Here is a 72089-nt window from a genome sequence, read left to right on the forward strand (position 1 = left end):
CAAAATTAGAATTTATTTGATATCAATTAAGTTAAGTGATTTCACACCGAAGGAAGGAAGGAAGGAAGGAAGGAAGGAAGGAAGGAAGGAAGGAAGGAAGGAAGGAAGGAAGGAAGGAAGGAAGGAAGGAAGGAAGGAAGGAAGGAAGGAAGGAGTTTCCAATCTTGAGTGTGAAGTCCTTAATGTTCTTCATGCTACATGAGACATAACGGAGAACGTTGTGTGCAACATAATGATGTTTGTTCTCGTGTAGAAAGTAGGGAAATATTTACAGAACATTTACTTTCATGGAACTGCCATTGCTGATGACAATAAGTGCTCTTGGAAAAGGATCTAATTCACCATGAATTTAATTTTAAGCACCTTCAATGCTTTTTCTCTTGCAAAGAGAGAAGGCTTGGCTTGTATGTGATGTTCCCTTTCATAGCCAGCCGTGATGTCAGTCCATCAAACAAACAAACAGACAAACAAACAAACAAACAAACAGACAGACAGACAGACAGACAGACAGACAGACAGACAGACAGACAGACAAACAAACAAACAAACAAACAAACAAACAAACAAACAAAAAGCATATCCAGACCCTGATAATATACGTCTCACAACAAGTGGAGCAAAATTGGATCAATATAAAAGATTAAAATACCAATATCAATGTAACAGCCTCAGCTGTTCCCAACTTTTGGTCTTTTTCTTAGCCAATTGTATATGGTGAAGGGCCAGGAGAGCCAATAAGGAGACTCTTCCTCCCTTGCCTGTTCCACACATGACATAAAAAATTATAATCTCTCTGTTTACTGTATTGCCCTGGGGATTCAAACTGTTTGCTAAAAGCTGTGGGGAAGACCCTCCAACTCTACCTGGCCCCAGGCTGCTTCCCTCGCTTGCAAGGGCCCTGCTTAATTCGCCCACCGGGGAAAGGCCAGTGGCATTATTTTCTGCCATGGTCTGTGTTTCCTTTTCTTAAGCCCAGAAATTCTTTCAAGAAACTGTGATGCTTTCATAAGGGAGAGGCCTCGGTCTTGGCACATCAAGGTGGTGCATAATGTGCTGTCAGGGGTCTATCATGACCCATGCTTTTGTGTGGCTGTGTGGGATCCTCCTCCTGTGCGCGCGCACACACACACACACACACACACACACACACACACACACACACACACACACACACACACACACACACACACACACACACACACACACACACACACACACACACACACTTGCTCTCTGTTTCCCTTTTTTCTTCCTGTGACATCTGAGCTGTTGCAGAAAATGGGAAGTTGGTGCACAACGGGGGTCAGGGCGAATTCCCAGCGTCAGAGGTGGACCAAGGGGCACTAGCGAGCTTCGTCTGCCCGAAGCCTCACCATGAACTCCATACAGGGGAGTGTGGTGACTCCGGCATCTGTCAGGTCACGAATCCACCCTGGATTTTAGTCAAAGCTTCACAGGGTCTCTCCTAGGTGGAAGCTTGGGACTGAAAAATGCAAACCCTTGCTCTCCTTTCTGGCCGACCCGTCTCCTTCTTCTGAAGAGAGGGGGAGCAGACACCGGCCTCTGTTGCAATGCCAGCCTCCGCCTCAGCCCAGAATCTCTCCATCCTAGGTATCTGGTATTTACAGACATGTTTACCAAGTTTGCATGCTGAATTACGGCGTTGCGCAGCACATGTTTTTTGTCGACCCCAAGTCAGCCACGGGTTGTGCTGAAAATAAAGTCACCCTGACTTGGGCTTTCTGTCAGCAAGCAGGTCAACTGTAGACTGTCATTCAGCAGATTGATATTAAACAGAGACTGGAACCAGAAAACAGCCCTTTCGCAACATCATCCATCACTCTCCTCAGAGCTGCAGAAGAAGCCCAAGGCCTAACATTGAACAGTGGTGTTGGTTCTTGTCTCCCCAAAGCCCTTCGCGCTCTCTTTCCATATTAAAGGTGGAAGGCGAACCATTAATAGCAAATTTGAATGGTCAAATATGATGTTTTATCAATGAATATATTGTAAGGGGGACAAGACATGATGCTGAAAACTGTAAAGCAGAGCAAGAGGAAGCTTCTCACTTCTTGGGGGTTCATGGGCCCATTTGACGTTCTGAGGAAGTGCCTTAGATTTTAACCCCGGCATTGCTGCTCTCTTTTCCCAGCTGCCCTGGTCTTGCCCCCACAAGACAAGCTCACTTGGGCATCACATTGGGCATCGTGATGGCTGGCATTGGAATTCCAGTGTTGGCTTCTAAATTCATTGCAGAATAACAACATTCTCTCCATCTCTCTCTCTCTCTCTCTCTCTCTCTCTCTCTCACACACACACACACACACACACACACACACACACACACACACACACACACACACACACACACAGACACACACACCATTTTGCCACTCTTGCGAAGAGGTCCACCCCTGTGACACCCAGTGACCTCCCTCATCGTAAACCATTTTTCCAGCACAGGGTGACATGGCATGTAACTCAACCCACTGCACTTATAATAACCATCATCTCTCCTTTTGGGGGCTGTTCCACTTTGAGGCATCCTGCTCATCAGGACTGCTTGTACAGGTGCTTCAGGGGGCCAAGCGTCCCATCCCAGACTGCTTCAATGAAACACCCGGAGTCTCCCCACTTGATGAGGGGTTTTAGTTTATGTTTCCAAGCGGGCTCTGGCGTCTCCCATGTTGATGAGGCCTGGAGGTGCTGCTGTGTGTTGCAGAAAATGCAACAGCAAAGACAAACACAGCGATTTTGCCCTAAAGCTTTTAGGCACCGCAAATTAAAGATTATTCTGTCAGGTGAGTGAAATGGACTCCTAAAACTGGGAGGTGTGCATTTTGTTCCCTCTGCACCGCAATTTGTTTATATATATTTAGATATACACACCAATAAGGCATATCTCCGCATGCATCTGACCACATTGGCTCCACGTCGTGAAGTCTTATGCCAAAGTCAGGCTTTTTAAAAAATGCCACAGGACCTCTTACAATTAAGATAATTGCCACTACATGAAGCTGAACAGTGGGCCCTTGGGTTTCAATGTGTTCCCCCTATTCCCCGCAGCAGATGTGTGTCTTAATTATGTGATCTTAAACATGCACATCGTTTGTGGGGTGCCGTTCCCTTAAAGACAAGGACACCTAAGGCAGGTCCCAGGTAAAACCAGATCCGTATCCCGCTCCTCTGCAGCACCTTTCTTTTAATTGAGTTTGGTCGGCTTTATGATAGCATCTCTCTTTCTATCCCAGGGGACATCTGCTCAGCAGGCTTAATTTTCCTCCAACCTATGATTTCCACAACGTTCTATGCCGGCAGGAATTTGCCTTCTGGCTTTGCAGAGGTTTGTGCAGGTTGTTCTTTTGGCAGAAATATTTGCTAGCTCGCATCATGCTGCCTCAATCATTCTTTGCCCTCATCTCTCATGCTGGCCGCCATGAGACAGAGCTATGGATGGACCCAAGAATAGACCTTGGCTCATGCAGAAACAGAATAGAGATCATATATTTTATCTTGCTTGGTACACACAGTTCCCTTTTTTTTTCCAACAGAAGATTTAAAAACATAGGTATATAGCACAATGCACATTTAAACAGTAAACATAAAGTGTAAGAATCTCTAATCGTCAAACAATAGACAAAGATAATCCAAACGCAAAAAATTAAAAAAGCCTAAGGCTCAGCATACAGTAGAAGCCATCTTGTATATTGAAATAATTCTTCTGATGAGATCCTATTCATAACATCCCATTTTTAAAATTCATTTTCTGTTCCTTTACTGGGGGATTTTTACTTTCCACCAATTATAAAATAAATTCCAGCTTAAATAAAAAGATGATTCTTCTTGTCCCTTTAGCCTCTTAGGGTATCTATCCATTTTTGCACTTTCTAATTTTTTTAATGGTGATCATATCATCATTGGGTGGATTTTCATCTTTCAAACCTGTGCCCATAATAACCAAGCTGCTGTCAAAACATGTAGTATTAAATAATAGCTTTGTATATCTACAGTATTTGGTAGTGATCTTAACAAAAAATATTTCTGGTTTAAATTCTATTTCCTGTTTTGACATTTGCTTAATCCACATGTGGACTTTAGCGGAATAATGTTTCGCTCTATCAGAAGTCCACCATACATGGCGATAACTTCCTTCATGATTTTTACATTTCCAACACTTATTTGATATATTTGGGAACATTTTTGCAAGTCTAGCTGGGGACAAATGCCATCTATAAAATATTTTATATATAATTTTCTTTGCTAGCATTTGCTAATGTTAACTTACAATTTTTGTCCAAAGTTGTTGTCATTTTTCTAATTCCATATTATAGCCAAAGTTTTTTGACCATTTTAAAATTGTATCTTTAACTTCTTCATCTTGTGTATCCCATTGCAGTAAAAATTTATACAATTTTTGAATTTGTTTTTCTTCTATAGTAAGTAATATTTTGTCAAATTTTGTATATTCTTTATAAAAACCTTGTGCCTTCTTATCTTGATTATCTATTGACAGTATTTGCATTTGAGGCCACCATGAAAATACTAGTGCCTGGTTCTCTAATTGAATTTTTGTCTTCAAAATTCCCTCAGAATTCAAAAGCTCATTGTAAGTAGTTGTGTTTTTTTTTTTTTTTTTTGAAGTTTAGCAAATTTGGGTATTTAAATGCTTCCATTGGTGAAACCCATATAGGTATTTTCACATATATTTTAGATTGAACCTTTCCCCAAATCCTTAAAAGAGAATTTCTTATTATATTTCTTTCAAAATATTTATGAGTTTTAGTCCTTCTGTACCATAAAAACGCATGCCATCCTACTTGCAAATCATGTCCTTCTAAGCATAAAAGGTAAAGGTAAAGGTTGCCCTTGAAATTTAGTCCAGTCGTGTCCAACTCTAGGGCACGGTGCTCATCCCTGTTTCCAAGCCGTAGAGCCAGCGTTTGTCCGAAGACAGCTTCCGTGGTCACGTGGCCAGTGCGACTGGACACAGAATGCTGTTACCTTCCCACCAAGGTGGTACCTATTTATCTACTCGCATTTTTACATCCTTTCGAACTGCTAGGTTGGCAGGAGCTGGGACAAGTGACAGGAGCTCACTCTGTCATGTGGATTCGATCTCATGATGGCTGGTCTTCTGACCTTGCAGCCCAGAGGCTTCTGCGGTTTAACCTGCTGTACCACCACATAGTTTGGGAAGATTTGCTTTTTCCAAATACTGTAGTTCTTTATCTTCTTCCTGTCTGTCGCATGTGCTTTACAGAGGTTGATGTAAAAGTCCATATATATATTATGTATTTGACTTTTTTGAGTTTGTAAAGTACCCTTTCTATCTTCACACAGTTCCCTATACACACACCCACACACACCCATGTCCTTTCATGTTGGAGAGATACCACAGCACAATGCACACACAGGAAAAAAAGGTGTTCGTTAGCAGCATCTTCCTCCAGGGAGTTGGGTTTGTGGTGTGTATGTGTCACTCCATCTAGGGTTTCCCATGACTTAAAAGTGTTAATTGAGTTGTATATGAAGTGTGATGGGTTCAGTTTCGAACTGTACAGCTCAAATGTTCCACTGGAAACTATACGTGATGTACGCACAATTTCTACAACTGTGACACTAATGGGTAACATAGCGATTCTTATTCCCCTGAGAGCCCTATGGATGTGCCTCAAAACTCTTTCTCATTCTGTCTTTCTCTCTGTGTGTTTTATATATAAAACATTTTTGCTAATCAGATCTGGCAGCAGACTCAGATGTCTGAATACTTCCCTGAAGTTTGAGAAATGAAAGGAGGCCACCTCAGAATACAGAGGTAATTTTGACCTACTCAGGGAGCTTTCCAGTGTGCGAATACGTATCTGGGAAAACAAACGAACAGACAAAGAAAAAAGTGACAAAAACTTCCGTGAAACAACCTCTGAGCTGAAGGCAGTTGAACCCAGGAAGAGAGGAATGGTCTAGGGAATCCCGGCGCCTGGCAGAGAGAGGGTGGGAGGCTGTGAATCACGATTCTCGCTTAAAAGCAGGCGTGAGACATATTGGAATAGTCCTGAGTCCGTTGGGGAAGTAAAAGAGACGAAGAGGGAGAGGGAGGACAGAGGGGAATGTAAAATGGCTCCCTTAAGTCCCTGTCTGCTTTGAGAGAGTGTTCTGGGGGGGGGGGGGGAAGGATTAGGGATTCGCCCATTTTGGGAACTCCCAAATTTGGGGTCTGCAGCCAGATCTTGCTAAGGCACTGAGCTAGCCAGCATTCTTGATGTAGATTTAAAAACCAATTATCCATCCATCCATCCATCCATCCATCCATCCATCCATCCATCCATCCATCCATCCATCCATCCATCCATCCATCCATCCATCCATCCATCCATCCATCCATCCATCCATCCATCCATCCATCCATCCATCCATCCATGATCATGTGCTACCTTGTTAATTCTGACTTTAACAACCCATTTTCAGAGTTTTCTGGATCCAGAGTACACAGAAGTGGCTTCCCATTCCTTTCTTCTGGGGGTGCCCTGGAACTGTGTAGCTTATGCCCAAGGAATTGAATTCCTGACCTCTGGCTCTGCAGCCAGAGACTTAAACCACTGAGCTATCCAGCCAGCAATTGACTCTTAACCTCCTAGCCAAGGGATGGAGCTGAGAGGGGGATTCAGTTTTGCTCAATGGGACAAACCACATTCACCCCAAAAGCTTCAGAGCTGATGGGCAGCATCGCTTGACAGCATCGTTTTGAACCTGGGAGTGACACGGACCGAGCCTTGGGGTCCAGATTATATGAAACGTAGCTGAGCAGAGGCTCCAGAACAGAAATAACCACAGGCTGTGCGTGGACTCATATTATGTTCTCCTAATGGGTTTTCATTGGTTCATTATTGTCAAAGCAGCGGAACGGCTTACAGCAGAATGGCTTACAGAATTACAGTCCTCACTAATTATTGGCCTTGAACTAATGAAGGCCTCAAACTAATTACTTCAGATTTGTAAAATGCCTTGATAATATTCTCGCATGGCATGCACTTTTGAAGCCCAAACAAACAAGTTGGGTCTTGCTTGCATCTTGTGACTCCACTCTCCTTCGGTGCGAAGAGAGAGGTCAACCAAGCCAAAAGGATTATGATTAATGGAAGAAGAGGAAGACCCGCTTAAGAGATCCTTTTGACGGTCCTGAATCTTTCTGGCAGGGGTTTTCTTAAAGTCCATTAAAATGAGAGCCAAACCAGGTGAAGAGGATGTGCTTCAAATTTGACACACCAACCAGGGAGTTTTCCATGCAACGTCCCCAGCTCCCCAAATCCATCTTTCAAAGAAATCCCTTCTTTGCTTTACTAGGTTTCAAAACCACTTCACACTCAAACCTAATATAACCATTCCACTGGCGTGTGTCGTGATCTTGAGGTGGTGCAACCACTTTTCACCTCCTTGTGCCCCAACGCTTGGGCTGTGTGAATGAGGGACAAGGGTCAAAACCTTCCTCTGGTGACATGGGTGGGCTACATCAGGACTCATTTTGGATCTAAGGCAGAAGATGCTCCAGTTTCCCAAAGACTCACGTGTCCCACAGAAGAGGTCACAGGACTAGACCCTCCGGTGACTGTCCCATCATCCTCCACTGGAAAATCAGGAGGCCACACTGAGTGTAACATGTAGCTTTGCTCTCAAGCAGGGCCTTTGATTCAGGAGGAATGAATTCCACTCAGAATGGTTGTGGAAGGCCTGGTTGTCCCCCCCAGGATTTCCTTTTGAGCTTTTCCATGTGCACACAAAGACCTCATGGTCCCGGACGGATTAAAGCTGCGAGTTTGTCCCTCTGCTTCTCTCTCTCTCTCTCGCCCTCCCCCACCCCGATTGATTTTGCCAATATTCCTGCTTCGGCAGTTCAGCCTGAAGGACAGCTGCAAGGGAAAGGGCCTGAATTGCTGCACAATCATGCTTTATCTTTGGCAGCTATTGCCAGTGACTCAATTTGCCGATGCTGCCAGGAAGACCTCTATGGAGAGGAAGACTTTGGGTGGGGAGAGAAGGAGACGGGGTGTGCTTGCCTTTTAACAAGCGGCAAAGATCTGGAAATCATCTCTCAGGTCGTCTCCGGCTTCCTTATGAAGACCACACCACCAAGACAATTATCCAAGCTGAATTACTCGTGTGTGAGGTCAAAAACAATCAGCCTCATTTGCAAAGTTTATACCCTGTAGTGCTTTGTTTACAGCTGAATGACTGTTTGGACCATCACATCTTCTCACTCCTTAGCCCCTCCCCTTTTTTTAAAAAAATCTGCATCCTTTGGCAAGGATGGCGGCTTTTCTGCTGAAATATAAACTAGAGGCTGAAGCCATGTGAGGACTCTGGGTCAGAGTCACAGGACATTGCTCATGAACACTAGGCAAGAGATTTGGTCGGCGTGTCTTTGCTGGTTGGTGGTGGGGCCGAATGCTTTTGAGTGGCAGAGGACCATAAGAGCATGGTGACCTCTCTTCAGAAGCCCGGAGGCCTTGCTCCACCCAATGGACGTGGGATCCCACAAGCCGAGAATGGCGCCATTCAACTGGTGCTGAGCTATCGCCATGGTGGAAGGACCCAAGATTATGAGCAGGAAAGACTAAAAATCACGTAGGAGATAAATATGCGTGCAGAAAGCCTGCGAAGCCCTCTTTCATTGCACCGCTGGAAGCTGTGGCTTGCCTGTTCCGTGCCTGAGCACCAACTGGGTGTTCGAGTTGTTATGGATGAAGGGCTCTGCTGGACATTTGCCTCAGGCAGTTGGAAAGCTCTGGTGGGGTTGGGTTTCCCTCCTACCATGGCAAGCCTCTCCTAAAAATCCCTTTGGCAAATGAAAAGGCGAAGCAGATGAAGGCAAAGCTCAAGTTTCCTAGACGCTTCCGCTCTGGCTCTCTCTCCCTCTCTCCAAAATTTCTGGCTTTATTTGGCAATAAATTTCCCAGGCCAAGTTGCTTTTGATTCTTGGATGAGCTCCGTGACTTCCCTGGAGCCATGGAAATAGGTCACTGAGCCTCCTGACACAAGGGTGGGCTGGCAGAGCGGCATCAAAGATTTTCAGTTTCCACTTTTTGGGAAGAAACTTTGCTCGCCATTTCATGTGGGCAGCGTTGCTTTTCCAACATGGAGCAATGGAGAAGAGTCATGATGATTCTTTTTAAAACCCAGTCCTCCTTCACATGTTATGCAACTGGGTGAGATGGCTGGTATCTCTTTCGGGACAGGCTTGGGCTGGTCTGCAGGGAGGCAGCTGCTGTGTATTTGTGTGTGATGGTCAAAAAGGGAGCCTTGGGCGCAGCCATGATTTCTGTAAGGCCCCCCCTCCCCACTTTCCTCTTTTGAGGTGTAAAAATAGTATGGCATAGACTTAGTATGGCATAGACTTAGGACTAAGACATCATCCTTGTTAGAAACAAGGACACTTCTTGCCTCCACCCTTCATTCTTGCACGGAGTAGACCTCCTCTCCTTCCTTATCCAACAGGAAGAAGACTTCTCCACGTCACATGTGATCTCCCATGGTGGCTCTTCCAGGTCAGGATGAGAGTCAACCCACCCCAATGGAAGAACTGAAAGCTGGGACCATCCCTCTCACATTCTCCCTCCGTGGTGTGGTTCCTTCCTTCCTTCTATTCATCATCTGCTCCTTCCTTCCTTCCTTCCTTCCTTCCTTCCTTCCTTCCTTCCTTCCTTCCTTCCTTCCTTCCTTCCTTCCTTCCTTCCTTCCTTCCTTCCTTCCTTCCTTCCTTTTTACTTCACTTTTCTTCTAAAAAAAGGATCCAAGGTGGATTTAAAAAGACAACATTTGCAAAGCTAAAATCAGTAAGTTATTCAAGTGTTTTAAAAGAATTATATATTCATACTCTATATATTGTGCAGAACATTTTTTGGTATATATAAACAATTTTTGTGGGGGTGGATATTAATTCTATCATGACAAAAAAAGTTCCCATCTATTCCTAAGAATGCAAAAAAAGCCACGAATTGTAAGTAGTCATTGGGTTTAGTCTCGGTTTTAGAGAGCAACACCTGCTTTAAGAGAATGCAACCTACTGAGACCATCTCTTAAGTCTCCTAAGTATGGCCGGCCAAACCATACAGCTCTGCAGGGCTTGGTAAAGTGGCCTTGATGGACAAGCTCTTCCCAGTTGCTGAGTGACCTCACCTCCCAGGGAAACCGAGCCTGGCTTTGCAAAATGTCTGCACTTAGTGGGCACAAGGAGAAGCAGTTCTCTGAGTTCCCAGATAGTGGCTCCTGGTGCTTCTCCTGAATGATGTAAAGGCAACCTTGATGTACATCTTTCCCAGGTCCCTGGCAGCCGTGTGTGCATTCACTTGCACTCATGAACCTCAGTCCAGTATCCTTCCATGTCTGCTCTCTCTGAAGAATTTAGGGTGTTTCCAAGCAGGGCTGCCAGGTTTCAGGGCTGGCTAAAGCCTCTGGGAATGATCCTGCTTCTGCAGGTCTCTGGGTAGGGAGAAAAACGTCGCAGCGAGCAATGCTGGAGGAGGAGACCATCCGATGGCCTTGGTTGAGTGGCTTTAATGGCCAGGCACCCATCTCTGTGTCTTCTCAGTTGGTGTCAAGGATCACTGGCTAAGCATGGAAGTGTATGTGTGGGCGTTTTGCAAAAGGCATCATGCGCACAAGGACATGCACTATGAGTGTTCTTCTCAATCTCTTCATCTCACTAGCAAATGCGTAGCATGCCAGCTTTGCATGCATCTGCCATGTGGAGCAAGGCCAAGAGCGAAGCACCAGCCTTGTGACTCCTGAGCCTTCTTCCTGCTGGAAGCAGCCAAAAAGCAGGGAAAAACAAAAATCATCCTTCCAACTCTTGGCTGCCCAGCATCTGTGACATCATGGGAGTTAGCACCCTGACATCAGAAGAAACTGGCACCTCAAGATCTTGTTTTGGCCCTAAAATTAAAATTAAATTAAATTCATATTTAAGGGAAGGGATACTGCTGACTTGGCAACCCAACTGGCAAGCTGTTCCGGTGAATTGGACTCAAGAACCAATGTGATGAGATCGTGTTGGATGGAGGAAAAGCTGAGCCTCTTGATTAGCACGGTTTGTTCCATCCTGGTTAGAGACAGAAGGTTTTTTCTTTTGTTTTTAAATTTTCAACTGTTTCAGTGCAGGAAGTATGTGGTGGGTGATGCATTTTCTGCTCTGGAAGTGTAGAAGAGCTCTACCTGTTAACTTGAACTTGCTGGGCAGCCGCATAGAACCTCTGGCTATTCAAAAAAAAAAGGGAGCAACTTTCTTCCAGGCTTTGTGTGGGGAAGGGAGAAGGAGGAGGCACCTTGAATTCGGCCCTACATGGTCCGTCTGTCATCGGAGAAAACAATGCAAGCATCGGTCATTTCCTTCATTACATTTGTTTTTCTGCCCTTGACTTTGGAGATCGTTCCAAGGCAAATATCAAACACTCTGAGCTTTTCAACTGAAGTGACAACAAACGGCCTTTGATTTATGGCCATGATTCTTAATGAAAACTTTCTTTTGTAGCTAGGCATTCATATGGAACATTCCTTGGCCTCAGAGAAAGGTTTCGGGAATTAGATGACCAGGGCGGCCTCACTCTGCTCCTTGGGAGCATGACCTGGTGGTCTAGATTCAAAGTGAAGGTATAGAAAGAATGTCACGAGCAAAGAGGAAGCTAGACTGTGAGGGGCTGCTGCGTGGAATAGGTGCTTCTGGAAAGAGGTAGTGCAATCTGCCTGCTGCAGAGGGTTTGGAATAATCAGAAGCTCTTCCTGACAGCTGACATCCCCCATGGATTGGACAGCAATTCCCTGGTGATGCCAGAGCCTCCTTCCATTGGCTGGCCCCAGAGATCTGCCAGCAGAAAGATCTGCTGGCAGAAGTGCTTTGCAAGCTAAGCTCTGCACCAGACCTGCCAAAAAGGGGCCCCACAACGGACAGGCAAAGTGTCAAGTGACACCAGATGTGAACCTCCAGCAGACAACTGTGCCAGGACAAAGTTAGGCCAAGCTGAGAGTAGTCCTAAGCAGGGCTGTGAATCTAAATGCTTCCTAATCCCACAGTTTTCTATAATATTTTGTTGTTGTTGTTGTTGTTGTTGATGATGATGATGATGATGATGGTGATGGTGATGGTAATGGTGATGATGATGATGATGTTTTCTTTCTCTCCACTGGTATTGCCAGACCAGGAAAATGTCTTCATGTCCTCTGTTTCATTCTGCAGAATCCTGCATATAATTTCTCAGATACTATGCAGGAATGGAGGCCATTATCAGCATCCAGATAAATCATAACTCGTTCTGTACCAGGTGACAAAGCATGTTAACTAGACTGCCTCCGTGTCTCGATCGTTATGGGCCATTCCTTCGCCATGAAGAACAGAGTGGCAAATGATGCAGGTCGTGATGAACCTCATTTTGCTAAAGCAAACCCACCCAGATAACAACCACGGGTATATTTGCCCCCCTGACTTTTCCCCCCAGTTGTTGGACTCTGCTTGTTCTTATGTTACTACACTGTATGTTACTACACTGCATCCCATAGCGTTCTGAGTTTATGGCTGTATTCTCTGTCTGTCCTGCCCTGTCCTCATGATGGAGGAGAAGGTCAAAATGCCCATAAGTGCTGCTGTTCTCCCCACATCTGCTCTGGGAATCTTCCCAGTCTCCATGCGATTGGTGACAGAGCGAAATGTCAAAAATCATTGGGATTTTTTTTAAATGGCTGGGTTCCTGTTCCATCCTTCAGCCTGAGTCACTGCTGACCTCCCTAGGCTGGGAGGGGGTTGGACTGAGCAGGGGTTTAGCTGGCCTTGTATCAGCTCAGGTGGCCCTCAGCCACCTTGGTGAGGTAGGGTTTCACTCTTTAACTTCCACAGCCACCTGCTGTCCAAGGATAGTCTTGGGAGGGGGGAAAAAAGAAGAAGCATGCATGTCTGTAGTGTACAAATTTTACTAAGACAGCCCATAGAACTTTGCTGCCTGAGAACTGGACCGACTCTGACATGACGTAGTTAACATATAGAAGTGGGATTCGTGCACTTAGGGTGGATTCCATTAATCCTCTCCCATGGACCCTGGGGACCTTCTTCCACTCATGATGATGCTCTGTGAAATAGTTAGCACAACAGGGTGAGACGGCTCTATGTCAAAGACAGGTATTGTGGCTACAGAAGATGTGACTCTCTCACACGATAAACTCCTCTCAGTGTGTGTGTGTGTGTTTTCCCCCCACTGTAATTGCCGTGAACTGAATCTTTCATTTGAACGTGCATCCGTGGAGGCAGATTGTGGTCCACAGTAATAAGTGTGAAAATGAAACGTCATTTTAACAATGACACAAAACCCTGCTTTTTTGTTTGTTTGTTTGTTTGTTTGTTTGTTTGTTTGTTTGTTTCTCTTACTCATGAAAGGAATATATCCATCTTCTGCTGATCCTACAGAAGCCAACACTTTGGAAGGAGGTAGAGGGATCTCTGGTGCGACTCTGAAATTCCAACAGAAATCTATGTGATGACAACAGTACAAGAACCCACTAACTAATATATGCAGTTGCATGCTTCCAGATTTTGTCTGGAACATGATACAAGATCCATGATAACAATAATAATAACAACAACAACATAATAATAACTGGAGAACTGGAAGGGACCCAGTCCAGATCCTGTCAAGAAGGCACAGAGAGGGGATCGAGAATTCCAGAGAATCCTCTCTTCTCATGATGTACCCAAAGTAGAACAGTCTCAGCTTCAGCATGTTTGCCTCCAGAGAGAGTTCAGGCTCAATATGATCTAGGACCCCCTTGTTTGTCTTTCTGGCAGTTCAGGTTTTCTGCAAAGCTCTCCTCCAGCACTGCAATGCAAACAAATCATTCCTCCCCCCACCCCCACCCCACCCCACCCCACCCCCCCCGGTCAGCTTTCTTCACTGTCCATCTGTCCCGTGGTGTTTGGGAATACAAGAGCATGCACGACCCACACCCATTCTAAAGCTGGCTTTTTCAAGTGGGGGGGGGGATCCCAGATCATGGGTGTCTCTCTGTGTGTGGAGGGACTGAAAGAAGTAAGGAAGGGGTCAGAAGGAAGAGAGTCATGGCATTTTTCTCCCAGTGGCCAATAAAAGGCCAAGGGATGCTGTCTGTTGCAGACGGATCGATAGGGAGAGATCTTACAAAGCAAGATCTAGGACAGATTGTAGATAAGACTGGTGAAATTTGCCTGGCTGGGCTGTGTCCTCAAGAGGGAGCATTTACTCTATAAACGCACAAAACAAAGGGAAATCGAAGGAGAGCTTCCCTGGCTAGTCTTCTTCTGAGTGTTTTGTATACAGTACCATTATAATGGAGTAAGAGGAGGCCAAGCCATGTACGGGAAGCATTGTCTCCAGCTCGACAGGGCAACGTAGAAGGCAAATTGTCTCCCTTTAAGTTCAGGCTAGTCCTTGGCAACTCCCTACAAGAAGAGACACCTCTTGCAGGAAAAACAACTTGAAGTCTAACAGATACATGGCATCTTATTTTCCCATGCACTCAGAGGGGAGGATGACTATGCAGAGGAATACCATAATTAACGTATTAGTCTTCTCCTGGTCATAAGAGCCGTTCCTGCTCTGATTGTGTCAATAGACAACACACACACATCCTAATAAACTATTGGCCTATATAGACATCTCTTCAATATAAAAGTCTTCTGCTCTCTTGACATTTGAAAACTTGCATCAGCCTCATGGATTGGTTTCACCCACTGCCTTTCCCCACTGGGTATGTGACAGGAGAATGTACACCAAAGCGTTGGGTTTCAATACTGGAAAGTTGAGATTGACTGTTTACTTGGACTGGGATCGCCAACTTCCTTGGATCAGCCTTGGCACCTCTGCCAGCAACAGCAGCACGCCTGTCTCTATAGACATTTATTTAGTTATTTGGAAAAACATGCATGTTGCTCATGAAACAATAATCTTCTTCTTTTTTAAAAAAACTTCTTTCAACAAAAAGAGAGCAAGAGAAAAAGATTAAAACGAAATAATAAAATGAAAAGCTAAATGCTTACAATGAAAAAACCCGACAACGCTGATATGAGCAAATCAGCAGGGCTTGACCTGCAGGCTTGAATTCAAGACATGTGGTCCCCTTCAGTCTATGGTGAAGGATAAGGTGGAATCTCTTTGCCTGCCAAGGCACTGTTGAGCTGAGCGGGCTGGTCAGTCGACTCTTAGGTCAATGACATGGATGCTATGCCTGTTACTGAGCCTTGTCCTTCACCCGATGGTCTACACATAAACTCATCTGGATTGCTCAGCTCTGTGGCGACATTCAAGGGATGACGTTCCTGTACATGAGCACCCGTATTCCTCCTTGCAGTTGTATCCCTATGTGACAGCAGGCATGAACCACGAGGGCCATCGAGAATTAAATGCTAAACAAAGGATCTGTGTTTTGGATGCTTTCTGACACAAGCAAGGGTCTGAGGTTTCCCTGGGAGCCTTGTGTTTGTCCTGTGGGGCATAGAGAAGGAATCCGGTTGGCGTTCCCCCTGGGCTGCCACAGCAGCAAATCCTCCAAGCATCCAGAGCGGCTTGCCCCGGCTGCTGCTTAGGTTTCCCCCTCTGCAGGTCAGACAAGGAGATGGGTGGGAAGGCGAAGTCCAGGAGGTTTTGGGAAGGTCTCCTCCATGTATACAGCTCTGTTCTCTGGCAGAGGAAATGAGGCTGAGAGTCTGGGCGGAAAACACGAGAGGCTTTGCCACTCAGGCAGTCCCCTCACTTTGGATTCTGGACCGACCCCTTCACCTGGTGCCAAAGGATGGCCCAAGGCCCCGTTCGAGTCGAGCTTCCTTGTGGGGGCCTTTTCTCAAGGATGCCCTGCTGCCCCCCCCAAAATGGCTCAGGTCCTGGTGACCCTCTGCTCACTGTCCCCAGTGTGTGTGCTGGAGCGAGATCTCCAAGGCACCCCATATCTTTCCACGGGAGGAGACCCAAGCCATGTGCTGTTCCAAGAAAAGGCTGGGGGGATCGGAATGGGAGAGGCATCCGCCAGGGGAAGATCCTGTTCCCTGTGCCCCAAACATGTTCTTTGTCTCCCTTCGCCTGTGCCGCGGCCAGACCTTCCTCGTGGCCTTGTGTGCAAGGCTAGCGCCCAAGACTAAATTCTTTGACAGATAAGACCAGTCGGTTTGTGGTGTTCCAGGCTGAAAGGCTGTTTTCCTCCTGGGCACCTTCACGTATCCTGGCGAACTTCATTGTCTGGGATGCAAACAGGTCTGGGGCCCTTGTAGGAAAGCGAAAGGGGAGGCAGGGATGAGGACATCGACGTGCACAGAGCAGGAAGGGGGGGATGCGAGGAGGGAGGGAGCCAGCTGCCATGAGGGTTAGAGCGAGGGTCCTTGGGAGCCCCCCTTTGAGCGCAAAGCTGGCTTTTGCTGTGTCTTCTTACAAGCAGGGAAAGGACACCCTCCGGGAATCTGTTTGTCTGCTCCTTGTCCTGAGCAGTGGGAGGATTGGGTGTGATTCCCTCCTCATGCCCGTCAACACATAAACAGGAGAAGCCACAGATCAGATACCAGCCGGGGCATCTTTAAAATACCAGCGCTCTGAGGGTAGACAAAACAAGGACATCTGTTATATGTTGGTGGCAAAGAAGCCTCTCAGGGAAGGCTCTGCGGTCGCTCCAAAGAGCAAGTGGCCTAGGAGGGGGCCACAACCCTGCCTCTCCCCCCCCCCCCGCAATGCCTCCTCAGCCCTGACCCTTTGTAGCTTAATTTAGGGAAGGAGGTAATTTGTTCCCCTCATGCTCCTTGAGAGGCTCTTTGGGATCCTAAATGGTCAGAGTTTGGGGCATCTCCCTCCCTCCAAGCTGCCTAATGATCTTCTTTCTCCTGCAAGGTTTTGCTCTTAAAAGAGGGCAGCCACGATAAAACAAGTAAGAAACAAGGGTTTAGAGCTGTCTCCCGTGGCCAATTTTCCTTTTTATGGAGAAGAAAGTTGGGGAGAGGTGATTGTTTGGTGGAGAGAGGGAGAACCCCTCACCACAGTGCCCGGGAGACGGACATTCAAGAATAAAATGCCAATTAGAACCGATGGGTGTAATATTCTTCCAGACCAGCCAAGGGGGGAGAAGGAAGGCCGTGACACCAGCCAACCAAGAGGGTTTTTCTCTTCCTGTTCCCTGTCCTCTTTTGTTCCATCAGTCATTGTCTTCTCCATCATAAAAATAATGTATATCGTTTGCATAAAATCTGAAGTATTTGAAGGTGGTGAATACGGAGTACTAGGGCTCAATATCTTTTCTTTCTGTCTTTTAAAAACTATCCTCTGAAATGTTTCTTGCCCCCCCACCTCTTGAATAGATCCATGGCTGGCAGAACAAAATCAAAGACCGCAGCTCTTCAGAAGAAGACCCAGATCTTCCAGAAGTCTACTTTCAAGGCTGCCCATTCAGCAGATTTCAGGGTTAGTGACCAGGAGGGATGGGTGGCAGCTGGCCCTTGTAATGTCATGGGGTTGGGAGGGGGGGAAACATTCAGCAAAAAACCATAGCAAAGTGGAGTGTCTCTGTGTGTATATGTTTGTGTGACAGCTTGACAATAAAGAAGCACTATGATAAACCCAAAAGGCAAGGAATTTGAGCTGAGGTCTGCTTCCTACAACCTGCTGGGACTAATTTGCTGGTGGAAGAACAAAGAAAAAGAAAGAAGCATGCCAGGGATGGGCTCAAAGCCCCAAACTAACTGTTTGTGCCAGTTTGTTTATCTGCCGAACAGGTGTTTTGTGCTTCCTTGCCCTGCCTCCCCCAGCAGGCAACTACAGGCAGGGCCTGTAGGAGGCAGGGCAGGGAAGCCAGGCCCCTGCCTTTCAGTGGGTGCCTGCTGGGGGAGGCAGGGCATGGAAGTGCCAAACTCCTGTTTGGGCACTAAGTGAACCAGCACGAAGCCCTGAACTGTCAGTTTGTGCCCATGTCTCAGCTGCACTAAATTTGAATCTCCTGGCAGGGAGCTGTTGTGGTTCAGAATGACTCAAACCCCACCACCACCACCCTCACAACCCTATCATTTGCTGGCTCATTTCATTTCCTTTCACTCCTGTCCTGCCCTTCTCCCATAAAGGGACTGAAAAGGGGATCACCAAGGTTGCCTGGCCGGCAACCCTATTTATTCATCCTGCAGCCATCCATGATAAGGCTTAGGAGGACACTTGCCCGTGTGTCAGCAGGAGTGGGCCCTGGGACCTCTAAGCAGCCGACATTTGTGTAGCCCTTTGCTACGTTCACGTTGCTTCACAGATGTTACCATGCAAAATACTTTGTGGAAATAGTCAGTCTGATCCTCTGAATTTCAGAACGTGGTGGGGAAAGGGAGTGGCACAGGTCAAAGACACCTAGAAAAATCATAGCAGGGTCAATATTCAAAGGTCGATCATTCCCATGCAGGGCCTCGTTCATTCGTCTCCGGTTAGTTCCTTTATCCAGTACCTCAAATGACCTCTCTGAGCTAAATAAAACCACCTTTTGTCTGACTGGTTCAACTTTTTTAGTGTTCCTTGAAGTTCCTCACATGATTGACCCGAAGGAAGTCAACACTGGTGCTCTGAATTTTTTTTTCCTCTCTTGGTTCTTTTTGCTCTCTGCCTCTTTCTGCAAAACACAGCTGTTTTCTCTCCTGAAGGAGATTCAACTTCCATACAGGACAGGGAAGGTTAAATCTAACCAAAGAAGAAACATGCCTTTTTATATATATATAAGCTTTTGTCTCACTCTTGAGTTTATGGCAAGGCACCTGTTTTCAGATTGTACCTTGGAAATACGGTGTGCCCTGCAAACCATGTAGGGCCTCCAAACTTGTTTAGCGGCTTTCCCAAATTTAAATTGAAGGGTTCGTGTAAGCAAGGCAACAGCATGCAGCGTTGGCTGCTTTGTCCATGGCAAGCAGTACAAATCAGAGAAGAATATAGAAGAGTGAGAGAGAGATGGAGAGAGAGAGAGAAACTTGCAATGAATTTCATTGCTTAATTATCAACATACTGAGAGAGTTTTATTCTGTCCGGGCTGGTTGTACACACAGGCGTTATGAACAGGTTGATTTACTGGGCTCCTGTGCTAATTTTGAGGTCAGGCAGCTTTATTAATAATAAATAGCCACACACTTCTGAACGAAGACAAATGCTCTTGTTCAAGCAATGTTCCTAGCCTTTAAAAGTGCATCCACACAAGCAGATACAGAAGCGCTCTGGCTCACGAGAAGGTCACAGAAGTCACAGTTAACTGAAGAAGAAGAAGCCACCAGTTGCCTGTGATTTGAAGTGCTGCCGGAAAATGCCGCCACCTCACTGAGTGTAGGGTAGTGAGGACACATGTTGAATTATATCCCTTATGTCCATCCCTTTTTTATGATGATGCTCACTGGCTCATTGGCTCTGTCAGTGGAGTGGAGTAAACAATCCATCAGACTCTGTCCACCAGAAGCCACCACGGGGCCCTCTTTCGGCCTTTGATCTGGCTCCCGAGCCTCTGGGTTTCCTCCTTAGATTTCAACAATTCAGCAGCCAGACCCCCTTTGCATCACTGCTTACGCCCCTGGTTCAAAAGAACATAGACAAGTTCCAGCCTACGGTTCCTCCACAGCACAGGACAAGGAACTGGGCTGCACCTTGCCTTCATTATTGGAGAATACAGGGGCCTCCCCCCACGGCAGAGGATGGAACCGAGGCCACAGAGCTGTGTTTGGGTCGGGGCTCACCTAGGCTGCAGAAGAGAATTTATGGCATCTGTTAAGGTGAAGCCCTTGCGGGTAAGAAGGAATGAGTGCCTTGGGACTGTGCAGGATGCCTTCGCTAAGAGAACCACCTTGTTTCACACAAGCTTGCCCACTCTCCGAATTCACCAGGAGAAGACCTCATATCTAGTAGATACGTAGGTTCAGGTAGGCAGGCAGGCAGGCAGGCATAGGTAGGTAAGGTGGTGACCCTAAGTGGCTCACAAAGGAATGTTTTTCAAAAACCCACTCCAGGTGCAAACTAAGAACACAATCAATTATGATATTAAGAAATCCATCAATCCTTAACATCCCCCCTGTGACTGCTGCCAGGTGGTGGAGCTTCTGTACCACCACCCCCAGAAACACCTTTTCTTCCTCTTGAGAGTCTCAGGTCACCCACGGCCTATGACAGAATAGGACAGCTGTCCTGGCTGTAAGTCGAGAGCTGTGTTTTTGCTGGGCATTGCTTGCTTTTTGTTTCAGTGGGTTGCGTCTTTTTTTGAAAAAGAATAGCCTTTTGCTTAAGTTTGGCCTTGTGCATCCTTTGGGCCCCTCAGGAACCTTCCCCCCCCCGCAAGGAGCAGAAGGGGGAGGTGCAAATGCTTTTTAATGAACAAATGGTTTGCTATGGGCTGAATCCACTTTGCACTTAGTGCAGGCACTTAAAAGTTATAGAGAAGGTTTCTCTCACTAGCTTTGGCCCTGCTTGCGTGAGAAAAGCAAACTGGCCAGTAACAGCAACCTTGACAAAAACACAACAAAGCACACCAGAAGCTTGCTGGGCTTCTCTTTGCACACCAGCAGCACCAGAAGCGCAAGCTCCCGGATGAGCCTGCGGAAGCTTCCTTTCTAGGCGGGGCTGCATGTCTGCCCCTCTTTTCTAGCACCCTTTAATGCTGGATGCACAACTGGTCTTCCTTGGACATGTGGAAAGACAAGCCAAGGCAGATGGAGCAACCTGATAGGAGCATCGAGAGCTTGCAAAATCATCCTTTCTTTCAAAGTGATGGATATGGCTCGCTAAGGAGCTGTCACTCCATTCTGGTTATTATTTATTTCATTAGCTTTATAAATCACCGCACTAGTGCGATGCACTATTCTGGGAGATTGACATCAAGCAGAGTAACAGTTAAATAAGAAAAGCATGTGAAACTATAAAAGCACCTAAACAAACATAATATAAAGGCATTTTTCTCTATGAGAGTGAAAAACAGGCACAGCATCTAGCATTATGGAAAACGGCAGTGTTTTAAGCTTCTTGTTGAACATTAGCAGGGATGGGGCCAGGCGTTAACTCCACCGGCAGCTGGTTCCATTGAATCGGTGCCACCACGAAGAAGGCCCAGCTGCTCCTAGAGGAACTTCCGGGTCTCCGTTGGAGTGGCAACATGGAGGAGCACAGCCTAAGGGGATCTGGTGGGTCGGGCAGGTGACATTCATGGAAAACACTCCGACCAGTGGTGTGATCCCAAACCTCGATATGAGTGTCGAAATCTTGAACTTGATCCAGGACGCAATGGGTAACCAGTGAAGGTGAGCCAGATTGGAGCAATGTGGTCAAATCATTGGTCGTTATGGCTCTGGATGCTGCAGCCCCATGACCATCCCTGGGCAAGTGGCGTACAAAAGCAATTGGCAACAGAAGTCTTTAGGGCGGTTTTTTCATCTTCCCTTATCACTGCCATCTCTGTCTGTAGCTTCCAACATGTACGCAGCCTTCCCTCCGAAGCAGAGCTGTCCAAAATCCCTCCCTCCGCAAGAAGGATCCCCATAAAACCCGTCTCCTGCATCTATCGCTGGGAAGAAGGATCCAGGAATGCCTTCACCAGAGCACTGGCTTTCAAGGGAGCTTTGCAACCCTGTTTCTTCCAAGCTGTTTTTCGTTAAGATGCAACGCTGACTCTTTTTCATGGCTGCTACTCTTAAAACGGTTGGCTTTGTGTCACTCCTTCAGGTTGTTAAAACTAATTCTATGTGAGTGTGGAGCCGGTCGTTAGCTGCCGTTCAAGTACAGTTGGTTTTAATGGGGATTAGCATCGTTTTTATGGAAGAAGCCATGTGTAACGCAACTTGGCCTTGAAAGGCAAACTGTAAATATTGTACGTACATCCCAGCCCTTGTGGAGGAGGATTTACATACAAACAAACACTACAACGAGCCTTCTGTCTTTGAGAGAAGAGCAGATGGAAAGCCATAGTCTAGTTTTCAGGAGTCAAAGGGTTTCCCGGCCATTCCCTTTGCTCCGTCTGAACCCATGGCACAGCTTCTCACTTTGCACTTGCAGGCAGGCCTGTTTCTCTGCATGGCTCCCCATGGCTTTCAGGCCCGACCTTGGTTATTCCCCAAGAATTCTCAGCCCAGAGACATGGGGAGGGGAGGGTCCCTCAGACCCTTCCCCACAAGCAGGCTCCCCCAGCTGTCTATATTTATTTTATTTTATTTATTTATTTATTGCATTTATATGCCGCTCATCTAGACATAGTCTACTCTATATCTGGCTGAAGACACTCTTGTTCTGGATTCTTTTTTCTTTCTGCGGACATAAGACGCGCAGCTTGGCCCATGGATGACCCTTGCCCAGCACTTTCTCTCTCCTGTAACAGAGGGGAACATCCTGGTGATTAACAAAAGAGCATCTCTGGTACGTGAAGCTGCCACTCCCCCCTGTGTGTGCAGCCTGGGACACTCGTCTCACTCTGCCCAAGAGCAGGGCCAATCGCATAAAGGTCCATCACTTCCTATCCAGGGTTCCACAGACAAGGCAAAGATGCCCCCCGTCTGCAGGTGGACAAGGACGTGATGCTGGGGCGGGAGTTTCTACAGCCCCACATGCTGCCTTGTAGTATGTTTGGCTGGGAGGGACCTTTCTGGGCTGGGGATGGCTATCAATCTACCCAGCATTAACCAATCATTGTCCCTGCCTCGGGATTCAAAGAAAGGCCCGCCTCTCCACTGAGTGTTCTCTTTGGCTCTCTTCTGTCAGTTCCCAGTTGGTCTGTTTGTGAGCTTCGCTGTTCTCTGTTTCCCAACTGTAAGGAAGGAAACACTTTTATTCTTCTGACTATTAATGTCTCAGGGTAGAGACTGTAAGTACCAGTTAATAAGAAAGGGGTGAAATATCTGAGACATTTAAAGCTATTCTCCTCTGTGAGTCTCTGGAATTCTGTTGTATACCAAAAAAAAAATTGAATTTTAAGCAGAAATTCAAAACTCTGCAACAGCTTGCCCCTCCATGTATCCTGGGAATATACAATATCCTCTCCCCATCGACTCCCGCTGCCACATATTCTGCAGGGAGATAAATGTCTCCATCCTTGAACAAGACAAAGCTTTGGATTTTATTAAATGGGAAGCTCTTGAGTCCAGTTTTGCAACATCCCATATGGGAACAAGTTGCTTCCTCTGGCAACTGAGGTTGTGAACATTTTCCTGCCACCTGCTGGTTTCCCATTTGGGATCTTATTTGCCAAAGCAAGCTGCTGTCCACGGATGTGCCGAGACCAAGCGGGAGGCAAAGGCGGGCCACAGCAGCCGCAGCTGCCGCAACAGCAGGAGTAACATTTCGGTCTCAGCAAGGAGAGAGGATGAGACCAGCTGAGCCCTGCTGCGAATCTCCTCTCGTCCCTGCCAAGCCGATGGGGATTGTCGGACGTCCTGCAGAAAAGCTACGGAAAGTGTCATCCAGAGCAGGAGTCCTCCCAGCAGAGAGAATTTTAAAAACCCACAGGACATCAAATGGGCAAAATAACACGTCTTCCGATCCCTTGGATGATGGAGATGTGACGTCTTTGTTTGATGAAGCAGGCAGAATCCAGGAAAGAGAAGAGTTCCCGCCCCCGCCCCCCGCCCCCCCCAAAAAACCCTCTACTGGGAACATCATGAGTTCTTATTGACTTTCCCTTAACATTCTTCTGGTCACAGAAAGGCATAAAATGCCTCCAGAGAAAGTCTTCTCAAAGCTCCTGTTGGTTTCCCTTGAAGTTCCAGAGGTATTTAGGCTATGGCAGAACCTTTACACCAAAGGCTGGCTCTGCCAGGAAGCCAAGTGAAGCACCTGAGATCAGAAAAGGAGAGTTGGGTAGGATCGCCAAGTCAGAGGGGCATGAGCGGAAGTCTCAGGTAATTGCATGGCTTCTCCTGGTCTCCAGGTGGAGGGACAAATTCCAGGTTAAATAGAGCTGAAGGAGGAGACCATTCAATTTTTGTATGGAAGGTGGCTTTCAAGCAAGTACACACTCATCTCCACCTTCTCCCAGCTGGGGTGAGGGCTAATATATGAAGGGGGTTTTTTTTGTCTATATGTGGGCCGTGGTCCAAATGGCACTACGGGCCCAAGTCCACATATCCACTAGATTTCTTCACAGTCCCATCCCTTTGCTCCTTTTTTTCCCAGATTGCCTTACTGAGATTCCTCTTTAGATTTATTGGTTTTTCATCACATTTCTGCTATCTACAGGAAATTTCCCAAACTGGTTTTCTGGGAAATCCATGTGGGACACTGAGAAGTCCTGGGGGCTTCAAAAGTAGAGATGGAGGTAGCCTGCAACCTGCAAACTTCCCTTGACCTAAAGGAATGACCTAAAGGGCTGTCCCAGAGTTGAACACTGCCCCACCTCAGGGGTGGGGACATCCCCTCTTCACCCCCTCCCTGCCTGCCTGTCTGTTCAGTCTCTCTGTCTCTGTCTCTGTCTCTCTCTCTCTCTGTGTGTGTGTGTGTGTGTGTGTGTGTGTGTCCAGCCAATGACTCTAAAGAGGAATATCAGTGCTGGGCTAACACAAAGGGTGCCTCTGGCAACTCCCTTGTTTCCTCCTCTCTCTTTGCCTCTCCGTCTTCTTCTGCGGCCAGAAATTCACGTCTCTTCTTCATTGGGTGGACTGCCTGGAAACAGACAGACAGACAGACAGACTCCCCGTCATATGGAGTGTGTGAGTGTGTGGGTGAGAGACAAAGAGTTTCTGACAAACAGGACAAGCCAAGGCGTCACAAACACAGGCAAGCAGAAGAGGGTCCTTAAAGGCTTTCACTAAAGGGAGACCCTGGATAGAGTCAGGGGGTCACAAGCTGGGCTTAAATGGGCAGGACAGCACAAGATTACTTGGAAGGGGTTCCGTCTGCCCAAAAGCAAAGCACAAAGAACACCATCCCAATCCCTTTGTTCTCTCTTCAAATAACAAATTTGCACACAATAAAAAACAAGTGTCAGCTGCCTCTCTGTTTTATATTTCTACCCACACCCTGTGATTGGAGGCTTCAGGGCAAGTGAAGGACCAGACCTGCCAGGTGGATGGACAGACACATGCGGACGTGCTAGGCCCATTTTATCATGGGGGGCACGAGCACCTTCTCCCCTGACGTCTCTTTGCATAGACTCCAGAGGGTCCACGCAGGCACACCCGCCCGCCTAGGCACATTTTGCAGGAATCAGCTCTTGGACCAGGTGCCATTTTGAACCGCAGTAGGGATTGACCTCCTGTGAGCCACCCATTTCCCCCAAGGGTGTAGTTCCATCCTGTGTAGCTGGTAATTCAGGATGCGTTCATTTCTCCCTGGTCCATTTTGTGATGATGAATGGCATAAGGAAAAGAGCATCCCCTGCACAAACAGTCTGCCATAACTTGTGTCCATTGTCAAGTCCTCAAAGCAAATATTCAAGGATGACAAATGCTTCGAAGATGACAAACGGCACCCACTGCTATCCAGTGAGCATTAGACCGATGACAAATAGTCGGCATTAAAATCCACAGAGGGAATGTTCCAGAGCAAATTTGCTGCCAGGCCAAGAACATGTAATATGCAGAAGGAGTCCTTCAGCACACACTGCGTTATGATGTGGGAAGACGGCGAGCCTGCACTGGGAGAGCACTCATCACTTGCAGGACGAGGGGCCCGGCCCAGCTAAAAGCTGAAGGAGTCTCTGAAGTCACAGCTGGAGCGGCGGCTAATGGAGAACCTGTCAGCCTGCCCAGAACGAAGGGAGGGAGGGAAGCCCTTCAAAAAGAAAAAAAAAGAAATAAAATATAAGTTTATTGCTGTTTTATGGCATTCTTTGCTTTCCACTGGGACTGAAGAGGTTTTTATGCCTTGTAGTGAAAGGAGGGACTTTGGGAAAAATCCTTTCCCAGCTGGACTATTTGTGAGCAAAGTGAGAACTGGGTTACACTCTAGATTCTGGATCAAATTGCACCCATCGTCAAAGGAGGTTTTGGTCCCAGATGTCCCTCTTCCTAGGGTTCATCCTCAACTTCTTTGGCTTTACAGTGTGTTGCAAAAGGTCTGAGAAGCTCTTAAAACAACATCTTCCCTGGACAGCAGCTGGAATTTACTGTGCAAATTCATCTTAATTACCTTAGTATGGTGGTTCAGATGAGCAAATTAGGAATCGTGGATGCCAATAGTTGCATGAAAAGGAAATACTGGTGTTTCTTGTCCCAAGAAATTCATTCAGGATAAAACAGAGTAAAATCTTGACCTTTTAGAATCTAGAAGTTGCTTTCTATGTGTTCCTCTCTGCTGGTTGCCATCATGCCCGTCTTCAAGGCTTTAGGGAGTCAATCCATCTTGTATGTGGCCTTCCTCTTTTCCTGCTACCTTCCACCTTTCCCAGAATTATTGTCCTTTCCAGGGAACCTTGCCTTCTCATAAGATGCCTGAAGTTGGACAGTCTCAGAGTCCTCATTTTGCCTCCAGGGACGGTTCAGGCTTGATTTGCTCTAGGACCCACTGGAAGGTCATCCGCCCAGCAGAACAAGGTATCCTCCGTGAGATAGTTGTTGAAACAATCAACTTGGTTCTAGAGCCACTTGGTCTATTGCACGGAATACAGAGGTCAGATCTACCCTGTGCCAGTTTTAGGGTGCTGGTGGAGTTTCATATTTTTGAATGCCTTTCATCTGGGAGACCCAAACATGTGAAAAGTGAGGTAACATAGCACACAAAGGAAAAGGCAACCCTAAATCTGTTTTGTGGTGCACAAAGGGCAGATTTTGACTCAACCACCTGCAGTCTGTAGTGCCACCGTTTAAGGAAACCTTCCTCGGCCTTGTGGCCTATTTGACTTCCACGCCCATCCTCCCCTGGCCATGCTGTTTAGAAATGATGGAGACCCCATGCAAGCCATTCCCGTCTGGCTGGTGTCAAACCCCAGTGGATGCCGCCTTTGGTTCAAACATCCAAGTCCTTCCATAGTGGACACATCACCATAAACTGCCAGAGAAATCTTTTAGCACAAATCTTTGTACTACTTTTCCTTCAATCCTTGGCAGCAATTAAAGAAATCATTAAATTCTTTTTATTGTACATCTGCAGGAGCCTGAAATTTTCCAGCACTTCGCTTTATGCTTTCTTGGATTTGCACATCTCTGTAATGGCAGTAATAAATAACTGCTGAAATTATTCATGCAGAATTCAGGACATGGAGAAATAATAAATAGGATATTCTATTTACTCATTAGAATGTCACCAACATGCCAAAAGAGAGAGAGGGAGAGAGGAAGAGAGAGACTTTCTCCTCAATGCTTTTTTGTCTTGCCATGCACTGATTAGCACTGAAATTAAAGCTCCTAATTAATAAGTAAAATATTTTTTACCGCCATTAGTTACAGGTATATATACATGCTATGAAATTTTACAGGGAACTGCCCATGCTACTCGGACTTTCACTGCGATGCTAATATTTCAGTTCAATCATTCAGTGAATGGACAAGTTTGCAACTTGGCGAAAGTCATCGCCCGAAGGAGGACCAAGAGCCGATTCGGCTGAGAAGCAAGGAAGGCGAAGCCTCATTCCGATTCCGCCATACTCTCTTGGCCTATGATTCTAATAAAAAATTAAAAAAGTCAAGCCTTGATCTCACTGGAGTTTGGATCAGCCAACAACTCTCACCGGAGGGTTCTGAGTTCATCAGGAGCGTAAGCTGCAGGCAGGAGGCTGTTATGTTCACCCAACAGCGTACAACCAGGACTAATCTTACTAATCACCTTCACTTAAGAAAAAGGCACTCTAAGCTCATTAAGTAAGGCTAATGATATTCAGCAAGATGAGTCAAGCCTTCAGGGGAAGCTTCTGCTCTCTAATTTCCAGCACACTTATAAAAAAAGCAAACACACCTTAATATTGTCACTGGTTTTTTAAAAAACATTTGTGTCACACTTTAATATTTCTCCTGCTAGACAAAACACTGTGTTTTTTTTTTTTAAAAAAAAGTTCTCAAAAGCTGCAAGCCACAGGTTTTTGTGGCTACCATTCTGTTAAATTTATTTATTTATTGAATTTATATGCCGCCCATCTAGACATAGTCTACTCTGGGCAGGTAGCTGCAGGTAGCTTGGGGAACATCACCATCCTTGGTGGCAAACGAGGGACAGAGAGGCCGAAAAGAAGTGGCATCAATGAGGACAGAAGATTTGCTCCATCCTCGGCCGCTTGAACCAGCCTCCCTGCTTGATGGCAGCATCGCTTTGCATAAAGCCAGCCCAAAACTTGCCAGGGAAAAAATCTCTGAGTATGTAAATCAAATCAAATCAAATCAAAATTTTATTTCTTCATATTCATTTACAATACTTGAAACATTTTTTTTTTAAAATGAAAACACCGTCACAAGGCAAAGAACCAGATGAAGCACCGACAGAGATTACCTGTCACCTGTCGATCCATCTGTTATATAAAAGCAACATTAAAATCTTGTTCCAAAGCAGAACCTTAATAAAAATGTCAAACTGGTAAAACCAGGAACAAAAAGAAACAGACCGAACCATCCAGGCCTTTTGAAGCATGTTTATAAGTATATGGCATGTGTTCTCCAAAGATGTGAGTTGCCCACTTGTGCCGAGACTAGCACCACAGAAGTGGGTGCAAGACGTAAGCCTGAGATGAGACAGTCTTGTTGTAGATTTTTAAAAAAATGTTAAGGAAACACTGGAGGCAGAAGGGGAAGGCAACTCTGCCAGCTTGACCACGCTCCATCACGGTGCTGTGAGATACCTTTCCGAGCAAAGGTGCGTTTTCTGCCTTCACAGGTTCCCCATGCCATTTAGCATCTTAGCTTTTTATAGGTTACCTTGGCTTCCCAAATTCTCACACTCAATGAGAAGGCCAGAATATTTATAGATGTATAGATTTATAGATATATAAATACCGAAGACAAATTTAGAAAGGGCAGCCCTTAAGTAGGCTTATAGACCTAGTAACTAATTGATAGTTCCATCTAAAGTAGACCCACTGAATCCATGGGATTTACATTCAACTGTTGATTCAAAGAAATCTTCTGAGACCCTGAGAGAGCTGGGAATGCCAAGTAGATTCAGGCCATCATCAATTTGCAGGGCTTTATATGTAAACATTCGGGTTGGTACATTCTGCTCAAAATCAAGAAAGATTTAACACAGAACTATTAATATATGTGATGTTATTTCATGAAGTCAAGGACTTCCTTATCTATTTCAAACTGTGGTCCATTTATTTTTGCTATGCTCTTTCCATGAATAAATCATTCCAGACAAACCTTATCTCTTTTGGTTTTTAAACTAGATCACTATATTAGTAGATTGCGGGGATGCTGCGAAAGTAATTTGTCTTGACTTTATCTCAGCCTTTCACAAAGTTCCCATGGTATTTCGGTTAGCAAACTCAATAAAAGTGAAGGAGATCATAATGTGTATTTGCAGTTGATTGGAAAGCAGATTCAGTCAAATGGGAATGAGATTTCTAATTGTAGAGTTCTGTCTTGGTCCCAGAAATCTTCAATATTCTTGTCAGTGACTTAGATGAAGGGGTGAAAAGAGTCTTCAGCAATTTTTCAGAAGATTCAAACTGGGAGGAATAGCGGACACCTCCAAAACGAAGAATAAGATTGACAGAGTGAAAATGGGTGGAAATTAACATAAAGATATTCAAGAAACAAATAAATGTTTCTGCAGGTAGACCTCAAATGCACAGATGTGGAAAGACAAAACTGGACCACCATCTTTGTCTGATCTGCTTTGATCAGGATTCCTGCCTGGAGCAGGGGATTGGACTCGATGACCTTAGGTCAGTAATTCTATGATTCTATGAAAACCATCAGTATCATTAGAAACAGGGCTTGTGACAGGAGGGGTCGGTGGGACATAATATGTTTCAAAGACTGGAGTGTGGAGATAACAGAAGAAGGTCACTCCCCAAATATCTGAAGAGTAGTTCCAGGGATGAGGTGAAGTTTGTGTTTTTTGCTTCTCCACAGTGCAGAGCAACTCCAGTGGGAATAAACAGGATAGATTTCAGAGGGCGTTCTGGATTTCCTGCACAGACCAGGAAGCTGCCCTACAAAGGCCATTCCCAATTTTGGCTCTGGATGTGTGTGGGAGCAGATTTAAACTATTAAAGGAAAAACCGGGGAGGAAGATGGAAGCACGGAGAATAATAATTAGTCTGTCATAATGCCATTAAAGAAATTGAGAAAGATTAACTTCTCCTATAAACATACATCAACATTCCATTCCACAATTAAAAACAATTTAATTAATCAAGCAACAACACCTCTAATTAAAGAAATGCTTTTCTGTCTCTTGCTAGATTTGTTTTTTTTCCCTCCCAGTTTGCCTAATGGGTTGGGTTTGTTTTCCTTTTTTCCACAGAAGCAACACAATACTCCAGGATTTAAACAAGCGCCATGTTGGATTGGCTGCCTCCCCCTCGATGCCTCGATGGCCCACTTCATTTTCCTGGCTGTCCCTCTTCCCCCCCCCAAAAAAAAAAGCCTTCATTCTATCGGGGTGTCCCTCCAGCGTTGCAGCCTCAGTCCAGGAAAAGGATTTCAGGACACATTTTGCTTTATGTGGGTGATTTTAAAGTACTTTCCTGACTGAAAGCCTTAAAGTAGATATAAACATCTCAAGGAAGGGGAAGGTTTTAGATGTGATTTAAAAGGCAAGGCAACTGGCAACTGTGCCATGGCTACAGAAGAAAAGATGGCAATAATTACAGCCTTCCAGATCCTAGTCAGAGTTTGTGGAGTCAACCCGCCTAGTAAAGCAAAGAAGGGATTTCCTTGAAAGATGGATTTGGTGGTCCGGGGACATTGCATGGAAAACTTCCTGGTTGGTGCATCAATTTTGAAGCACGGCTTCTTTGAAGATGCATCTCGGGAGAGATTAACAACATGTTTTCACCTGGTTTGGCTCTCATTTTAATGGACTTTAAGGAAAACCCCTGCCGGAAAGATTCAGGACCATCAAAAGGATCTCTTAAGCGGGTCTTCCTCTTCTTCCATTAATCATAATCCTTTTGGCTTTGTTGACCTCTCTCTCCACACCGAAGGAGAGTGGAGTCACAAGATGCAAGCAAGACCCAACTTGTTTGTTTGGGCTTCAAAAGTGCATGCCATGCGAGAATATTATCAAGGCATTTTACAAATTTGAAGCAATTAGTTTGAGGCCTTCATTAGTTCAAGGCCAATAATTAGTGAGGACTGTAATTCTGTAAGCCATTCTGCTGTAAGCCATTCCGCTGCTTTGACAATAATGAACCAATGAAAACCCATTAGGAGAACATAATATGAGTCCACGCACAGCCTGTGGTTATTTCTGTTCTGGAGCCTCTGCTCAGCTACGTTTCATATAATCTGGACCCCAAGGCTCGGTCCGTGTCACTCCCAGGTTCAAAACGATGCTGTCAAGCGATGCTGCCCATCAGCTCTGAAGCTTTTGGGGTGAATGTGGTTTGTCCCATTGAGCAAAACTGAATCCCTCTCTCAGCTCCATCCCTTGGTTAGGAGGTTAAGAGTCGATTGCTGGCTGGATAGCTCAGTGGTTTAGGTCTCTGGCTGCAGAGCCAGAGGTTGGGAGTTTGATTCCCCGCTGGTCCTCGCAGCTTGTGTGGCCTTGGGCACCCTGCACAATCCTAGGGTTCTCCCTACAATAAGAGAATGGGAAGCCCCTTCTGAGTTTTCCCCAACTAAAAAACCCTGGAGAGGGTTGTCATAAATCACAACTGACTTGATGGAACCTGATTATATGATTATTAAGGGTGACTTCTGGCTGCTGTGAGGGTACAAGCAGATCAGCTGCTGATCTCTCTTCCGTAGCAGAAGATGTCCACATCAAAATCCAAGTTCTATATCAAGAAAGAGCTGAACCACGCCTTCCTTTTTTCCTAACGTCTCTTACCTCGTGTAACAGTCATTGCACCAGTTATTCCTATGGCTTATTCCCATTTCTCCTGTTATGGGGAGGGGTCATGGACCCAAGAGACCCAGCATGGCCTTGTGGATAGAATTAGGGACTAGGATTCAGAAAGTTGGATTTCCCTGCTCCAAAAGTATGGATAGGGATGGGAGGAACTGGGAGATCTCACATGTTTTGAAAGCCCTTTTGAAAGGTCACCATAGGTTGGTTGCAACTCGACAACACAGGACACTCAAGGTGTGTGTGTGTGTAGGGCTGAACTCTCTCCCCACCTCACCCAAGTGTGGACATGATTTCTGTTTTCCCCTCTCATACTTTCTGGTTTATGATAGTTTATTGGTGTTAACAACCATGTATTTGTCATTGGATGGTTTAAAAAAGAAAGCCGAGTCTCTCATGAAGCTGAATTCTGCACCTCGCCGCTCAGGGGAGTGGGATTTGTGAGAAACATACAACAAGAAATGGGATGTTAAAGGCAAGACCTGTCGGGATGTTGAATCGATGACCACAATATGGAGTGACTGGATCCCCGCCTTCTGCAAATGATCCAGGTATGGAGCCCTTCTACAGTTTCTTCTACATATTGACCTCAAGCCCTCATTTCATTTCGCTTCTTGAATGGTCCTCGCCAGTGGAAATGAACCAGGGAACAAACTGGTGGATGGACATATGCAGGACGCCCGACAACCGGGTGCCGTTACTCTCTAATTCTACACACATGTGATCCTGACACCCGTTCTGCATGGCAGTGCCCTCTCCTTCCACAGCTCGGGGGGGGGGGAAGTGGTGTCTTCCTTTCAAACCAGCTTCTGGAAAACAAATTGGTCATCAATTGCGAACAAACATAGAAAACTGAAATGGCACGAAGATGGCCAAATCTTCTGACTAAATGCTTTTTCACATTGCAGGGAACACAGGCAGTGACTTGGTATCCATAGTATTTGCCTGGCAAATTCCTTGTATTTGGCTCCCGCCGTATCTATTAGGTGCACGCAGGCAACTTCCAGTTGCTGTAGAAATTGATTCAATTTGTAAAAGTTAGTGGTTTTTCAGCCCCAGCGAGGTGCTGCGTTAACTATTTAGGAAAAGCCTCCTGAATACTCCAGGTGGGCAGCGATCGGCCATATTCTCTTTGCTTCAGAATCGTTTGAGTCGTATTATTCTACTTTCAAGACCCCTGACCTGGCTTAAACTGATCTCAGGCTGCTGTGTGAAGAGTAAGCACTGAATATGGGGTTTTCCTCTATCTTCTCCTCCATCTTCCCCACCTCCTTGAAAGAATGTTTTTCCTTTCACTTTTCTGGGTGCTGTTACCATATTTGACAACAGAGCTGAGAAATGGAAAGACGGGACATGCCAGGGTCACCCTGATCTCTATCATTCTAGCTTGCCTTCGTGTTCCCTTCTCCTGTCCAGGCAAGGATACGTTCATCTTCCAGCTAATGTCCTTTCAATGGTTTGCCTTGGGACAACACTCAGTGATATGTGTACAAACTCTTGCGTGTGTGCCTGTAAAGAAAGAGGTGGCATTTTCCCACACTCAGTGCATTCACACCTGAAAGCTTCAGCACGGCTCAGAATAGTGCGAACAAGCATGGAATAAGAGCTCAGAGTCTCATCTAGGGTGAGCTTCGAAGTCTGTCTTCTGAATCTGCGGAAAATGTATTTCCATTTTTGTTTATTCCACATTTGTGTCACGGATTTTAATGGAAATCCCCTGAAGAAATTACAGCAATCATGAAATACAATAATTTTGGCAGGGCTAATGAAAGGCAAAGGAGAAAGATTCACATGGCTCTCCTGAAAGGTCCAAGTGCATCAACAGGAGGAGATGAGAAGCTCCAGTTTTTTTTTTTAGAAGTAACTGCCGTGGCCCAAGTGGTTCCAAAGAAATCAGCTTGCATTCCAAAGCATTAGACTGAGATTCCAATTGAATCTGGTCTTTGATGAACTTCTTTAACAATTGTTTTCCGTGCTGGAATCTCTGGTTTTGCTTGGGCCAGAAAGGCCCTCATTCTGGTAGCTAATACCATTAACTGAACTGTACTCAGATTCATCCTCCATCTATGAGCTTTCTGTTAAAACCACTAAGGTGGGTTATATTCATACATTCCAGTAGGCGCTCCAATGCTTAAACGAAGATTAGGGCTTTTAGTTCACTGTATATAGATCAATGCAGCAGATTTTGGTGCTTATAATTATTTCCTAACATGACTATGAATCAAACTTAGAAAGAGAGGTTGACTCAGGAGAACTAAACCCAAGTAACATTCAGAAATAAAATTATTTGTGCATTAAATGTGGCTTACCTGGTAGACAATGCACTATAGTCAATATGTTTATGTAAATATTTGGCAATGTGGAAGTCCATTCCCCTGTCCATAGTCCTATTGCCACTTTCAACATCAATTGTCCATCTGTGCCTGTATCCCTCCTCACTCAGTTCCTACTCCCAGTGTTATGCACGCTGTGTATCTAAACCTGTGGCCTACGTATCAAGTTCCATGTGTCTGAGGAACTGGGCAGTGGTCGACCAAACCTTGACCTCTGCTCTGTTATGCCAGTCACCTCTTGCACAAACCGAGAGCCAACCAGCCATCGCCTAAGCTGTTCTTCTAATCCAGCGGGCTTCCTGCATCACAAGCATGGCTGCTGAAACCCATCACCCAGTGTATGATGCAACAGGAAGGCTGCTGGAACCGAGGGATGCCTAAGTGGCAGCTGTTCTGCCTGCGTTTTAAGCGGTTGGCCTTAGTTCTTAAGGTGCCACAATGGCTTCCATCATGTCTCCATTTTTCTATATAAGATTGTTTTGTTTGTACTTCTGCCACTTCTTGAAAGCCTTGGCATTTCCCCCCCCCCCTCTAATGAGCCCCCAAAGGAGGAATTCAATTTCTCTCCATCTCCAGAAACAATAATTACAACAATATTGAAACAATAAGACTTTTCTCTCCTCCTTCCAAGCGCCTGGCAGATTTCTGGGAGCCACAGCGTCCACAAATGTGCTGGCTTTGGCACTGACTGCCCTTGCCGAGCAATCAAGCTCATTCATCATTTGGAAACAAAACTGTGTCGGTGTTATCTGCAGTTCTTCCAGATCTGTAGAGAGATGAAATTTATTTTCTGGAATAGGGGTTTCGTAATTGCAGCCAAGCACTACAGTTTTTGTTACTTCATTTTTGGTTATGGTGTTTCTGCATAAGTGTTGTAAAATTATCTTTTACCATTGGGGGAGGAGGTTAAGCCTACGATAGAGAGAGAGAGAGAGAGAGAGAGAGAGAGAGAACCTCAATGATTTAATCCTTTACCCTATAAAAAGCATAAAGGGACCCTATATCTGTTGATCTGAACTTTTACACTGTCTTCTAGTCAGACGCATCATATTTATGTTGATAAAAAGCAAAGCAATGTGTGCTGCTTGTATATATACTTCCCCATAGAGCATAAGATCATATCTGGATGGTTTACGACCTAATTATGCAGGTTACGAATTGCCCCCACCGCACAGTGAGCTGAGTACTCAACGTACCAACCTTGGAAGGATGGAACATTGAGTCAACCTCCAACCAGCTACCTGAACCCAGGATTTTCACTGCAGTACTGCAGTTTAGCCACTGTGCCACAAGGCTCTGCCTGGCATTGATACATATCTCTGCCACTTTTTCTTCCTGTTGTTTGGTGCTCCATTCCACATATGAGGGCTTTCTTAACATCAACTCATGCCAGCCTAATAGTTTGGCCTGTTCTCCTGGCATTGTTGTCCTATTAGATCCAGGGAATCTCATCAATGTCATATAGCCTGATTTTAGCAAATGTCTATCCTATGTGTGGAGGGCACAAACCTGAGAGCAGCCGCTGCTACCTAGAAAGAAAATAATAAAATTTAAGATTGCAACAGAGATCCATCTGAAGTTTTGCTTTTGCATCGGAAGAATACATTGCACAGATAGAGAACGAGGACCATGTAGCATTTCTGTGATACATGTAAAAAGGCTATGGAAGGCTGAGCACACCATAAACTAAAACATGAGTCCTAACAGCTGCCTCCATCAAGGCGAATAAATTTCTAAGTTACATCACATGTGGGATGACGTAGGGATCACAAGAAATAATGGGACAGTCCATTCCATTTTGCTGCTAGTTAGAGCTCACTTCAAATCCAGCCTCTAGTTCTGGCATTGCATCGCTATATAAAGCCTCCATCTTTACTGATCGATCAATCCGTTTTTATTTTGTGGTCTCTGACCTATTGAAGCCTCTGTCTTTACTGATGGAATTTTCACTAGACGAATATTTAAAGAACTGGAATGGGGATGGGGTGGCAGGGTACAAAGTAAAAGTTTTGAAGATTTGACTCATGTGAAAGTTTCACTGTTCAACAGGAATACAAAGAATACTCATGAAACGCCTCATTCTTGTCAGCTTAGGCTTTCTGAACAAGATGAGGCACCTGGATGAAGAATCTTAAAGCCCTCTGAGGTTACTCACCTTCTGTGAAGAGGGTGTCAAAAGCTCTTTCTGATTCCCAAAGGCTTTGCAATTTATGACAAATACAGGGGTGTTTTTTTCTGCTTCCTTTCCTTTTAAGGAGCTGAGCACACACGCGCAGAGAGAGAGAGAGAGAGAGAGAGAGAGAGAGAGAGAGAACATTGACTGTCTGATTGTTAAGAAAGATTCAGATTAGGCATCCTTCAGTCTCGAGAGACTATGGTAACATGCTCTGAAGAGAGGACTAGCAACAGCACCTAGTGTGGCTGAGAAGGCCAATTTAAGAAAAAGGCATCGTCAAATTGGTGCTTCAGATTCTTAAAGAAAGCGGTACCCATCCTAACTCAAGTCAAATGAAAGAACCTTCCTTTTTGTAGGCTTTGCACAGCTTTGCACTGGAGTAGGCAAATGTTGCACAAAATTGAACTGTGCTATGGGGGACGGGAGGAGGGCCCCTTTGTTCAAAACATCCCCCTCACTCCTGTGGGAAAGGGACCTTGCTGAGACCTCCAATACATTCTTAGGAGCTGCCTGGCCAGTTCTGGCCAGCCATGAGTAAAATATGGCAGCCCCTCCCCGTTGGCTGAGAGGGCGGGTCGAGGAAGGCTTCCCATCCTTACCGTTGAAGAAGGACGAGCAGGTCCTTGGGCTCAGCCTCTCTTTCATCAGATGGAAATGCTGCAGCGCCTCCATCGAGGGAAGATCCCTCAACCCACTTTGGGCCACTTTGAGGAAACAGGGGCACATGACTCCCACAAAGCTCCGAGCCAGAAAGCTGGCATTTGGAAATGTGATGCGTTCAAGGCCGGGCCTTCAAAGGCATCATTGTCTTTCGAAATGCAAACGAGAGATATGAAATGTGCCGACGTCAGAGACTAGTGGGGCTGGAAGGAACTTCAAAGGGCTTGACATGTCTGAACTGAGAATGGACCTTCTTTTCCCCCAAATAATTTCCATTTATTTAGTGATACTGGAGGAGAAAACAAGAACGTTGATTAAATCCAGCAGAAGGATGCCATGAGTGCAAAACCAGAAAGGCCTCGGGTGGAATACAGGCTGTGCCTTTCAGCTGCGATGCCTCAGAGTCCCAGAGTCGATGCACAGGAGGAGCAGACGGGCTCTCTTTCCAGAGTCAGGAGAACAGATCTTTAATTAGGTTAGGAATTTCAATGAGTATCAACATTTGCTAACTATCAGATGCAACTGTGTAAACCAACACCTACGAAGACAAGCCCCTAAACCACAGATAATTACACTGTTAACTGCAGTTAGATCAGCAGCAGGTGCTTCCATGATTCCGTCTTCATCATGTTGCCAGGTCTGCCTGGTCAGAATCCTTCCCTTCCCTGAGACCTTCAGGATGAATGTGGAGGCTGGGGTGAAGACAAGGGGGATGTGGACATGTCAGAGGGGAGAGATCCTTCAACACCAGTCAGAAAACAGGAGAGAGAGAGAGAGAGACTATGTAGAGGCTCTCTGGGGAAATTAAAGGCTCAACATACGATATCCAGGAGTAAGAGCAGCTAAGATGAGATGTCAAAAAAAGAGCCCCCCCCCCCCAAATTGAGAGTTTCCCTTTGCTGTTATGTTGTCAGTCTCCAGTTGTCTGAAATTTTGTCTCTAAAGCTGGAGACATGGAGAATGGACCTGAAAACCTGCATCTTGGACCCATAATTCGAGACCTAGCGGCCATCTTCCGTTGCTACCTTCCGTCATGCAGGTCCACCCTTGCTCCATGGCTGAGCAAGGCCAGCCATTGTTTCTTCAGCAGTTTCTTCAACTGATGCCTCACTTTCCTTCTGTTGTCGTGACCTACTCTTACCCTTTCTCATGAGACCTAGCCACATGCATCCCCTATGGCTGGCTCCATCACCTTCCCAAACCACCCAGAACCACAGCCCCCCCCATAAACAAGTTCTCAAGGCACCGTAAAGCTTGCTCCTCTTAGGGTGACATGGCAGGCTTTGCTTCCAGAGCACAGTCGCCACCACCTATGGCTTGGCTTGTGACTCTTGGGTTTTCCCCCACTCCACTGTTCTCTGACTCTACCCTTTTGTGACGCTCTGGCCTGAAAAGCCGAAGCAGAAGGATGGATTTAGCTGGAAGGATCTCAGGCAATGGAGCTCTCCTGTTAAACAGGGACAAGGGGTGCCTAAGAGAGAATACAAATTGGCTGAGTGGGATGATTAAGCCCCGAAAGCGGGCCACGTGATCAACCTGTATCATCGTGTGCCTGCCCAATTTGTGGTTGCATCGGCTGTTTTAACTGCCAGTTTCGGCTCCTAGAGGACATTGATCTACATAAACGTGTGATCCCTTTTGAGATGAACCATCCAGGACTGGCTCAAAGGGCTTGGATTTTTATTGCTGAACAAATTTGTAAAAAAAAAAAAAGTCACGACAGGTGAGCTCCCTTGAGTTTGCTCTCTAATTGGCTTGTCATTTTAAAATTAATTTTCTCGGTGGGCCTTTAATGAAAGCTCGTCACTTTTGGGGGGGGGCGCACTCCTGACTTTGTTTATCATGCTGGTGTTTGCACACAAATGATGTGGCTTGGCTTGATATCCCACACAAGGCTGAAAATTGGGATTGATTGCTGACAGCTGTCAGTTACAAGATGTAGGGACCCTGTTTTTCCATCTCCTCTTCAGGCTTAGAAGAGGGGAATGGATTAAATGGAGATACAACGGATTGGGCAAGGGTCTCCCAAAGGGAGAGAGACAGGGAGGAATCCTTGCCATTGTTAAAAAATAATAATCAAGGTGTCCACTGGGGTTTCAAATGCAATAGCTTATTCTTTATCCCACCACTTGGGTCATCTAGTTAAATGTGAAAGAGACATTATAGAAAACCTGTAACTAGATGGAAAAAAAATACTTAAGAAGGGACTGTCATGCTAGTGTGTGACTGTCATTCCTCTAATCTCCTGGTATATACAAATTGGGATTTGAACCCCCTCAGCAAATGGACTCCAATCCTTTCATTCTGAATGATGCATAATTCCAGGGAGCAATTTGACTGCCAATCCCAGACAACTGACCACCTGTGGGCATCAACTCAAGGGAAGAGGTAGGATGACAAGGGTTGTAAATAATATGAAACATTGAACGCCTCCTGCCAATCTCTGGAACTTTGGCAAGTTTTGGATCCACTTTGCCACACTCCTGCTCTGTGGTGTTAGACGGAAGCCAAGGATCAGGAAGGAGCAGCTTTCCTCTGGCTGTAGAAGAGCAAACCTCTGTGGACATTAGAGGGGAGAAGACATTAGATGCCAGACTATCGCTGGCATCCAGAAGTGCTTTCCTGCTTCAGCAGCCACGGGGTGTGTGGTTTTCAGAAAAGGCTCCTTGGTCCCAATCTGCCCAAGGGGTGCTTGTTCTTTTGATACTGAGAATGTTCAGCAACAGAAATGTGAAACACCACTTTCTGCACAAAAGCTTGCCATTTCTTTGATTATTTTCAGTGGCCCAATTTAAAAAAATCACCCATTCTTACGTTGAGACTAACCTTGATAGCCGCTGGATGGTGACGTAAGCTGTGTAGTCTGAGGCGGTAGTGGTGGTGATGGGGGGCAGGCATTAGGCAGGAACCGCGTGAGGTCCTGCTGGGGATCCCCTCCTGGTGGCTGGCAGGAAATGACATCTGCTCCTTGCAGAGAGTCGGTCCTGATGTCATGCGAGACTGACCAGGGTGACGTGCTCCAGCCAGAAGCTAGAGTGAGCAACCTCAGCAAATCCTAAATGTTTGGCACTTAAGCAACGCTTTCCAGCCCCACCAGAGTACAAGGCCAGAAGGGAAGCGATTAGCTTCAAAAGAACATGACATGCCATCTTTTCCCTTCCCTTCTCTTCCTTCCCTTTCTGCATCCCATGGTTTATATGATATTTAAAACACATACAGCATGAACTTTATTAATTGACCTCAGAGAACCTCTTTGATGGCGTATACGTCCCATAGGACAGTGCCCAGAGCAGTGTGAACACCATTCCAATAACATACACAAATCATTACCTGTAATGTATCAAGAAAAGGAAGGGAACAAAAACATACGTGGCTGCCATCTGTGTATCATGGGAAAACCTAGTTTAGCCTAGAAGGAATCAGGGGGAAATTCAAAATGTAGACAAATCTGATAGATTCAGGAGGAGAAGTTGACCAAGTCTTTGGTACCAAGTCCCGAATCCCAAGTCCCAAGTCCGAGTCCCTATTAAAAACAAGCTTTCCCCTCTCCCCCCCTCCAAGAAAAAAAGGGACAGGGTTCCAAGTCACAATCTGAGTCTTAGTCATTGGGGGAAGAAAAGACTCTGTGCTGAGGCCCTGGTGCGACTTAAGTCCAACTCAGAGTCAAAGGCAGCAGTTCAAGTCGGACGTCAAGTAATATTCACTGCCAAACAGCACAGAAACTCTCTTTTACAATGAATGTTTGAAATAAAACTTTGCTATATTTATATACAACTGGCTGGTGAGCTCAGTGGCTGCGGAGCTGGACGTTGGGGGTTCGATCCCCCAGCGAGCCTTACAGATTCTGGTTGACATTCATGGCATCAGCCCACCTGATGAAGCAAAGAAGGGTTTAATGATTCCCATTCAATGTAAACAAGAAGTGAAAATTTGTTTGAAAGGAGTTCCAAAGGAGCAGAAGATTTGGAGAAGTTCTTCCACCTCCTTCTCTTCCACCTCATCTGTCACCACTGTTCCCTAGACTGGTACATGGTAGAGAATATTATGAGGGAAGCAATTCAAAGTGCTTGTTTTGACATATAAAGCCCTAAGCAGCTTGGGCCCTAGATACCTGAAGGAGCGCCTCCTTCCATATGAACCTACCTGGCAATTAAGATCTAGCCAGGGGCCCCTTTTGAAAGAGTCGTCCCTCAAGGAGGTAAGAGGGATGACTTGTAGACAAAGGGCCTTTTCGGCAGCTGCCCCCAGACTATGGAAGGCCATCCTGAGGGAGATTCGTCTTGCGCCGACGCTGACGAAATTTCGGCGCCAGGTCAAAACCTTTCTGTTCCAGAAGGCTTTTAATTGAAATAATATCAACTATGGGTCCTTGTTTTATTTTTTTTTTATTATTGAATTCAAATTGTTGTAAGCCACCCAGAGACCTTTGGGTAGTGGGGGCGGCATATAAGTTAAATAAATAATAAATAAATAAAATGGTGCCCAGGCTGACAACACCATTACTGGGGCTGAGATATAGTCATGGAAATTTCCCTTTTCCTGGGAGAAATTGGATGGCATTTCCTCCACCCCCACTACCCAACCACTGCTCAGTGGAGGACTACTAGCACTCAGTAGCTGCAACTCAATCTCTCCCTGGACTGACACACAGAGAAGGTCAACAGAGGGTTATAGATAGAGTGTCAAACCACACGCCTGGTTTCAAATCTCGGCTCAGCCCAGCCGGTGGAAACTCACTGGGGGGGGGGGCGTTGGGAGGGTTGGCGCTGATAAACTACCCCTTGGGTGACTCACATTCCTCCATCACACTAATTGGGTCGCCAGTGGTGCACTGAAATGGACCAGACAGTCCATCGCACACACCAGATCTTTTCCCATAGATAACGTGGATTGCACTGATGTGAAAGCCTAACTCGAGAATTAATTTTCTGTTCTTCTTGGCAGAAGAAAAATAGCTTTTCTTTGCACATTAGCCTATGGTCTCCACAGGTTTTACCAGTTTCAGTGGAATGTGTTTGCTAAATTGGGGGTGGGAGGGCGGAGGCAGGAACAAAGATAAATTGAATCCAAACTGGTTGTTCATCCTCAGAACAGAAAGGATCCCTGTTCACCATCATCCTGATAGATGGAGAGCAACATTTGGCTAGGATTGCTGGGTATTCCCTAGTTTGCTGGTTGAAACCTCAGGGAATTGTTATCTGCTTCTCTGGGCCTCCAGGGAGACCAAGTGGGAAGCAAGACATTTTGATTTATGGGCATGAGCTGCCTTTCAATGTGGAACATGCCTGCCTCCACCCATTCCCAGCTGGCACAAGAGCTTGCTGCCTCAGAATGAACATGCTTGCGGGTGTGTTTAGGAGTGGGATTTTCTAAAAATTATTCCTTTGACTTCGAATCCCATAATTCTCCACTCCAGGAGCTCTACCTGGCTCACCTGAGAGAATGTCCAGAACTGGAAGGTTTTGACGCTTAGCTAGGCCTAGCTCTGCCCTAGTCTCCTGTTCCTGCCTGGTGTGACCTAGGAACATCCTGTCTGAAGAGGAAGCTAGGCAGAGCTAGTCTGTCTACCTGAGCCTCAAAGCCTTCCAGTTTAGACCTTTTCTCCTTGGTGAGCCACAACCAGGAACCTGTGAGGTGTAAGTCGTATAGAATCCCCAGAATAGGGAATTATGGGATATGTCATCTGATACATCCAAAAAGCTCATCCATGTATATGTGTTACTGCAGATGGCAAAGCATATCCATGACCCCCCTTATGTGTCTTGCTTTCATTTAGGGGAATGCAGGGAATGGAGCACCAGCGTGATGACTCCTAAGTCTTCTTCTTGCACACATTCTGGCAGAAGTGATTCAGAGCCTTGACATTCACCTCCTCCCCTTTCTTGGCCCTCACAAAGGGTCTACCCCATTTATTTATTTATTTATTTATTTATTTATTTATTTATTTATTTATTGCATTTATATGCCGCCCATCTAGACATAGTCTACTCCATGACATCATCGTGATCTGCCCCATCACCTCAGATTACATTGATGATGAAGAGAGGAAGAAACGAAACAAGATCATATATTTATAACAGAGCAACATAGTCAGCCTGAGAATGGAACTGTTCAGACAGCCAACCTCTTTCCACATGTGGTATTAAAAGGCACATCTCTGAGAGAATTATCTGCTAATCCCATGATTTTTATTCCCCTTTAACTGAATGCCAACCAAGGTTGAACATGGGACCTCCTGCACCTGTAGTTTACCTCCGATGAACACCTCAAGGATGATGTCAGAGTGATGTCATGGAGGCCACCTGTCCAAAGAACAGGCCACTAAATGAGCAACAATCTCTTTTTTTTTTCTCCAACAGGGACAGCCGCTCTCCATTCCTCTGTCCATGTTCGGAGATCTTACAGAGTGGTCCAAATGACCTTGAACATACCTTATAAGATCCACCATTGTTTTTTCTTTCTAGGTTGGCGAGGAAGAATTAGTGAATCTGATAAAATCACAGAGACACAGAGAGAGAGAGAGAGAGACAGGCAGGCAGGCAAGCAGACACACAGACACAGACACAGACACAGACACAGACACAGACACAGACACAGACACAGACACAGACACAGACACACACACACACACACACACACACACACACACACACACAACTCCTTGGAAAACATTTATTTATTAGACTTTCTGTGTTTATTAGACTTTCTGTGATGGAAATTTACTCCATTCCACTCAAGTGGCTCACTTAAGGGGCAGTGTAACTAAAAATATAAAGGGAAATTAAAATAAATAGACACGGTTCATGTGCTTGCGATGCCAAATACAGTAGAACACGGTGTGCTCTGGCGGGCCTCTTCCCCTGGGCCAGAGGCCAGGGCGCTCTCTTTGTGTGACCAACCTTTGTTCCCAAAACCACATCTCCTCTGGAAAAAGCAAAACGACAACAAGTTTGCAATGGTGATTTGATCAAAGTGTCTCTTTTGCCACTGTGGCCTCCGTCGAGGAGCTGTGTTACAGCCTACAAACGGCGCTGACCTCTTTGCGTAGGGTCCGAGGAGAACGGAGAACCAAAATGGCCGACGAGCAGTAAAAAGGCTGCCATTAGCAGATGGCTATTATTTACCTGTTAAGATTCACCTAGGTGTGGTGGAGAAGAAGTAATGAGGCTTCATTCTTCTTAAGGAACAGGGATCCTTAATGAGCATGAGGGCCTGATTCCTGCTCCCTCGTGAGTCTCGTAATGTTGTAAGAAAAAAGAAGCCAGCAAAGGCATCAACCTGGGTTTCCTTGGTGTGTCCACAGCAAAGTTGTCACCTTCCTCCCACAATAAGGATCAATCACTGCCCAGTGGGCACCTTTTAAATGGACAAGAAGCAGAAGAAAAGAGAAGAAATGAAACAGAAGAGGCAGTCTTGGATAATAGCACCCAAAGATGCCCATTTTGGTAATGAGGGAGGGATAACAGGCCATGGTGAACCAAGACTCGGGGGGGGATGTGGGAATAAAGGAGTGGGTGGGTGTGTTCAGGCACCCTTGCACACTCAGGAATTCACAGAGACAGACAATAAGGGAGAGCGAGTGACTGGCTGGCCAGCATCGGCAAGAAAAAAGCGCTGCGGATGCCCTGGCCTATTGTGGGGCTAACTAAAATTTTATCCAGTTTCAGAGAGAGGAGATAAAGTAAGGCCGGTGGTTTTTCACATTGGTTGTAAAGCTAGGAAGGCAAAATGCACTCTTGAAAGCAGAGGCATCTCCAAGGCCTGTGTGTCCATGTTCCATGTTTTTTGTTTTGGGGGGAGGCGCATGTGTGGCCTCAGCCCTCCCCCTATTATGTTAGGTCAGTGACATTGCTGCTGTTCTTCTGCCCCCTCAGCCACCACAATTGCACTTTCCCTGGCAGCGCCTGAACCTTGTCTCTCTCCTCTCCCCTCCCCAGGGCTTTGGGAATCACTGATACCACACAAGAACACACAGACACACACACACCTGGTCTGGCCAGCACCACTATCATCACTGCCATCCCTGCCAGCATCCTGGAAATCATGGAAGGCTCTCCCTGCCTCCTGCCTGGTTCCGTCCCTCCACCAGTAACACAGCCTCACACGGAGACTGTGAACTGGAGTCAGACTGGGGCAGAGACCACCCTTGGGAGACCGATGGCTCATGTTGTCTCCACATCAGGCGGGGCAACCTTCACAAAGGCACAGAAGAGTCATTCCAAGGATTTCTCAAACACTCCACCACCAGAAAGGTGATCATCTCCCCCCCCCAATGAACTACGTAGGGTAGTTCATGCAGGACTTCCTCCTTGTGCAAATTGGAGACACCGGTGTTATTGCTCCAGGTGGCAGCGCAGCCTTTCCTGGAAGTCTCTAAGAAGCTGGACCCTGTCCTGAAAATGGGTTCAGGACCCTGGATAGCTCCCACAACTCATAGTTTAAAACGTGGGGCAGATCCCCCTCCTGCCCTGTTCTCACCGTTCCCAGCACCCAGTGAGACTCATCCTTAGTTTTCTCCTTTATGAATTGTTCCAGCACACGTCTGTTTCCAGTTTTGCATTGTGGATGCCAGCTGGATAAGATGGTGGGATGGAGGCTTCTTAGGGAAGCTTGTCTGACATGACTGATCTTCGCATGGACAGCTCCTCTGTGGGAAGCTGACAAACCTCTCCAGAACATAACTGGGAAAACATTGTTTTAGATTCCCTATTCATAACAATAATTAAAGGCTGTCAAGTCAATTCTGACTGACGGTGACCCTTCCCAGGGTTTTCTAGGTATAGAGTTCTCAGAAATGGTCTACCAGCCCCTTTTGCTGTGGGTGCCCTGGCACTACTGTGTAGCTTGCCCAAGGTGACACGGCTTGGCTTTTCTCCCTGGAAACATGGGCAGAATTGAACTCCCAATCTCTGGGTCACTGAGTGATCCAACTAGCTAGGCTCTCTATTACAGGAATTTTAAAAAACAGATTCAACAAAACACACTTCACTGCAAAGCAGAAAGAAACCAGACAGCAACTACTTAATTGTTGTTTGTTGTTTAGTCATTAAGATGTGTCCAACTCTTCATGACCCCATGGGCCAGAAAACACTAGGCCCTCCTGTCTTCCACTGCCTCTCGGAGTTGAGTCAAATTCATGTTGGTCGCTTCAATGACACTGTCCAACCATCTCGTCCTCTGTCATCCTCTTCTTTTCTTGCCTTCACATTTGGTCTCTAGTTCCTCTGACCCTTCAAAATCCAGCTTCTACTTCTGGGAGTTCTTAGTCCACATACTGCTGAAGCCTACCTTGTAGAATTCTGAGCATAACCTTGCTAGCGCATGAAATGAGTGCAATTGTACGGTAGTTGGAGCATTCTTTGGCACTGCACTTCTTTGGGATTGGGATGTAGACTGATCTTTTCCAGTCCTCTGGCCACTGCTGAGTTTTCCAAACTTGCTGTAATATTGAGTGTAGCACCTTAGCAGCATCATTTTTAAAGATTTTAAATAGTTCAACTGGAATGCCTTCGCCTCAACTGTCCTTGGTGTTAGCCATGCTTTCTAAAGCCCACTTGACTTCACACTCCAGTATATCTGACTCAAGGTCAGCAACCACAGTATCTGAGTTGTCCGGATCATCCAGATCTTTCTGGTATAATTCCTCTGTGTATTCTTGCCATCTCTTCTTGATGTCTTCTGCTTCTGTGAGGTCCCTCCCATTTTTGTCCTTTATCATGTTCATCTTTGCACAAAATGTTCTTTTAATATTACCAATTTTCTTCAACAGATCTCTGGTTTTTCCCTTTCTATTATTTTCCTCTATATCTTTGCACTGTTCATTTACGAAGGCCCTCTTGTCTCTCCTTGCTATTCTTTGGAAGCCCGCATTCAATTTTTTGTAACTTTCCCTATCTCCCTTGCATTTTGTCTCCCTTCTCTTCTCTGCTATTTGTAAGGCCTTGTTGTGCAGCCACTTTGCTTTCTTGCATTTCCTTTTCTTTGGGATGGTTTTTGTTGCTGCCTCTTGTACAATGTTACGAGCCTCCATCCATAGTTCTTCAGCACTCTGTCCACCAAATCTAGTTCCTTAAATCTGTCCCTCACTTCCACTGTGTATTCATAAGGGATTTGGTTTAGATTATACGTACCTGAGGAGCCCAGTGTTTTTTCCTACTCTCTTCAGTTTAAGCTTGAATTTTGCTATGAGAAGCTGATGATCAGAGCCACAATCAGCTCCAGGTCTTGTTTTTGCTGACTGTATAGAGCTTCTCCATCTTTGGCTGCAGAGAATATAATCAATCTGATTTCGGTATTGCCCATCTGGTGATTTCCATGTGTAGAGCCGCCTCTTGTGTTGCTGGAAAAGAGTGTTTGTGATGACCAGCTTGTTCTCTTGACAGGCCTTTGCCCTGCTTCATTTTGAACTCCAAAGCCAAACTTACCTGTTGTTCCTTTTATCTCTTGACTCCCTACTTTAGCATTCCAGTCCCTATAATGAGAAGAACATCTTTCTTTGGTGAGTCAGTTCTAGAAGGTGTTGTAAGTCTTCATAGAATTGGTCAATCATCTCGATTGAATTCACCCATTCCCAGCCATTTTCGTTCACTGATGCCCAAGATGTCAATATTTATTCTTGCCATCTCCTGTTTGACCACATTCAGCTTACCAAGGTTCAAAGAGCTTACATTCCAAGTTCCTATGCAGTATTTTTCTTTGCAGCATCGGACTTTCCTTTTGCTTCCAGGCACATTCGCAGCTGAGTGTCCTTTCGGCTTTGGCCCAACCACTTCATTAGCTCTGGAGTTACTTGTATTTGTCTTTCACTCTTCCTCATAGCATGTTGGACCTCATCTTCCAGCATCATATCTTTTAGCCTTTTGTTTCTATCCATGGAGTTTTCTTGGCAAAGATACTGGAGTGGCTTGCCAGTTCCTGCTCCAGGTGGATCGTGTTTAGGCAGAACTCTCCACTATGACCTGTCCATTTTGGGTGTCCCTGCACAGCATAGCCCATAGCTTCTCTGAATTACTCAAGCCCCTTCACCATGACAAGGTAACAATCCATGAAGGGGAGCTCCTTAATTATAATATGATAATAGATTATTGCTCCACATGCACCTTTTTGGATAGCTCTCAGTTTTGCACAACCAGCTTGCCAACAAAGCTCAGTTCATTTAGCTCCTGAGGACTAGTTATCAAACAGAAGCAAACAACATAGGGAAACAATTCTGGCAGATAATCAGACATCTTTTGCTTCTCAGTACAGATTCATTTCTAAGTATCAGTGGTTCTAACTGTGAAGGTATCTTATATGAAGAGGAGGATAGTGGCATGGGTGCTCCCTTTTCAGAGGGCTCATCTCACTTAGCCCCGGGGGCCCCTGGATTCTGGACCATGAGCTCCCCAGTAGACTTTGAGGAGGCAGATCTGGCAGATGGCATGTCTGGGGAACCTGAACTGCCAGACCCTTGGCACCTCAAGGAGCGAACCTCGATGGAAGCCTTAGAGGGAAACACTCATGCAAGAAGCCCAGAGCCCAATTCTAATTGTACTTCTGAGTAAATCCTGTTGTGAAAGGGAAAATAAGATTAATCAGAGGAAATGAGCTTCAATAGGAGGGGAAAAGCTGACTAGGGGTTGAGTCATCACTAGTTCTGACTGGATCTTGGTCAGCACCAGAGCCTCCCAGCGATCAAGATGGCAGCTCTCCTTGAGTTTAAAATGCTGACTTGCCTCCTGGGGGACCTTTTCCTGCTTCTTCATCCAAGGAAACCTCGTTCACAAGTGGACACACTGAAGCCAACATTATTGAAGAATAAATGAGGAATACAACTGGAAAGATTTAAGACATTGCAGTCCATTATGAGCAAGAGAAATGGCTTGTTGGCTTTCTCAGCTCTGGAAATCATCCCATCTCTTGAACTATAATCACAGCGAATTCTCTCTCGTGGCTTGGCAGGGAGAAGAAATGGGATGAGCAAACTTAGTAAGACTGGAACAGGTTCAGCAGGTCAGGGTTGCTTCATCCAAGATCATGTTCCTGTTGCCGAATCGGGAAACTCAAATTAATTGTTGTCCTCTTTTTGGTTAAAAACAAAAGCCTAGTTTTTATTATTGCAAGTTGACTGGGCAGACACAGAAATAATTTGCATGTGGAAGGATGATTTTTTTTTCACCTTCTTGCTTTCTTTGGCCATCAGACATAAAAACTAGCCAGAAGCCAGTCGGGATTTTTGCTCCGGAGTAAGGAACTTCACTTAAACCATGAAGGTGAAGTGCAGATAATTAAAAATGTGCCGTTTGTGTGCCTGGTTCTTGATAATCTCCAAAATTAGGCATGTGACCTGTACTTTGTTAATTAGCTTCAATTTGGCTCTGCAATGCAAGCAATTTAAGATATGCCAGACTAGGAATATGACCACTGTGGTTAGTGGGGCTTATTCCCATTGGATTAGAGCTGAACAGGCAGGGACGGTCTTCTTTACATTGCCATGAGATTAAGCAGATGGTAAAATGAGAAGCAGCATTGACTTAGTAGATGCAGAACTGTCAGTGACTGTTGCCCTGAATCAGATGCTTGGACACATCCAGGAGTGCAGCATCGGAGGGTGTACTTCCAGAGTTGCTACAACAATAAGAGCATTAACCCTGCAAGAGGAAATAATTGGAATCAGAGGGACTGACCAGATGGAGACAAGCTGTTTGCTTGTTCTGTTTCCTTTTATCTCAAGACATGTCAAAAACCAACCAACCAACCAACCAACCAACCAACCAACCAACCAACCAACCAACCAACCAACCAACCAACCAACCAACCAACCAACCAACCAACCAACCAACCAACCAACCAACCAACCAACCAACCAACCAACCAACCAACCAACCAACCAACCAACCAACCAGTTTTTTCTATTAATTCTTGATCTGTGCTGGTCCTTTGGGCCAGCTCACTATGCCCTACGTTGCTTCCTGTAGATTTGGGAAGTAGTTACTTTGGTTTTAGTTTGAACCTTACAGGAGGTATTCAAGTACAGTCTCTTACTGATCTGTGGTGTAAGACTTTCCCCATTTTGCTGCTCTGTCTGAGGAGCCTGTGGTGGCCTAGACTGTGCTTCTGGGTCCACCCCACCACCCAGCGGGATGACAATGACCCATAATGTCCTTCTACTTCTGTTCACATTTCTCAAGACAAAAGGGTCACTGGGGGACTAACCTAGTATTTTCAAACAACTTGCTCAAAAAAATCCCACACTTTTCTAAACCCATTTCCTTTCAAAATATGGATTTTAAATGCTTGTTGAGATGAGTGACACCTGAGAGGAAAATTGAATTTCAAAGTTCAGAGAAGTACAACTAAGTTCTGACGTATGTGTTATTCATGCCAGTTCTTGATTTCTTCAAGTCTTTCTTTCTGGGTCTGGAAAAACTTGTGACCACCACCATCACCGCAGCCACTACCCTTCATTTGAATAATTTATACAAGTTGCATGCCTTGTAACAAGATTTTTAATCAAAGGAGTGTATGCAAAGACAGAACAAGATTTGCCTACTGATGCACACTTTCAAAGAGAGGAAGAGAGAGAAAGGGGATGTTTTCAGCAAAGACACCAGAATAGATTGAGGTGTTGTAGGTATATTTCAGGGGAGAAAATATGTGTTCACTGGATCCAAGCTGAAAGCAGCCACCTACAAGTCTCAGTCTGCTCACAGGAGCCCGTAAGATTCAAAGCAGACAAAACATAAATTTCGAAGCAAATAAACAAAAAATAATTTCAAAGCACAGAGCTTGATTTATTGGAAAGATCTACTCAGGGGAAAAGCCCTTTTGCTAGTTCAGACCAGTTGCCTTGTAGATGACTTCCAAACACGCGGTTGATTCAGGCCAAAGGAATACCTGGAGGAGGCCTTTAAATTATTGAATGACAGAACAGGTATTTAGCCCACATTCCATCATCCTTTTTACAACACAGAGGCAGCTTTCTCACAGGGGTCCAAGATATTGCTGCCTCCATTGACCATGCATCATCTCCATGCAGCTGCCACCTTTCTCTCCACTTGGAAGAAAAGTTAGAAGCTTAAATGGGATGTAGCCCAAAAGTTGTGGTTGTCTATTAGCTTAAACCTCTCTCTGTCTTTTTTTTACAGAGTCGCTGATCCTAGTAGCAAGGTTGCTGATAGTTTGAAACACATATGCTTCTCTTTGGGGGAATCTACAAAAAAAATCTGCACATTCTACATAATGCACCCCGCTGGCTCTCTGTAAAAGAACAAGACGCAGAGATTTTGATTTGCAAGTTCATAATGCAAGATAAATTAAAGGGAGACAGTACAGAAACACTTTAAACAATTATCAGTTGAAAAGTATGTTTTCCTCTCTAAATGGTGCACATCTTTGATTTACTTTCATGTGATGCTGAAGCTGTGTTTTCTCAGAGAAACAAAAAAAAAATGCAGGAAAATGAACAAGACTGTCACAGTGTGGGATTGAGCGGTGTGGGTGGAAGGGGGGGGGTGTCCACTGCTGCTTTTGTGTGTGTGAAAGAGAGAGTGGCTTTCATCATCCAGAAATGACAAGATGACAAAAGATCATGGAAACACAGAATCATAGAATCATGAAGCAGGAAGGGGCCTATAAGGCCATGGAGTCCACACACACACCCCTGGTCAAGGCAGGAACGCATATCAAAGGATAGATCCTCCTGAATGTGTTGCAAAGGTTATCAGAGGACACCAATCAACACAGGAACTGGTTCTTTAACCCCTCGTTTTGCACTGCACAGAAGTGTGTGAGGTGGAGTTTGGCCCCAAAGTTCTAAATTTATAGCATAATTACAGCAGAGTAATTACAGTTTGGTGAGTTTGGTGCAGGGCCATTAGCAATTATATGTCAAGCATGGGCAGGTCCTTTCAATCAGAGAAAAAGCATCTCCATGCTGACTAACAGGTGGTGGGTTATTGGTATCAGTTGTCAGACCAAAACGCCCTTGGTAGAGAAAAATAAAAGAGCCTCTCCATTGATAGAAAATAATAATCTGAGAACGGCAGAGCTAGAAGGGACCCTCGGCATCATCAGGTCCGGCCACTGTCCAGGAGGCCCAGTGGGGGAATCGAGCTCCCAACCTCTGGCTCTGAAGCTGGAGATCTGGACCACTGAGCTATCCCCCCAGATGTCTCTGAGTGTGTTTCTTCTTGTCCGACCTTGTTTCATTGGTAGCAAGGAAAAGACTCCACAGCATGTCTCTTGCCTATTTTCAGATTTTAATTCTATTTGAAAGATTGATAGATTACGACAGATTAAACTGATAAGCAAATAAATTAGGTATCAAACGAGCCACATCAGAAGCAGCAGGACGATCCTCTATTAAAAGCTTAAGCAAACATAATTGTTTTTTTTTTTTTACCAGGAGCTTAAAAGAAAGTACAGGCTGTGATTGTTAAACAAATTTGCCAGGATTTTTGGAACAAAAAGGGGTGAGTAGCGATTGGAAGGGCCAAGTTGCCCAACCGTGGCATGTTCGCCATAATGTGTGGGAATTCGTTGTGTCTGAAGCTCACAGGCCGCTTTCCATGTGGATGTTTGTCAAGGCTTTTACGCTCTGTGCTAAGAGGCCTGGCTGTCCTTCATCTTTTGGGGGACGGGGGGGGGTGGATAGAAGACTCCTGGCGGTTGGCTTTCAGGGCTGCGAGGTACCAGAACACCTGATGAAGCCACAAGGACTTCTACACTTCTCTGGATCTCCTGGGGGAACAGGGAGATGAAGATATGGGGATGGAGAAGGACTGTGTTTTTTCTTGTGAGGATTCGTCCTTTGCTGGAACCAGGTTTCAGTGGCTCATTGTAAAACATATGAGGAGGGGAGATGCTCGCGTAACCCCTGCACAGTGGAGCAAGTTGACCTGACTCTCTGGTAGGACTCTGTTTGGGCTTGTTCCAGGGGCAGAATCTGACAGTACATCAGTTTCACTGGGACGTTCATTTCTGCCCATCAACGGCAAACTACACACAATATTCTATGTATTGTAGAGAAAAAGGGAAAAACCAGAAAGAAATGGCAAAATGTAGATAAACCAAAGACTGGTCCGGATGGTGTATTTCTGCCAGAGGTTGGAAGTTTGATTCCCCACTGGGCCTCCTTGACAGGGGCCCTTCCAGCTCAGCAGATCTAAGATGATGATGATGATGATGATGATGATGATGATGATGATGATGATGATGATGATGATGATTCCCACATTGGAATAAAAGCACTCTAATGAAACAAGCCTAGCAACTTTCTGAGATTCTCCAGTGAAAGAATTGAAACGCTGCGTTTCCCAACTCCGCACGGTCTCCTCTATGTAAGAGAACTCTGGCAGATGTCTCTTGTGCATTGGAGTCCTTGCAGTAAAAGTGGAGAACGGAGGCTGCTTCTGGTGGTTGGCTCCTTCTCTCCCAGAAAGCCCTGAGCCATCCTTTAATAATCTGCAATTAATCTTCTTGTACATGGAACAAAAAAAACCAAAATGAGAAGCAGCTGACCAACTTTCTTGAAGAGGAGAAGCCGACTGACAACATGACAGCTTGACAAATGGATGGCCTTCTTTCATCTGGGATGAAGTGCCTCTGTGTGGGTTCTGCTTGAAAAATAGGCCACAGAAAATCCTGAGCTTCTGCCCCTGCAATGGACGTCTACGTTATTCCTGTTTGTCAAACACAGTGGGCATTTAACCCCATTAAGACCGTTGTGGATTTCAAAAAAAAAGTCTTTGTTGGGAGAGGTCTTACATCTGTGGGGTCATGCTCACATTGGCAGCGGCCCCAAGTAAATACTAGTCAATTTTGGTCATAGATACACAAAAAATTAGAACATATAACAAATCCACAAGTTCAACTAGGAACTAGTTACTAGGTCTACCACTGGTCCCGTGAAACTAGTTTCCTGCTAAGAATGCTAAGATTTACATAAATATCTCGTCACATTTCTGCTTTATAGCACAGCCTCAAGAAGTAGCAAAGCTCTGGGGAGACACGTTAAATCTCTCCTTAAATGTGCAAATGTCATCATTTTATTTCAACCTGGCTGGTTTCTATTATTTATGTACGGCAGTATGCAAATAAAAGGCTGGATGTCCCAGATCCTCTGTGTAAAATCTATGATGTGCTTAATTTTAGTTCTAAAATTTATTTTAGTTCCCTATATTCTGTTCAAAGTTACACAGTTCTCACCATCAGATGGAATGCAAGTTGGTACAAGCTTTTATTCCCTCCCCCTCCTAAAAACACATTTTTAAATGTGATGAGTACACAAATCTTTAAATCTAGCCATCTGAAATTTGTCTGATTTCTTAACCTCTTTTAGGTTATATCCTGTCACCCAATTTCCTGTGCATCCGCGCAAAAACAAAACGGGTAATGCTGTGCTGGTTTTCCAAGTCAATGGGAAGCAGAACCATTCACAAGGATTCGGGATTCACAAATCTACTGCCTCCACCTTTGAAATCCCTTTAGCCAAGAAGGATCAGTTTGGGACAGGGCAAAACTTTTGTCTCATGGCCCATTTCTTGGGGCAAAATGTTATATTTTGGAAGACGAAATCACATTCCGAAATGTGTATGTGGTTCAGGTGGATCTTTCAGACCAAGCCATTGTACCTGCAGAGGAAAGCTAGGCTTACAAGAAAGCAAGCTGACTCACCAACAGGAGAAAATTCCTTTCTTCTGTTGATGATTTCTTTGAAACACATCATTTGGCTCTCAAATAAGAATAAGCCACCTTTGAATGGCAGAGCTGGAAGGGACCCTATGGATCATTGATTCCAATGCCTCTCAAGGAAGCACAGTGGAGGAATTAAACTCCCACCCTCTGGCTCCACAGTCAGAGCCCTAAGCAGCTGCACTATCCACCACCATCCTCCTCTTCTTGTAGCAGAACTGTGTCTGGGGACCTCTAGATCAGTGGTCCCCAATCTTTGACCTCCAGATGTTCTTGGACTTCAACTCCCAGAAATCCTGGCCAGCAGAGGTGGTGGTGAAGGCTTCTGGGAGTTGTAGTCCAAGAACATCTGGAGGCCCAAGGTTGGGGACCACTGCTCTAGATCATCAAGTCCAGCCCAAGGAGGCCCAGTGGGGGAATCAAACTCCCAATTTCTGGCTCTGCAGCCAGAGACCTCGAGCTCTGAGCTACCCAGAAGCTCTTCACTCCCTCCTTTATGCTGCAGGGACCGACTTCTCCCTCTAAAGAGCCCTTTGTGACCTCCCCTAACCAGGGCATCAGTGCCATCTGAGCAAATCTGATGAACCAGGAAGGACCCAGGTTGAACCAACCATGTCTGGCAGACCTTGCTCCAGACACCCTCTCCCCATCCTTGAGCTCTACGAGCTGAAGAGGGCCCCTCCTGAGAAGACGAAAGACTTCCAAAGTTACATCAACCCGACCATCTCTCCTTGAACTGTTCCTTTCCAGCCCTCAAGAACTATTGTTTCACAGTAGAAAGGACGGCAGGAGTTTCATTTTTCCTCTCCCCTTTACATCACTTTTTCCCCTTTTGTTTTATGTCCGCTTATAACCCCAAGAACAGGCTCTTCCCTGTTCTTCTTGTTTGCTTGTTTTTTCAATCCTATGGAAGCATCTCAAGGTGTCTTTTTGGGTGGACAGCCAGATCAAAATGCTTTTAAGGAACAGGCAGAGAATCACATTTGTCCTGGAAAGGCAGGATGGTTGGGACATGATCCTGATTTTCCTGGAGGCGTGCCTTTGAAACCCTTGGTGGAGTGGCTTGAGAGAGAAGTTGGAATGCCATGAAAGCCCAAGACTCAAAGGAAAGGCTCAATGCAGCAGCAAAATTTGTGTTTTTTACTCATGCGGGACACAGGGCTCCAATGACCTCTCTACAATTAGCAGAAGAGTTTTTAGGATTTCCTAGAAATGTAACTTGATAAGAGAAAGCATAAACGCAGAGATGGTCTTGGTAGGTGTTTTGAGGATGTCAAGGAAAAACATGGGACAATTCAGGGAACAGCACAGAACAAGGGAACAGGGGCAGGGATTACAATGGACCTCCAAGGTCCCTTCCATGTCAAAAAGAGGAATCCATATGCTTTTTGGGGTGGGGCAAGGTCATAAACCTGAAGAATTTCCCAATGGATGGGAACAAGCTAAGCTTTTTGGCTTCAATATTCACCTGTAATTCATCTTCGGTTGGAGGAGAACTGAGTAGGCGAAAAGTCATTAGAAAACATCTGCTGCATGGCCACTTCTTGTTCCAGAAAGAAGTGCAATTCAATCGCTCAGTCTGTCTCATAGTACATATGGATGTACAAGCGTAGCACTTCCGCCATGCTGTGGTTTTCGTGACTGTTGCCACAGCTTCACATTGCACACGCAGAGCTGAGCGACAGGCCTCTAGCCTTTACGTGGTGTCAGGGTGGTTTTGGTGGGAGCCCTAGCCCTACTGCACTCTCCAAGCCTCCTGGCCATTTCCCCCCCCCCCAAAAAAAAAGTGCCGCACGAATCCCTGCCAATTTTTGACAACAGTTCCCCACTACAGACCCACGCAAAACATCTTCCTGGGAGGATGGCATGGATCACCGAGAACATTGAGGGCCGTCAGCAGCAGGCAGCCTCTAAACAGGGGTGCTAATGCATCTCCTTGCTATGCGCAGGCTCACAGGCCCATCCTGGTGGTGACAGAGAGCACAGGCAAGCTTCTGAGAACACGCGTTGCGCCATCGTTAGCTCCTTCTTGTTCATTACAGAGTTGGGGGAGGAGAATTATAATAATTGCTTTCCCTTAACATGATGATTTATTTACGATACACCTAAGGAAGGCACCCCATGCCCAGAGGCCGTGGGTACATATTTTAATTATAGTTCTGCTCTTATATGATAAATGTGCACAACAAAAGATGAAAGGGCAGCTATCCATCAGGCTGGCACCCCAGTTCTGAAAGCATGGAGGGGTTACAGAACAGCTTGTCCCGGGTGAGCCTCAGAGGCACCTGGTGGAAAGGCTGTCGAGTCAACCAAGATTCTTCCCACTGAGGTGCACGAGGACCCCACTCGGGTGCATCCTGGACGTTTCCACCCCAGGAGTGTTGTTGTCACCTTAACACTCTGCAGTGAGGGTGGGAGGGGTTGTTGCAAGGGGCACAGGTCGCAGCAACAGGAAAGGCACGGCTGTGGGGAGCTGCCCCTACCCCCCCAAAGTTGATCTCTGGGGAATGACAGGTGGCGAGTGCGCTTCAAGCAGCGAATAGATACATATAGAAACACGTGTCGATTAATTATTGACTATCTATTGCAATTAATTTATCTCTCTAGTGTTCAGGCCCCATGCACAACGCAGATACTGGATCAAGCCCCTATTTGAAACCCAGGTGGTCATCATGGTCCTCACTGAGTCGGTGCACCAGCCAGATCCGTTGTTTACATGGGGGGCTGTTCCCTGCATGTTTCCGGGGAGGGGTGCAATTCTACATTCCCCCACACATAGAGGGTTTGGTGTGCAGCTTGGGCGACGAAGAGGCCTCAAAGAAGCCCCAACTCAGTCCTGAGTAGACCTCTCCTCCAGAAACTCTGACCACCAAGTGATTGGGGTCTGCCACAGATGGAAATGAAGCTTTCTGGCCTCAAGGCTTAAGGGCACAGCTGGTTTCGAAAAGCAAAACCAAACAGCCTAAAGGAATGACATAGGGAGAGAGAGAGAGAGAGAGAGAGAGACCACTTCTCTTTGCAAACCAGAAAGAGGTGTGCAACAGAAGCACACAAGAAGTGTGTCCCCCCCCCTCCTTAAGATTGTTTGCCAGCAATATGGCTAGCTGCTGCCACCTTCCTGGTGGACTTCCTTCTTCGCTTTAGCAACCACGTACCTTGCTCTACAGCCCCACTGTTGGGTCTTATTGTGTCCACAGGCAACTTGGAGATGGAACAGCCACAGCTGGCAGATGTGCTGAAAGCATTCTTCTTCACGTAGCCAAGACTTCTGCCTCTCCAGAGTCTCTGATCTGCAGCACGTAAGGAACAAACAATGACCACAACATGTTCCTTTTGCTGCGCATTTCAGTGCTGTGCCGGACCCTTTGCCGTGCCTTCGAGCCCAGCTCCCAAACGCAGTCAGATGCTCGGAGTCAGGAGTCAGTGCTTAGCTTGCAACTTGTGAGCTCGAGGCACAGACCTGTCAGACAATTACCAGGCTTGGCTCAAGCATCCCCTCCCCCAAGCTGTATTACCCCAGAAAATGAGCAGAACATCAAAATTGAACGTTGAGGGACATCTCGTTCTGATTCCGGTTTTGAGTTTGTTTGGTTTCTTAACAGAGGAATATCCATGGGCCAAAGCCATTCCCCTCTCCCCAAAGAACCTTCAGGGAGATGGAGGAACAATTGTGGACATGCCAGGGGATCATTCCATAGTGCATTAAATTCACAGCCACCGAATCGTCTTCTTCAGTGGAACAGACCCAGTGACTGGTGGCTGCCTTTAAATGCACAATTTCCCCACCAACCTATAAAAGTCAAGATCCGACTGTTACCCCTTTTAGCTTTTGTTCCGGCAAAGTGACCCAGATGATTCCGATTCTCCTCTGCTTTTATATGGTGGTGGATGAAGTCATGGGTCGTGGACTTGTCCGGATTTATTGTGGGAGGCAAAGTGGTATTCAGACCTCGCTTCTGGCAATTGAAGCAGGTGAGAATCCCACATTTAAGCTTTTATTGCATTCTAAAACTAATCCCGCTCATCTGGAAACAATTTCACATATTTAAGTGTTTTTTGCAAAGGGATCGGAAGAGATTTACAAGGCAACCACTTACAACTAGATTGTTCCAAACAGGAACAACTTGGGTTTTTAGAAACAAGTTGTGTGGGGGCTTTTTATGTCATGTTTTATGTTGTGCTATGCTGTGTTATGTTATGTTCAAGTAGTACTTAGATAATGTGAATTCTGAATATGTGTTTCTTCACATGTTTCTTCATGCCTCACACAAGGACTTTCTGATGTGTTCTATGCACCGCTTACCCACATGCAACCTTTCCTCTCTCTCTCTCTCTCTCTCTCTCTCTCTCTCTCTCTCTCTCTCTGTGTGTGTGTGTGTGTGTGTGTGTGTGTGAGAGAGAGAGAGAGAGAGAGAGACTGATTTTTTATTTTTTTATTTTTTGCTTCTGTTGTTGGCCAGGTAGCACAAGATACATTTGATGGGATTCTTCACTTTCAGAGCAAGAGGGAGATGTAAATAACTTCTTCACCTCACACACTGCATCTCTGCAACAGCCTGCAAGTCCCGTATCCTTTCCCTCTAGGTAGCAGAGCACATGAATACACGGCAAACACAAGGCAGATGCAGAAAGATCGGCTGATCCTTAAAACATGCCACGGGCTTCTGGGAAATGCAAGCAACAAGACAGTAGCAAGCATATTTCTGATTAATTTGTACAACTTGGACGGGACACACTGCCTGCAGAAAAACCGACCATTCCACAGAAGCATAAATCTAATGGCCTTTCTCTCTGAGGAGTGAAGTACAGACTCATGGTTGGCACAGAAGGGCTGGCAGACCATTTTGAATAAGGGCCCTTTTGAATGGCTTGCCTTAGCAGTTGAGGAGATGAAAAAAAGGAAGGGGATGTTTTCCCACTTCAGTTTCTGCAGCAAGGGAGGCCTGGCCTAGGACTTCTCTCCAACTGCAGCTTCCTCCTTACGGCCCTGATGATTTAACATTAGAGCAGTGGTTCTTAACCTTTTTGAAAGAAACGCCCCCTTGAGCCATTGAGGAAGTTATCATCGCCCCCCCCCTCCCCGCAGTGATGATATCTTTTATTTATTTATTTATTTATTTATTTATTTATTTATTTATTTATTTATTTATTTATTTATTTATTTATTTATTTATTTATTTATTTATTTATTTATTTATTTATTTATTTAAGACACTTAAATCCAATGACCCCTGAAAACAAAATTAAATTCCAAGAAAATGAAATGCCCCCCAAAAAGTAACATTTAATGATTTAGTTGCAAGTGAATTTTAAGATGCAAGATGAAATATAAAAAGGGCATAAAAACAAATGCAGGAACTAAAAATTTCAAGACAAAAAGTCTGAAACTAAATTAAAATTGTAGGAAAATATATATTCATGCACACTGTAAAAAGGCTGCAGCCATCTTCACAGGTTTGGCTTGCTCCAGCGCCCCCCTACCGCCCCCTTCTGCTCCAGCGCCCCCATGCCGCCCCTTTTCGTTCTACCGCCCCCCTAAAAAATGAAATCGCCCCCTGGGGGGCATTATCGCCCACGTTAAGAACCACTGCATTAGAGGACTGCCTCCATTTGAAAACTGTGGAGCAAACTTATTAATTGGAAAAGTGGGCTGAATGTGGGGTTTATATGGCCAGGAGCCTATTAGTTGATCATACTTGGCAGTGTAATTCTGTTGGTGTGAATTTCAGTGGCCAATGACTGCCATAAAGAAGTCCACCCTGGTTTTTTTCATCATCCCACGGCAGTCATGTGACTTGGTGTATTGTGCTGATGTAAATGCATAATAGGATTCTTGCCTATATTAGATAACTCACTAGAACCAGGTGGAGAATTTCTGTCATTTTTGTTGCTGCAATCTGTGCAACATTTACTGTATTATCTAGCAAAGCAACGAAGGCAGAGGTCTCTGATGGCAGGGAAGAGTGAGGTTTTGGTCTGAACTTTACACTTTATAACCAAGCCACTGAATTCTGTTCCCAAAATAGGTTCAGCACTTTGGAAGTTGGACAATGTATATGTTCTTTATTTGTTGGCCTCATTTCTAGGCTGCCTTTCTCCTGGTGAAGGGACCAAAGGTGGCTCACAATGATTAAGACAAGACGGGCTAAATACACAGTAAATTATGAAGTTAAGAACAAATTTGAATAATAATTTAAAAGGTTATCCAAGCATTCAAAATGTGGGGAACATGCTTTAAAAAGACCATAGACCCAGCATCCAGGGTGGACCCAAGCTTCATTATTAAAAGAGGAGGTGGATATTCAAAGGTTGGCAGAAGGGCAAAAGGCAGGGAGCGAAGCTGACCTTTTAACGGCAAGCATTCACAGCCTGAGATGAGCCACAGCAAAGGTGTGACCTCAATAAACCTGGCTATGATGGCAACGGGACCAGGAGAAGGGCTTCTTCTGAAGCTCCTTGGTGTTTGTCCACTGGTCATCTTCTCTGTCAGAAACTCCTTTATGGGCCGTTCGATGGAATCTCCAAAGCTGAAAACAAAGTTTAAAATTTATGAATATTGAATTTGAAATCATTAGATTTGAGGTTAATGGAGTCAAAATCAAGCAGAATAAAGAAACTGGGAGGGTCTGTGTGAGTTCATTTATTTATTTATTTATTTATTTATTTATTTATTTATTTATTTATTTATTTATTTATTTATTTATTTATTTATTGCGTTTATATGCCGCCGATCTAGACATAGTCTACTTTTAATTGGAATATTGCTCTGTTTTCTATATATCAGCACTCCTTAGACTCAGAATCACAGCATGGAAAAGTTACTTTCATTCTTTTTGGCTTCCATCCTCCAGAAGACCTTAAATCGATACCCCTCTGGCCAATTCTGGTCTGGGGACTCCGGTCCAGATAAATTCTCTTTACTTGGTCCAGCAAAGAAACCTGCTGTTTTGTGCATCGTGCTGTGATGAATGTGGCCAATTCAGGCATCCCAGACAGTGTAGACAATGTTCCCTTGAGATCAGCGGGATGAAGATCTTTCACAGTGGCCTGGACGTTTTTGAAGCTAGAAGAATATTTGGCATTTGTTGATGCTTGACTAGCCCTAAATTGAATTCTCATGACTTGGCTTCTAACTGGCAATCAAGCTGATTGGATCATGTGTGTCCTTGCTGTGGCAAGGAGACCTCAAAGATGGAAAGATGCCCTGCACGTACCCGTTGGCAGGGTGAAACAACTTTCATCTGCATGGCACAGGCCTGAAGTGAGCTTAGAAGTCTTTGGGGACATTTAAAACATTAGAGGGTCTTGTGACGTTTTAAGAACTAAGTCTTTTTCAGTTTTCAGGACTTTGGCATACTTCTTTAGAACATGGCCAATTCCTTCTCTGGACCCACGGTCGACTTCTTGTATTCACACGCTTCCCTCGCCCATCCGTGTTTACCTCCTACAGGCGCCTCACTTTCCCCCTTTCCTGCTCATTTTTATTTGCCATTTAAAAGGGACAGGAAAGAAAGAGGAAAAGCTACAGCAGCAGACGACGACAGCGTGTGTGCATGCCCGGTGCCTTCCTACCCCATCCTGCAGCTCAAGCTCTCAGCCTCCTCTCTTCTCCATTCATATCCTAAGCATTGTCTGGTTTTGCTTTTCTTTGGCTCAGAAACAAGAGCCAGAATCCTGTTGATCATTTATACACGGCGGTGAATGGCCACTAATGGTCACACCTAGCGTGGAAATAGGTACCTACTTAGGAAGAGGACAGAGTCCTTCCTTAGTCAGGGGCCATTCACCACAGTGGGTTTAGCTACAGAATTTTCATTTGGGTCAATCGTAGTAATGCAGATTAGAAGAAGGAAGGGAGAAAAGAAATCATTTCAGAGAATTTCTTGAAGATACTGATGGAACCAGAGTGTATAGAAGAAGGTATAGAAATGAACTTTCAATCCGGCTGAGGAATAATAACTCATCAAAGCTAGATAATTGCCATGCTCCATTACTCCAGCAAAAGGGAAGCAGTGAGGTGATGCCAGTTACATAATGAGGATGCCATTAAACCTTTCAGCCCTGGAACACTGGTGCTTCTTGTCCTGTTTTAGCAATGATGATGTCAAGCCATCTCTTATCACCTTGCCAACAGACGGAAGGCTTGTTTTCTGGCAATCCAGAGTAGATTCAGTCAAAGCTTTTATCGTACCATCGCCCTGCTTGCATTTGTGACATTTTCCAGGGGCTTCAGAGATTATCCTAAACCGGAGTTGCCTCTTGTTCTCCCATGGCATTGTCTACCTTTTCTCTTATGGTGAAAGACCCATTCAGGAGAAGAGAGAGAGCCCAAGATCTCCCACTGAAGGAAGCAAGCAAGCAAGGAAACAAGGAAGCAAGCAAGCAAGCAAGCAAGCAAGCAAGCAAGGAAGGAAGGAAGGAAGCAAGGAAGCAAACAAGCAAGCAAGCAAGCAAGCAAGCAAGCAATGAAGCAAAGAAGGAAGCAAGCAAGGAAAGAAGGAAGCAAGCAAGGAAGCAAGGAAGCAAGCAAGCAGGGAAGGAAGGAAGCAAGGAAGGACGGAAGGAAGCAAGGAAGCAAGGAAACAAGGAAGCAACAAGGAAGCAAGCAAGGAAGGAAGCAAGCAAGCAAGCAGGAAAGTAAACAAGGAAGCAAGCAAGCAAGGAAGGAAGAGAGCAAACAAGCAAGCAAGAAAGGAAGGAAGGAAGGAAGGAAGCAAGCAAGCAAGCAAGGAAGGAAAGAAGGAAGCAAGCAAGGAAACAAGGAAGCAAGCAAGCAATCAGGGAAGCAAGGAAGCAAGGAAGCAAGGAAGCAAGGAAGCAAGGAAGGAAGGAAGGAAGGAAGGAAGGAAGGAAGGAAGGAAGGAAGGAAGGAAGGAAGGAAGGAAGGAAGGAAGGAAGGCATCAGCCCACCACACTCACATGTGCACTGCCACTCCTGCACTGCCATGGAGGGGTAAAGGGTCAGCCAGGCAGCTAAGCCCCCTGGACATAGAAGATGGCAGTGGTGCTAGTGAAGAATAAGCTCCACACACCTGAACCCTAGACTCAAGAAAGGCTACCTTCTCCATCCACCTCCCCACCAGATGGAGCTTCCCCTAAGAGACAGCTGTTCCTGGAGTTCCCCAAAGAGTTACCTCTAGGCTGGTAGAGGGCCCTGGAGCCCAAGTGCTGGGGGAGAGAGCCTTGTCCTTCGGGGCCCTCCTGGGGCAGGGCAGGAGGGTCAGATTTGCAGTTCCTAAATGGCGAGAATAGCATCTGCTCATGTCTGGGCAAAATGGGACCCTTCGCAGATTGCCAGCATGGAAGGCAAACGTTGCTTTATTTAAGATCTCCCTCCCAGTATAACATACTACCTCCCAGTATTTAATTTAATTTGTCAGGGGGATCTAAGGCCCTTAATGGGGCTTTCTCCATTGTGCAATCTGTGTAGCTGAAGAAGCCAGCTTTTGCTTTCCTTTGTATAGGATATGGGTTGTCTGAACACATTATTACCGATAAGCGTTTAAGATGACCCTCGGCTGTAGGGGAGAGGACATCTGACTCTATTGTGGCTTCTCGGTACCAAGATCTCTGTCTCTCACGCTTTTGGTCCAACGTGCTTAAGAACCACCAAAAAAATGCATTTTCCCTCCTCTGCTTTTAAAAATGTTAAATTAGCCATGCATAAACAAACAAGCTTTGTCTACCCCAGGCTTTTGGCAGGCAGAGCCCTGGAGTCTCCCTCCAGTTCCTCAACAAAGCAGAACAGCAGTGCCTCACGAGTTCCTCCTTCTGTGAATGCAAGTCGGCCAGGACGACACGGGCCGGCTCAGATTCCCACCCTGTCCTTCAAAGGCATGGTGAGCACCCATTGGCAGATTTATTAGAACTCCGTTTTCCACAGCCTCTCTCCCAAAAAAAACCTCGTTTGTCCTTCTCTTTGCTTCTGGGAAGAGAGGGTGGACAAGCCAGAACAATGCCAATGAAGCCCCCCCCCAGGGGTGGGGTGAATTGTGAGACTTCTGGGAAGCATCCTCTCCAGATGTTGGAATTATATAACTTATTGAGAATTTACAGTCCACTTGCCTCCCTTTAATTTAAAACCCACCCTCTCCACTGAGATGCAAGCTCCTTCTGTAGCCCTCAAATTCATGCTCGAACACATTTCCTGTGAATGCCCTTTCCTTTATTGCAGGATCTCGGGGCGATCTACAGAGCTTTAAAAAAAAAAAGGAATTTTAAAATATTAGATATTTAAACCAATTTAAAATCAAACAACGCAAAACCAAAGCACTTGAAGATTTTAAAAAAAAAAACCACACATGCCTTGTCTGCTTCTCCACATCGTTGCTCACCAAAAACGGCATGCTACTTTTTTTAAAAAAATCCCATTGCTTTAAATCAGCAGAGACCATAATCGAAAGAAAAGGTATGCCTCTCACCCATCCCCGCATCCAGGCAAAATCCAATAAATTTCCTGGAACCATTTTTGTTCCAGCTGGCTTGTGCTTGTAAAAAAAAAGGGGGGGGGACTGAAACCTAAGGATATTGTTCATAATTCTTCCATTCCCAATGCTGTCAAATGCCTGCCTAGGAGGTCTAGTTTTGTTTGAATTCAGCCGCCAGGATGCGACTCTGGGATAGTGAAATGTCCTGTCAGTCTGGATGAAGATTAAACCTACAAGAGTCAGAGATTATCAGCCAAAATGGGGGGAAAGATCTGTAAACGATTTGTATTTTATTTATTTATTTTTCCCCCTCTGGGAATGTGTTTTCTTTTTCCTTTATGGACCTGTCAGTTTACAGTGAACTGAGTGATGAGAGAACTGTACATATAAAGCAGTCCGTGGCGCAAAGCATGCAGGATTGTCCTGCTAGCCGCCCTTTCCCCTTGAGCAGTGGGGTGGCAGCTAGGCTTTGTAACTAATTTTGTCATTTGGGGGTGGGGGTGGGGGTCCAACTCTATGGCGTTTTCTCTGCTGGTGAATCCGAGCCGGTGTCAGTGAGAGGCTCCCTGCCAGAGGCACCTTTAGAATCCCTTTGGGGACTGAGGCCATTTCCCCATCACGTTGTGGGCCCTCTGGAGGGACCCCTGCAGTGTGTGTTGTGTGATCAACCACACACAGAGAGAGAGTTAACGGAGCAGGACCCGGTGGAAGTGAGGAACTTTCACTCTTTGTGGGGAGTTCACGCTACCGTCGCCCGACCCTGTGCGGAAAGGAGCACCTGGATTTCTCCCTCTGCCTTCTTGCATGGTGGGCTTGCATGAAAAGCGGGAGAGCAGGAGATGTGGACGTCGAGGTGAAGCCTCTGACTGTGGAGCCAGAGGTTGGGACTTCAGTTCCCCACTTCAGTTCCTCTTTGACAGAGGATGGACTTGATGGTCCACAGGGTCCCTTCCAGCTCTGCTGTGCTAAGATGACGACAACAGTGAATTAATGTTCTTTCTTTGCAGGGGCACGATTTGGGCTGCAGGGAAATGGTGGGACCCCCCATACCTGCCTGGATCAGGGAGGGGAGGGGATCTATAGACACCAGCAGTGGTCTGCATGGAGAAACTGGCCAGGCCACAGATCACCAGCCCTGGAAAGACTTCACAACACCCCTCCAACTGCTCTGAGCAGTTAGGCGGGATCGGATGGAGAGCTAGATCTTTTGCACCACTTATGGCATGGTTGGAACAAGCTATTTTCTAGCCATCAAATGACATCCAAGAAATCCCAGACTGGACTGGCCCGGCTCCGTGCCCACTTTCTTTGGCCCACCCACCGTGCCCAATCCACCCTTGATTGGAGCTGGGCTGCAGCGATTCCTGTACGCATGGAAGAGTTGCTTTAAGGGGGAACCTCTCCCAGAAGGGTGAGCCTTTCCAGTGCAATCGGACGAGATCCTTTATGATCCCACCCTTCCCGAGGGCACCCTCTGTGCACAAAACGTCCTCCCAGTTTTGCTGGCTGGGCACAGAACTGCCTGGTGGGAAGAGACAGCATCTAAGCAAGGGACGGCAAAGCCTTCTTAAACCGTCTTCCCCATTTCCCAAGAGCTAATAGACGGCCCACTTGTGAAGTTAATAGGATGCTTAGGTAGGTTTTACGCTGCAATTGTAGCAATTTATTCCGGAGACAGAATTTGGGTTTTCTTTTCAAATCCTTGTGTGAATGGGTAATCATTATTCCTTCTTCTTCTTCATTCCCGCACTGAGGAGACAGCTTTCTGTATTCAAGGGGGGGGGGAGCCTATAAGAGGATGCTGCTTTCATAGAATAATAAACCAATCCTTTGTGGATGCAGGAGAATAATAACACTGCAATGAAACAGCAAATGCATGATGCTGGAATCTAAAATGTGGCACGAAGGGCAGAAATGGTGAAATGGTATGAGACGCAGGTCTCTGTCTCTGGATAAGGAAGCACCCACTTGATTATTAAGCCAAGATTTATACTCATCAAAATGTTGTAGAGCGAACTCTAGCTGCTTGGAAGAAGTGTTCTTTGTTTTGACCTCTTAGGCTGAAACTTCCTGGTCCTGGAAATATATAGGAAGGAATGGATCTCCTCCTCTGAGCTCTTTGATGGCGCCTAAAGATATTTCAGACTCAAAGGAGGACAGCCAGTGACAGATTCCCCCCTTCCACCCCCATCCACTGCAGAAGAATTCCCTCCAAGCTGGAAACTGGCCTCGGAAAGAAGCGAAAAAGGGGACAGCCGGCGAGGTGTGATGGCTGGAGGAGCAGAAGAATGATTTTGATCCTCTTTCCTGTGATGGTGGTGGTGGGAGTTTTCCTTGGGAGAGAAAAGCAGCTCCTTCGGAGAATGGAAGGAGCCGGCCATCAGTTGCCGATCGGTTTCTGGGCACAATTCAAAGTGCTGGTCTTAACCTATAAAAGCCCTAAACAGCTTGAACTCAAGCTATCTCAAAGACTGTGCCTCCCATTATGAGCCTGCTTGGGTGTTAAGATCATCAGGGGAGGCCTTTCTCTCCATTCCCTCCTCCTTTGCAGGCACATTTGGTGAAGACACAAGGGAGGTCCTTCTCTGTGTTTGCTCCCCTACTGTGGAACTCCCTCCCACTGGAAGCCAGGCTGGCCCCGTCTTTGCTGTCCTTCCTCAAGCAGGCAAAGACTCTTCTCTTCAGATAAGCTTTCATTCATTCATTCATTGGTAAATAAAACACAGATGAGTTAGCAGCATCCTTGGAATATCTTAAAACCATAAAGTGTATGCTGTGTGTTTCCCAGAAATTTAAATACAAAATTCTCATTGGTGCAGGGCAACCAGGAAGAAGGGGGGGAAAACACTTTTTAAAAAAGTAAACAACTGAGATTGTTATTAACTGATGCACAACTGCAACACACACAATTTCAAACCAGAAGCCCACGTTTATCATGAAAATCCGCTGTCTGGGAAGACCAAGAAGGGCTTGCCACAAAACGGGTTTCTTCCATATGGTTTCATGCAATTCTCTGCAGAAAGCAACATTCTTCATCTTAATGGGACCTTAGATGAGACAATTAACACTTCTACACATCTGATTTCCTTTCTGTGAAACTGAGATTTTACTGTTCCTTTTCATGAGGTTTAATTAATGCATGGGAAAACAATTTACAGACCTCCGAGGAAAAGGATTTATACCACTTTCCTCTCTGAGAAGGACTGCTAAAAGAAAGAAAGAAAGAAAGAAAGAAAGAAAAGAAAAGAAAAGAAAAGAAAAGAAAAGAAAAGAAAAGAAAAGAAAGCTTCTTTATACTGTTTCCCCTCCCCATCTGATAGCGCTATCAAAGTAAATTTCATCTTCAAGCACTGGAAAAGCTTTCATTATGGGTGATGGAGTGTGGCCCAAATAGCTTGTGCTTTTTCATTATGTTTCTTTTTTCTCATTTTATACACCTTACTAAGATTATAGTTCATTGTCCTGAAATTTCTCACCTGCTTTTTACGGTTTGATTTACTCTTCCACATAAGTGGACTCTTTTTTTGTGGCACCCATCTTGCTAAGTTGCTGAGTACAATCATTCAAACCTTTCACTCACACACACACACACACGCACATGCACACACACACACACACACACGCACACACACATACACACACACATACGCACACACACACCCCTACCTTTGTAGAAAGGAATAACTGACTTTTGTTTACATCTGTAGAAAAGGCTGCTCGGTTCTTGGTTATCCATTAACTTAACGGGCTATTTTCCTGCGGCATGGACAAGAGTGTTAAAGAGAAAATTAAATTTCTCCTGCCTCTTCTCTGAGACGGGCGAGTGGGATGCCTGGAATTGGCAGGAATTCAGCCGGAGACAAGCTGGGCCTCGTCGTCATTCGAATTCACTCCGTGATCCAGATGCGGAAGTTCAGCCTTAGACATACTGGCTCTTTGCCACTCAGAACGAAGGAGAGAAAGTCTCCCCTCCTCAAATGTACAAAGGTGATGACCTATAAGTGGAAGCATTAGCATATGCCCTTAAAGGGTTTTTAATACAGATTCTATGACAGCAGCCAGAGGAGCTTATATGTTTTATGAAAGTGAAGGCAGGTCTCTCTATGTGGGAGCCCACCGGGCACATCTGTGTCTTAATACTCATTTTTGCTGTGCTGTCTCTCCCCCCCCCCCCCCCCGGGCTATACTGTATATATATTCCTTTTCCTATCTATCTATCTATCTATCTATCTATCTATCTATCTATCTATCTATCTATCTATCTATCTATCTATCTATCTATCTATCTATCTATCTATCTATCTATCTATCTATCTATCTATCTATCTAATCTATCTATAACCTGTCCCTCTCTATTGCCTATATTTCGTGCATCTAAATGACAAGCATGGAAAGAAAGAACAGAAAGAGATAACTGTGCCTACACGTACATTTACACAAATTTAAGCGGACACCCTAGTAAATAGGTTTAGCTTTACATTTTTAAGAAGGATCTGTTTGCTTTCTTGCCCCGGAACTCTTTCACCTGGTTCTTTGTTTTCCATGTCACTCCATTTTTATGCTTCCTTTCTCCCAAAGCAGCTGCCCAATGGCATAAAAAAACATAGTAAGTCAGGATGGCTGGAATCTGGTTGGTGTTTCCAAATGGAAGTAGTGATTTAGAATAAATTCATCGAATCCAAGAATCACGGAGTTGGAAGGGGGCCTACAAGGCCATTGAGTCCAACCCCCCGGGGCAAGGTGTGAATCCAAGTCAAAGCAGATGGTGGCCCAATTTTCCCTTGAACGTCTCCAGTGTTGTTAGAGAGCTCACCACCTCTCGAGGTCATGGGTCCCGTCATTGTACTACTCTAACACTTAGGAAGTTTTTCCTGATATCCAGCCTAAATCTGGCTTCTTGTCACTGGAGACCATGATTTCACACCATGATTTCACACCTGTCCACTAGCTGCTCAACAAGGTTTTCAACTGACAGAATCCCAAGTCTGGTGGTGCAGAAACTTCCACAAGAACGAATCTGGGCCCATTTTTGCATCCCTTCCTTTCCCATCCTCTGGACGACGTTTCTGCTCGCTGCAGAGAATTTTCTCTGTTCGTCCTGTTGATGCCAGACAGAATACGTGAAGAAACTCTTTCCAGTTAAGTGATGAAACTTTTTGGGTGTTAGAAAAACTCTCTTGCATCCCATGTTAATGAACAGGCCACAAAGTCACGGAGGCTTTTGTGAGATGTTCTCCACTCCCACAAAGCCAAGAGAGATCTTTAATGGCAGGCAGGAAGGAAATGAAGCAACTTACACACTTACGGAGCTGCAGGGACAACCTTTGTATTAAAAACACGGAAAAACGGAGATGGCTGCACGGCAATTGAGAATCAATAAAAATACTTGAAACACAAAGCTCTCCGTTTTATGGGGTATTACTCAGTGCCGTAAAAACATTTCTCTGACATTAAACCGATTAGTTCACATCTTGCCACCAGCACGGCTGGGCGGGAGGCAAACTTGAAATGGGAAGATAAGTTTTCTGCCTTTTATTTTACAGAGAAAGGAAGAAAAGAAGGCACCATGTCAGAGACAGTGAAGTCCTTAACAGTCAGCCTGTAATTGGAATTTCTCAGAAAAGCAAGTTGATCGCCTGGCACGGAAAGTGCTCAGCAAATCGTTTCCAGCGATCAGCCTCCACCGGCAATGGATGGGCCGTCGTTTTGAGACTTTCTTAATTCACTGACCCAGTGCTGTTAATCTTTTACAGATTTTCCTTCTGATCTTTTGCCCCAGCTTTACTTCCCCATTGTGTTGATAGAAACTCCGCCAAGTCACCCATGCCAACGGCTGCCCGAAGGACCATCGACGGTCAACAAGTCAGTTCTGCTATTCCATTTGTTCCTTGTTTTGGTATTTCATAAGGTTGCTCACCTTCGTTGCCTTCAACAAACAAGCGCAAATGTGTCACTCCTTCCATTGTCTAACCAGTCCTTCTGATTTCTCCTGCCTCTGTGCTGAACATCTCGCTTCTTCCTCTTGAAACTCCTTCGGTTTGCTTTGGCCTCCTTCTCCAACCCGGGAAGGCCATCTGGAATCACGATTCCGCCCATCCCAGCCTGGTCCCTCCACCTCCACTGATAGCAGCAGGAGCCCACCAGGGAACTGGCGCTATGCCGTTCTCTGCTTCCGAAACTCAGAAAGAGCGCCAGGGTATGTGCCAGAATGCCCAAGTCCCCCTTTCTTTCCCCTGGGAAGAGGCATAATAGGAAAATCAGAAGATGGCACAAGGACAACGTTTGGATCCAGAAGCACTCTGAGATTAAGAGCTAAGATCATCTTGGGAGTGGCTCTGACTTGCCTGGACTAAATTTCGGTTTCGTGCATCTGTGTCCTGCCCGGAAGTGCAGCCCGCAGAGGGAGGGTATCGAAAGAAGAGTTGAATGGGATACCATGGTCATACAAGCTTCTCTCAAGCTTCTTCCTACCACGTCCTCAGAATGAAGAGGGCTTTCCTGGGTCTCCAGCCCGTTGCCTGCGCAGCTTCCAAGTCACATGTCTACTAAGCTGACTTTTTCACTACAGCCTTCTCAGACCTTCTTAGTGTTGTTTCCTTTTTAACTGCAGTTCCCAGCATCCTCCACCAAATCTCTGGCTTCAGAGCTCTGAGCTTTCAGCTGCTTTATTTCAGGGTGCTGTCCAAGGTCAGGATGAGCCAGTTTGCTTACCCTTCGCCACTGGGAAATATTTTCAGCCATATCAACAGGCCCTTTTCTTTTGTAGAAAAGTTTCGAGTTCTTGCTTTAAAGGTCTAAGCCTCTTCAGGAACTATTTCCCCTCAGGCTCTGAATTTTAAGACCCATTTTTACCAGCACATTGCAAAAGCCCAATCAACTGAGGTGTCTCACCCTGCTGCCCAGGGTCATCGTGTGATCC

The 72089-nt window shown here is 45.6% G+C and overlaps 2 long non-coding RNA genes across 2 annotated transcripts; both read right to left on the minus strand.

Annotated features, from left to right (window-relative positions):
- Nucleotides 1–24050: 24050 nt before the first annotated feature.
- On the minus strand, nucleotides 24051–37129 carry LOC144584472 (uncharacterized). Its single transcript, XR_013538737.1, has 2 exons — nucleotides 37010–37129; nucleotides 24051–36492 (listed from the first exon to the last, which is right to left on the minus strand). It is a non-coding gene; the product is annotated as an uncharacterized LOC144584472 (long non-coding RNA).
- Nucleotides 37130–46633: 9504 nt separating this feature from the next.
- Nucleotides 46634–59558, minus strand: LOC140702302 (uncharacterized). Its single transcript, XR_012081420.2, has 2 exons — nucleotides 57899–59558; nucleotides 46634–49699 (listed from the first exon to the last, which is right to left on the minus strand). It is a non-coding gene; the product is annotated as an uncharacterized LOC140702302 (long non-coding RNA).
- Between the last annotated feature and the right edge of the window lie 12531 nt (nucleotides 59559–72089).

Source organism: Pogona vitticeps, chromosome 11 (assembly GCF_051106095.1).
Source record: "Pogona vitticeps strain Pit_001003342236 chromosome 11, PviZW2.1, whole genome shotgun sequence".
Classification (NCBI taxonomy): Eukaryota; Metazoa; Chordata; class Lepidosauria; order Squamata; family Agamidae; genus Pogona; species Pogona vitticeps.